Source organism: Anarhichas minor, unplaced genomic scaffold (genome assembly GCF_050575085.1).
Source record: "Anarhichas minor isolate MPS153535 unplaced genomic scaffold, ASM5057508v1 ptg000014l, whole genome shotgun sequence".
Classification (NCBI taxonomy): domain Eukaryota; kingdom Metazoa; phylum Chordata; class Actinopteri; order Perciformes; family Anarhichadidae; genus Anarhichas; species Anarhichas minor.
The window spans coordinates 6,211,543-6,283,631 of NW_027466460.1; the positions used below are offsets into that span (position 1 = coordinate 6,211,543).

Here is a 72,089-nt window from a genome sequence, read left to right on the forward strand (position 1 = left end):
GAACATGGCTGTATATATGTGTGTGTCTTTGAGAGAGAGAGCACGGGAAGGGTGTGGGGGGGGTGAGTGTGTTATCTTGCGAAGCAGACGTTTTGGAGCATAGCTGTGACTAAGGTCAGTGTGAGTCCTGTGTTTTAGCCCCAGGATGAAGAGCTAATAGCAGAATAATGACAGAGGGAAACTGCAAACAGGAGATAAGGCAGGCAGAAACAAAATGGCCATCGCTGAGAGCCAGCGAGCGAGCATAAGGGAGGAAAAGAAGCTAAACAAAGAGAGAGAGAGAGAGAGAGAGAGAGAGAGAGAGAGGAGAGAGAGAGAGAGAGAGAGAGAGAGAGAGAGGGGGGGGGGGGGATGATGCAGGATGAGCGATATGTGGATGGATGGATTTTCTGACCCCTGGACTCCAGTAAGTTGCATTTGAATTATTCCCTGTACATTTTGAGAAGGTGACCCTGTCTTTTCTGTGACCCAGAAAGCACAAAAACACTTCCAATTATAATAGAAAAGAGAGAAAATATACAGCTGCCTTTCCGAACTGGTATGTGATACCTATACGACTCTGCTTTTGTGCTTTCTAAATGCATCTAGCTGTACTTTTCCATTTCAGTGTACATTCACATATTACGCCATCTGTTTTTCCACAATCAGAAATCTTTCTCCAGTCCCAAGTTTCAAGTCAGGGGACCTAACAGGATGCCTTTGATTCGTATAGCTTGGAGAGCCAGAGTCACATGAAACATGTCAGCGCATATACAAAGACTCTTTGTATTCATGTTCAGGGAATAAACATGCATACAATTAAGAAATGACTAGGAAGAGTGCCGAAGAGAATCTCATCATGTCACTGAATATTATGAATCAACTGATGGCAACATACTGCAGATTGTTCTGGTGTTTGCGCTCCCCCCTGTGGGGATTATAGCACATTACACCAAAACACAAAAGCATTGCGACTATGAAGCACACTTCCACTATGTTTTCTGTTGTTGCAATTACCAAGACACAGTGTATGTGTCGCACAATTACTGAAACAATTACAATCAAATGAAACAATTACTGTCATGACCAGGTATGATGAACCATAAGCACACTGTCTGCACACTTGTGGCAAATAACTACACATGGTGATCTACATGAGACATCCAATACGACAAGCCTGTGTGTGTTGTTTGCTAACCGCTGACAGTGAAATAGTACTCTCAATTATCAATCACCTGCAGCTAGATGCTCCTCTGAACACACCTGTAACCAATTAGATCACCCAGAAATCAGAGCTTGAACACTCGAAAAAGGATTCAGGTTTGCTCTTTAGTGTGCTCAACAATAGAGACCAGATGGAGAAAGAGTTAGAAGACTATAACTGCAATATGCTGTATTTAGTTTACGGTGCGATACAATTACTCTATCGTGCCTGATCAGTATTATTATATACTTTTATGAATATATGAATATTGAGATTGCATTTGTGTTCAGTTTATATTTACAGCATGCTATGAATGACTAAGTGTTTTATATTCACACATCAGTTTGCAGTGGGGAAGAGCTATTTATTTGGTGTTTGTTAAGTTGTGATGCAAAAATCAAATTTTGTTTTAGAAGTTTATATAGTTTTGATTGAAGCGTTTGCTTTTGCAAGAGGTGTAACATATTTTGTATCTCTAGTTGGTGTTGAGTAGATGTTTTTGTTTTTTAGTCGCAATTTTTGAGTCGCAATTGCAAACAAATGTATTCAACTGAAAGAGTTGTGAAATCTCAATGTAAACTGGGGCTCCAAATCAAATGAATATATACCAAATAAAAAAAACTAGATTTTAATTTCAATGTATCCCTCTTGCTTCCCCTCTCCAGGCAGGTCAGAATGAAGGGTAAGCTGCAATGCAGTTTCTGCAGAAGAGCAGTCTCTCCGGCCACAATTCTTTTTACTCTTAAATGAATGTCGTTAATGTTCACAAACTTGTAGAAAAATATGATTTGCGCTGTAATCTAATGCAACAGCCCTGTAATGAATTAATTATGAGGTTTATAATCTTCAGTTTTTGTTCACACTGTCAAAATGTTGGTGATTTTTTTTCAGAAGTTAGTAAACTGCATTATGTCGAGAGGTGTTTCAAAAGTTTTTTCACACATGATAACGCCACTAATTACAGCCTCAAACTCTGCAAAACTGACCATTTAATTGACAACGGCTGGATTTATCACATGGCTGTTGCAATGGATTGCATTACAGCTGCACCTAATTAACTGCTAACTCAGTGTACACTGATTGCTTCTGGATGGCTCTTACAACACTGACAGTGTTTAACACACAGCAGACATTCCAGACTCGTCCCATTCATTACAGTTTTTCTCATTTGCTCGAACACATGTTTGTCCATTCAAGAAGTTCCATTTCTACACACACACACACACACACACACACACACGTGCAAAGCAAATCGTTCCATTCAACAACAACTTCCGTTTCAAATTAATTATTAGTTATTTCAAACAATCTTCTGTGTATACAGGTCAAAACAGAGGACCCTAAATGCAGAACACCAGGCAGGCAGGTTGAAGGAAGAAAAGGCGATCTTTAATAACAAAAAGCTGACTCCAAAAAAAGACTAAAAAACAGGCAGAATAAAAACAAAGAACAAAACTAAAGCTAAACTGAGAATTAAGCGGTAGGGCACGAGGAACACAGGCAGAAATACTGACAAGGGACACAAGCAACCAAAGCAGAGAGCCTGACAAAGGAAAGAGGGAACACACACAGAGTTACATTAGGGACTAATTAACTAATGAAACACAGGTGAGATAGAAAACAGGAGGGGAAAAAAACAAAAGCAGGAGGTATAACGAGACATGAACCAAACCTAGGACCATGACAGCTTTTGTACTTGCATTCTTTCTTCACCAAACAACCAATAAAGAATTTCACCCAGACTCAGAAATACTCAGAACACAGAGGTGGCATCTTTCTAGATAGGGTGAGGACTGATTACTGAGGAAGGAGCTGTGCCAAGGAGTTTCACACAGGTGCATTAGATGTTTGTAATTATGCAAGTAATTGCAATCAGCTATGAATAGATGTTTCATCTTTGTTTAACACAGTGTATCGAACAGAGTTTTGTGTCTCTCTATGAGATCTGTGTTAACTGTTTTGAAAAAGGGTGTGAACAATGTGTGAAACCATAAAGAGTTAACTCATTTGCAAGACACGACTTCTGCTGCGCTAAGAAGGTGATGATGAAGATAAAGCGGAGTTAGGCATGTTTTAGCAATCTCGAAAAACCTGTCAATTCATGTAATCTCTTTGCATAATTGCAGGGAAATTGTTTCAGATAGCTTTAACACACGGCTTTCCTGCTGCCTTTGACTAAACCAGAATAGCCATTCTGGTTTCAGGCTGAATTCACCAAGTCCTCTGAGGCATGTACCCTTATCTCTACGGTATTTACTCATGGACTGAAAGGTCACTTTACTCGATTATTCTCTGTTTTACAAAGTGGGTAAGCATATTTCGCAAATGTCACAATTGTTTCAAGAACTGTTTTCTTGCAGATGTAAGGTGTTTCTCAGGGCTGCTGCATTCTTCAGACCATGCACCGTTTGCAATCTCAGATAGTGTTCAGGACATTTTAATTGGTGAATTCCATTTCAAACTTTTGTAACTTTTCAAAACTAACAATTTTACTTTTAATGTCCTCACTGGAAAATGCATTTGGGTAGCTTCATTGGCTTCTGAAAGTTATTCAGCTTGAGCAAAGCTCACACCTGAGGGGATAACTGTAGAAATGGTTTACTTGTATATGTATTTTCTCAAACTGTACAAAAAAAAATGATCAATAACTTTCTAACTATTCTATTGCACAACATGCTGTGCTATATAAGTTTCAGTCATCATTTAACAAGGAGGGGGGTTGTTTTATTTAAAGGGCTATTTAGGTAGTCAACAACAAACTAAGTACCTGACACATAAACTTGGGTAGCAATTTTAATTACAATTATGTTCTGCAGGTTCAAATTGCTGGGGTCAAAAATGACCCCAGGATAACAGGTGTTAAGAAATTTGAAGGTAACAGGAGGGTTAAATGTTGCAGAAATGAATGTTGACATGTTTTATATGTCAGGTAATGACTTGGAATAAAGTTGACTAAGGAGTTGAAACACAGAGGTGGGTGATAATTTATACTGTATGCTTTATAAACAGTCAAACCTGACGGGGTCATTTTTGACCCTAGAGGACAACAGGTGTGATTATGTGCTGCCATTAGAACAATTCAAATGATTCAAGAACAGCATCCTCACTAAACTTTGATATGTACCTCTCTGTGATAAGTCAAATAGTAAAAAATAATATAAAGTCAAAATAATTCATTGTTTCATTGTATTTTCACTCAAAAACAGGGTATACTTTTATGTAAACAAGGTCTATTGGCCCTAAATTCCAAAATGAAGGGAACGATTTGTGGTAATGGGTTGGACTGAAGTAAGACTAAAGGTGTAAAACAGAATTGGTTGACAATTTATACTATATGCTTTAAAAACAGTCAAACCAGGTGGGGTCATGTTTGACCCCAGAGGACAACAGGTGTATGGCAGTCGGGAGGACAACACAAGGGTTAAAATAATTCCCATAAAATCCTCGACATCTAGACACACGATTCTCCACTAAGATTAGCTGAAGACTTTTGATGAGAGTCTCGACAACTGGTTGTCTGACATTATCCACACTGCACTTCCAACCTGATCCTGCATGCTCACACCCTCATTACTCCTGACACATGCCATCCAGTTGCTCCATTGAGACGGCTGCACACTCAGCTTGTTAAACCTCCTCACATTCTCCCATGTCAACCTCTTTTTTTTTTCTCTCCAAAAGAACGGTCAGCTGTGCATGCTAGAGCACATGTTCAATGTTGTCTGGCCCTGCAGACCTCCAGGTTATTCTTCAGCAGCCACACATAAGCAATTATTCATATTCTGCCACTACCACATGCTTGACTGTCCTTTCCCTGTGCTGACCAGGCAATCACTTCACACAGTCGTGAGACTTCTGGTGACCCAACTGAGAAATCACCTTCCTAGTATGCGCAGAACAGCAAAATCCCAAACTCATCTTCCTTATCACAAATACGCCCTCTGACTGAATGTTACTCTCGCTACAGCTCTCTGTAAAATATCCTCTATCAAATTCCCTTATGTATTTCGTTTCAAGGCGCTCAGTCCGTACACACACACACTGTAGAGTCAGTAGCCACTTTATACACCCAGCTAAAACTAATACAGTCTAATATCATGTCCAACCCATTCAAATCAACGAGGGTAGAGTGAAAGATGGAAACACATCGCAGTATAATGCAACACAATTCAACCTGCACCACAATCTGCAGAGTCCAAAATGATGATAGAGTTCAATCAACATGCTCTCTAAAACAATCCAATCAACAACATTATGACCTTACGACGGTAGGTTTGATTGCAGAGCTGTTTTGGTTGCATCTAAACTGGCAACTGAGTATCTATAAGCCAGGGTCATGCAGAAGACATTTTGCACCCTTTACTTATATTTGTATTTTATAGTATAATATGTGATGAAGGAAAAGTAAAATGACTATTGTGAATTAAATGAATGACGTGATCTTTTTTTTTTGTGTGTATTTCATCTATTTATGTGTTTTAATGTATCCATTCTACTTTCTTGTTTGTGTCCAGCCCCTGTGGCCCCTGGCTGAACTCTACAGAGGACACCTTGGCCCTGTCAGCCATCAGGGCAAAACATATGGTGCCCTGATACAGAACTTTGCTCCGTTCACCTTTTATTGAATCATATGCTTCAGTAAATGGTGATCAGAAATAAGGTATTCACATAATGTACAATATGTCTGGTATACCTTTTCATTAAACCAGTGTTATTGTGGTTAACTCAAGGGTGGCACAAAGAGATCTACAGTATGTTTGTTGTGTGTGAAGTCACTTGGCTGCATGAACCCAAATGCCCCAAAAAAAATCCAATAATTTAAATTCAAATGTTCTGTATTGTATCATGTCTACTCTGGATGTGAGTGCAGTCTGACAGCTTCACTTGTCACTCTGCTGATAACACACTGTTTGGCTGCCCTGCAGGGTTCTGATCAGCATTATCACGATTATGATCAAGTTCATTTCAGTTCAAACTCTTCTCATTTAACATAGGCAACCACTGCAGATCATCTGATATACAGATTGTGTTTGAGCGCTGAATGATGGGACGTTACCATCAGATACAGAAACATGTACTTACCGTCTCATACTCTCACACAGGGGTATTACTTTAATCGTCAGCACTCTAGGTCTGTTCTTGGAAGAGAAGGGATTTCTTTCTTTTTTTTCTTATAAAACTGTTCTTTAAGGGAGTTTTTCTCATCAGATAGTCTGAGGATAGATAGCAACGTCGTATGCTATACATATTATAAAGTCCTTAGAGGAATATTTGTGATTTTAGGTTTGCAATTATGGGCTGTAGGGCTTTTTTTTAATCTACTTGACTACTATATATCCACAACATCAGAATTCTTTATCTTTCCTATATAACTGCTGCTGGAGCTTGAGATTTACCTCAAGGACACACACCCTCTGTCCTTGGACCCTCTTTCAGAAGAAATCTCCTCCTAATATGCTGATCACCCTTCACACATTAGCACTGCTGCAGAGAAGAGGGGAGTGAAGGATTCATTTTGTGTAAATGTTGCCATGCCTCACAGGGATTACAATAATTGTTTGTGAACTGTGATTTAGGTCATCGCCTCCAAAAAAATCCAACAAAACAATCTAAGTTAATGTTACAGTAAGAGCTCTTGTTTTCATATTTTGCATATCTAAATTATGTCATACTATTGCAATGTGTTTTACTGTTACACATCAAATTCCTTGTGTAGCAAAACTGTTTATAAGCAATAAAGAGCTTCTTATTCTGATTTGCTTACTAATCTTGTAATACTATTGTTTGTCCACTAGGGAGCAGAACAGAACGCTTATAGAAGCAGAGTCCTCCCAAACTGAGTTCTCAAAATGTAAAAAAAAAAAAGATTCAAAGTTAGTGAGCCCCTCTATTCTCCAAGTATTGCTCATTTATTTTATCAGTGTTGCTCCCAATGCGTAATATTCCCAGTTTAATTCAGTTTTATTCCTTATAGACAAACAGAACATATTTATTTATTCATTCATCAATTCAGCAGGTTTATGATGAATTAGCAGTTCCCCCCCCCAAATTAAGACATCAGAACATTTGCTTTGTGTGTTTTATTGCCTAGCCCTGCACAATCCAAAGTCCCTGTGCTTTCTCATCTTTGCCCATTTTTTTCCCATCTGTCTCTTTGTTTGCAGTCCCCTGGCCCATTCTCCCTCCCAGCTCTCTCAGCAGCATTTGACTTCTCCCAAAATATGCAATTCTCAGCACCCCCACTCTCCTGTCTCTGTTGTTATGTCACAAACACACACACACACACACACACACACACACACACACACACACACACACACACACACACACACACACACACACACACACACACACACACACACACACGGGTACCACGGGAACCACGGGAGAGTACTGTCATGCTCTGTAGATTGGGTGTCCCAGGGTGATTAACTATTGATAGCAGAGGTCAGGTAACACACCTGATATCTGGGGACAGGGAGAAAGGAAGGGAGGGGTCAGAGAAAAAGAGAATATAGGAAGAAGGGGGGGGGGGACATTGAGAAATAGTGTAATTGGGCAAAGTGAGAAAGAAACACTTGGTGAGAGAGAGTAAAGGCCCGTGCCAGTTAACAGACAAATGGCAAGTGAGTCAAATCTACAGGCCCTTTTTGGATTGGAGGGCTGGGCGGATGCTCAGGCCCTGTAGCCAATAGCAGAGTGGCATATTGTGATGAGTCAGGGCATAGCTGAGGAAATAAGATGCCTAGAGCCACGAATGTATCGAAAGAGATGAACAGTGTGTATGGGTGTTTGTGTGTGTGTGTGTGTGTGTGTGTGTGGATGACTGAGTGTGAGTTTGTGTGTGTAAACAAATGAATCACTGTTAGACTACAAACATCCACTTGTGTTAAACAACACACTTCATCGTTCTTCTCTCCAACCCCCATCGCCAAAGTTATCCAAATGTGCATTCCGTTTCGAAGATTTGTTTGCACATGCGTGTGTTTACCATGTAAACAGACCTACCTTTGTGTGCCAGTTCAGTCCCTTTGTCAGCACAAATACAATGAATTCACCACCTGAATCAGTCTCCGCCTCTTTCTGCCTGATAAGCATCTGTCCTCTCTTGACTGTTTGCCGGTATGGAGTTAACCCTGAGCCCCTTTTACCAACCCTCACCTTCACCTGAGCTAATAGCACACCAGCTTTTCTCTCCTGTACTTCATACCTACGGGACATAGTGTGTGTGTGTGTGTGTGTGTGTGTGTGTGTGTGTGTGTGTGTATTGTGCTATAGCAAATGAAAATAAATGAGTTGGTGGATGAATCAAGACTAAGCTATCTATAACACAATCGTCAGCTGGTATTGTTTGAACAGTTAATGGCAGTTTTGTCGGGCTACAAAATACAACACACACACACGCACACCCTCTTGTACAAACAGGGGACTAGTGCAGATGGTGTAATAATGTGGCTCAGCACAACAGTTTGCTGTGGATAGCTAATTATCTTGCTGATTATAAAGATATATTGCAAAGGATTTTCGCCAATATGGTTTTAGTAGAACAGAGTGCTGAAGTCCAGCACCATCAGGAACTTTATCTTCCAGCCCTCTGTCATCAATCTTTTAGAAGCACACACACACGCACGCGCACACACACAGTAACACACACACAGACAGATAGTTAGATAGATAGTGTATGCTAGTAAAAACATAATATTTGACATGCCTTAAGGACATGGAACTATCTCTGCATAATATCACGTCGATCAGTTTCTTCCAATCTCTCACTGCATCAACCTTATACTTCACATGGAAACAATTACTTATTTCTCACAGTTTCTATTGAATGCATATCTACTCCTCTGGGGAGAGGGTATATATAATAGGCGTCTGACTTTTCAATAAGGCACCATTTATAAAGAGATTATTATGTGTAAATAGAGGCTTTGTTTGGTTGATAAATAATTTACTTGTGCTTTATTCAAAAGAATAACTTACAGGTTGCCAGGTTGTGTAACATGTGTTGTGGAATATTTCTTATGACTAGTCGGGAGAAGAAAGTGAAGGTTTTCTATCAATATAAAGAAAACAGAGTTTTGATGAACGATCAAAGTTTGTAAAGTCAATTTATTTGCTTGCAAGCAAAGAGAACAGTCTCACAGACACATTGCAGTGATCTGGAAGAGTGCTCTACCCAACAGTCACAATGCATGGACATTTATGCTCAGACAGCTTCCTGTTATCTGCTTAGCTAACAAGAATACACAAAGAACACAATAAAAGGCAGGTCATCCTTCGAGCCTTAGTATACTTCATTTAAGACAGTCAGGAAGATGCTTTATCTCCTGTTTGCAAATCCCTTTGTTCAGTTTGCCTTACAATAAACAGTTTAAACTCACAACAGATGCTTCCTTTGAAGCCACTGTGACACTGTTAAAATGACCAATGCAGAGACAGGATAGACATTCTTTACCCTCACACATCATATCTGCATGCAAAGGTTTACACCTTTACAACTTCAGATAACGCGTCATAAAGGAAGTCAAAAGTATTTCAAACAGAGGATCTCTGTTAGTCAAGGCCTCTCTGTGTCTCTGTCTTACGAAGAAAAAAGAAACAGTGCACAATGATAACAGATAACAAGACACCTGGATACTAAACTAATTAAAGTCATCTACTGAAACTACAGTTTGGTGTCTGCACTTTTAGGACTTACATTCTTTAAACCTTCACATGAGACTATGACATATTTTCCCATTACACATGTCTTTGAGTGGTTGGAACATTTGACCACTTACTTGCAGAATATATTCATCAACACAATGTACAACTGCAGACTTGATGGATTAAAAGCCCTATATTAATTACTTTTTAATAACATTTAAAGCAACATACTAAATGGTTTATTACAATGTGAACTCAATGGATAACCCACATCATTTAATTTTACACAGATTTATAATTTCTAAACAAATTGATTATTAAAGGATTATTTACAACCTGACAACCCCACCAAAAAGTTCCTTCTTATTAGCTTATAACTGAGCTATAAAGCATTAGTATATGAGTTATTAACATACAACGTATTAGAAGTCAAACAATCAATTGAAGCAATCCATTAGTGATTAACAGAGTTTGTATTTAAATTGATAAATCGTTTAGGTTATCAATCAAACACAAATGGAAGGTATTCTCTATAGTTCTTGCCTCTCAAATGTGGAGGTTTGCTGCTTTTCTCTGTTTTGCATATTAATCTGAATATCTTAGAGTTTTGTTGCTCCAAACCAAAGAAGCAATTTAAAGATGTAACCATGGGCAATTATAACAGGCATTGTGGAGAGAAAAAATAAAATTGACAGGTTAACCAATAATGAAAAATATTCTTTGCAGCTGTATAATTAACAAACCATTTAGAAAAGGTGTCTTATTAGAAGGCAGTAGAATATCAATATATAGCCCATTGCAACAACAATACAACTCAGTAATAATTCAAATTGCCTCGGAGGCAATATCTTGATCAATCAACAATTGAATACACCCTGTGTTCAATCCAACAAACATGATGTCAGCCAGATACTGGTGGCCAGATGTTGGCCTCCTTTATCAATCTAATCTAACCTGTGGCCTAAAGTTTACATCATCCCAACTGTTGACAGTATCAACACAGATTCAGTCACCTGCACCAGAGGTCGATTCTCCCCACTCCACCCTTCTTGTGCTTTACTCAAACAACCACAGCCCCCCTCCCTTCGTCTCCATCTCGCTGCACCTCTAGTCCCGCCTTTCACCGCCCCTACGAGAGGCACTGGGAGTTTAATGTTGTTCCCTCTGCCCCGTCTTCGATACCCGGGTATCCATTTTACTTTACTGCCACTTTTCCCCTTGCCACTTATTTGTGTTTTACCTCCCCGACACTTTTGAGTTCGAGAAACTTAGAACAACTGCAGGTTCACCCCCCACCCCCCCTCACACCTCCATCTCTCCCGAGCCACGTCCAAGTCACAAGGTAAGGCCAGCACCGGCGAGCTAGATAGAAACAGGTGTAGCGTTATCCGCAGCCTGGTTAACTCGACATTACGCAACTCTTTTTTTATTCCTCCATTCTTCTCTTCCACGCTTAAAGTTGCGAAGATGATATTTCATACTTGTGGAAGTTGACAGCTGTGAACTTTGCGGTGTTGTTTTGCTGTTTTTACTGAAAGCTCAGGTGCGACGCCACGGTCGAAACCTCGTGAGATGTAGGTGAGGCCAGGTCTGTGCTTTCTAGTCCTCCGCGAATTATCCCTAACGAACGGAAATGTCACCGTGGGCGAGTAACGCTACTGAATTGTCATGATGTATTTGTGAATTCACTAGTGGACTGGTATTATTTAGTGGCATCGCAATGGTAATCTTACTCTTAGTTTTACTTTAATATTTTGCCATATCATAATCAGAAATAAAAATAAAACTTTAAAATGCTGATTTCGCTCTCTGGATACATCAGGTTTATATATTTCTGTGTTAAACCCTGGTGAGATGTTTCCGTTGCTTATTAAACTCCAGAAAAGCAAACACTGTCAAGGAAACAGGCACCCTCTCAGGTATGACATTGTGCGAGTTATTATAAGAGTTTTATTTGTGATGTAATATTTTGCATATTTCAGTTCCAGCTGTTGGGAGGGTACAGCTCAATGTTAAATCCCTAATGTGCGGCAGGCTATCCTATATGACCTGAAAACTATACAGAAGCTTATCATCTTATATTTTGCACCACCAGGGTACCTGATCACGATCACCTGATGTGTAAACAGACAAAAAGACACTGCCAACACCAGCATGTTTATTAACTGATTAATATGCATCCTCCATTCTTAGTGGTGTTGCTTGAACACTCAAACTGTGTGTGTGTGTGTGTCATGAGGTGTGCCTTTAAGAAGAGAAGAAGAAAGAAACAAGAAAGAAACACTTATTTAGCCAACGACAAACAGATAAACTCATCTGAGACAGGCTGCAACACATAAAGGTTGTCAATCCTAATTTGTGTAAGGATATTTCGCAGCCAGTCATCAGTGTTTTTTATTTTATTTGCAGTACATTATGTTAATGATGTGCTGTTGATGGTGACAGAAAACCTCGCTGCTTTGCCTCAGCCCCCTGCTTTATGTCTATTAGCTTTAATAAATGTTCATTCTTGGTAAGACAGAGCCCGTCAGACCTGTTCTTTTGTGATGGTGGTTGTTGTTTGTCGGATGTAATGTGAGAGGAATGAGTGCAGGGAGTCAGCAACAGTGGCATGAAAGAAAGAGGAAGGAAATAGGTGAGGGAATGGGGTTAAATAGGACTGACTAAATTAATGTGGATGATTGGTTTCCTAATGCTGAGAGCTCAGTAGGCCATTTTGCCATATTTCCATAATCTAAAAATAAAGATATAAGGGCATGCAGAGAGACCATGTTGCCAAGTGTTTTTCTTCCCATTTTAACTCTGTTGTCACCATAATGCAAGATGTAAAGGCTTTTGACCTTAGCTCAACTTATCGACAGAGTGCTCGTGGCTTCGCCTTTCATGTTAGACATACAAGGACAGAGTTGTTCTTTTACAGATATCACAATATTCTCCTTAACCTTCCGTAGACTTTAAGCTCATGTGCCTTTTCACACATGCGTGCACTGGGGTATGTTTGTTGCAGACGTTGAAATGAATCTGACTTGTGGTCTCATCAATATTGCATACTACATTCAATGATTTCATTACACTTAACAGCTTTCGGTAGGTTACAAATCTGTCTCAAATCTGACCTGCTAAAGTGAACCGCATGTCTAAACCCATTTGGTCAGTGTGTTTTTCTTTCTTTTTCTTTTTTTTAAATAATCAGAGCCTTACTGAGCTAGTCCTGCTAAACTTGGCCTTCAAGGGACCCCACTCGGATTCTTTTGGAAGATCAGTTAATCACGCTGCATTTGAAATATATAATGCAAAAATAAACCGCTTGGACTGACTTGTGTTTGACTTAATATCAGTTCTTAGAAGACACATCTCCCCTCTCAACAGGGTGCTTTCAGCTAATTAACCCCCACTGTGGAAGCAGCAAGGCAGCTCTTCCCGCTGTGCTAAATCAAGATAACGTTGGTCCAGATGATGGTATTAGAGAGATAATCACCGTATAATTACCTTCTTGTTTTCCCTCTTAATAGAGGAAATTAGCTTCCGGTTCAAGCTGTAATTGGTGTGGTTTTTAATTATACACAACTAAAAACTGCAATATAAGGCAATCCATTTGAGATGTTAGCAGAGATATGTCAGAGTTTCATTGTGTTTTATTGAGGCCTGAGTAGTCATTTGTTCTGCATAGTAAACTCTGCGAGGTAGTTTGAACTGTCGTAAGTATCGTAAAAAAAACCACTGACCTATGTCACAATATGGCACATGTTTGGATAATCATATCAAATAATCAAATTGATGTTCAATGCAATCACTTGTGTACCATGGTTATACATTACATTGGAAATAATTATTCATATGTGTAGAATTTTTCTCTTCAGGAACAATTAAATAAGAGCTAAAATCTCTTATTGTTGATACAGAAGGGAAAACAACTGTGAAAATATAGTCGAGGCAGTGTATTGGGTTTAAAGGAAAAGTATGAATATATTTTGCAGGTGACTTTTGCTTGTGCACAATATTTATGAATTAACTGGTAAATTCCTTACAAACTTTAAAATATGTTTATCTCCTGTTTTAACTTGTGTGCCTTATTCATCTCCACTTTGTCTTCACCTGATGATTTCGTGTCCTTTTAATTCTCTTAATTCCGATAATCTCCTCTCCCCTCGCTGTGTGCAGGGTAACCAGACTCCATTGTTAATTGTAATTCAAGTAATGACGCATCACAGTCCAAGGTAGACAGCGGCTGGTTTCTATAGTTACCGTCAACAGTCTGGGCCGAGAAGTGTTTGTAACAATATCCTCAGGACAATGCTAAAGAGAAGCGTGGCCACCTTGAGTCCTCTTCCTACCCCAGCTGTCTGTGGAGAGGAACTTCACGTTGTGGACAAACAGGTGGCCGATGCAACCCTGTTAAGACGGACTGGACGGGTTGCCAGTCTGACACATACAGATGTAGAGTCACATCCATACCTACAGGCAGTTTAAAATGTCCTATTCCCCTAATCGTCTGTCTTTAGACTGTGGAAAGAAATCCATGCAAACGCAACAATCTACAAACTCCACACAGGGAACACCCAATTTGGATTTAAACCAAGGACCTCTCCCATTATAATAAACTTCTTATCAAGGTGTAGCGCATTTTAAGTCTGATTGCATTCAATGCTAACACAATTGTGCCCTCGTACATCCACTTCTTTCGGCCTCGTCTGAAGTCATGAATTGATAATCTAGAACAGCGTTTTTTAAATGAATGCGCTAAAAGGAAAGCTTGGAAAGGAGACAGCTGACTATTATGTAAACGGTACAAAATGATTCATCTGCAGCTACATTGTGTTATGTCTGTAGTTAATCATTTAGACTGCTTTTTTTACTACACAAACCCGGTCCAAAGAGTTTCATTTATAGATGCCCCACCCCCATGGTCGACACATGTCTTCAGGTGTAACACCCAGCGGAAAGGGCGCATGGCTTAGTCATTGTAGTTTGAGAAATCGTGGATAATTGATGACTCTCCGTAAAGCGGTTCTCCAGTGTAGATGATTAATCCAAGTGAGAGGGAGAGTGTAGGCATATATATCGGGCACAGGCTATGACATGGTGGCATGATAATGGATCTTTGTGTTTGTGTTTGTGAAGAGAGTGGCCGGAGGTTTAGAATGGCGTTGGTGCTGCCCACACTGTGCACAGTGAGTGAGCGGGGACGAAGGGGTGGAATGGAAATACAGAGAGAGAGACAGGCAAAGGTGGATTAGGAAAGGTAAACAAATCAGGATACAACACATCTACCCACACAGATACTGAGAAGGTGTATTCTCTCAATACTACTGAACTGAACTGAAACCCAGTCGAGGAAGAGGAAAATATTGCGTTCATATCCAGGAATGAAGTTTGATGCACACAGATTCTCCCCTATGTTGGTGACTGAGAAATGTTGGGCCAGAATAAGGTTTAAGATGATGTTCTTTTTTACCTTCTGTCAGTCCTATCGAGGCACCTTTCTGACCTGGGCCCAATAATTCTCAGTATTGAATGAATAGAATGTTTGATTACATTTCTAACAATAATCTTTTTCTACCTGATGACCAGCATTGATTCATATCTGCAGTATGACGCTTCTTTGTTTTTCTTTATAATTACAGCCATGCTGCTACCCTCGTCACTACTACTCCTCCTTGGCCTCCTCACATGGGGTCCCGGTGCATCGTGGGCCGCTAAAGTGATCGTGGTCCCGCCCATCATGTTTGAATCACACCTCTACATCTTCAAGACGCTGGCCACGGCTCTGCAGCAGGAGGGCCACGAGACCCATTTTCTGATCTCAGAGGGTCGCGGGGTGCCCCCCTCCCCTAACTACCACCTGCAGCGCTACCCGGGGATCTTTAACAGCACCACGGCCGACAACTTCCTCCAGTCCAAAGTCAGCAACATCTTCTCAGGCCGCCTGACGTTTCTGGAACTGTTTGACATTCTCGACCACTACTCCCAGAACTGTGACGCTGTTGTTGGCAGTGTTGAGGTGATGACCCGCCTCAAGGAGGCCAAGTTTGACCTGCTGCTGGTGGACCCTAATGAGATGTGTGGTTTTGTGATCGCTCATATCTTGGGTGTGAAATATGCCGTGTTCAGCACCGGCCTGTGGTACCCTGCAGAGGCGGGCGCCCCAGCCCCACTTTCATACGTACCCGAATTCAACTCATTGCTCACAGACCACATGTCTCTGGTCCAGAGGATCGCCAACACAGCTGTTTACCTGGTGCAGCGCTTTGGAGTCCGTTATATTGCGCTACCCAAGTATGACCGGATTATGAAGAAACATGGAGTGAAGCCTCAAGTGGCCATGGCGGACTTGGTGCAGGGCAGCCAGATGTGGATGCTGTGCACTGACATGGCTCTGGAGTTCCCCAGGCCCACCCTGCCACATGTGGTGTACATAGGAGGCATCCTTACCAAGCCCCCCAACCCACTGCCACAGGTCAGTACTGTGATACACACAGGCAGCTGACAAGCACATGGTGAGATTAGCAAAGACAGACACAGTGGTTTTGTGTGGTCTCATGAACATGAGGTCTTATGCATTGTTTCACTTTTATATCACATTATCTATGGAAAAAAAGAAACTTTTGAAGGATAAAATAACTTGACAGCAATGTCTGTTTTTGGCTAATGTGGTCATAAATCAGTCTTTTCCACAATGGCCTAATATACCCAGATACATGGTGACGGGATGGTTATCCCAGCATCAACCATATTATGGAATATACAGTATATATACAAATTCTGTGACAAATTAATATAATCTCACATTATTTAGCAAACTGTATATTGTCATATGGCCTAGCACTACTATGGAGTCAGTGTCTGTAGTGCTTATGCATCACTATGGATGCTGGAACATGAAAATAGGGTTCTGTGACATTAGTAATAAAAGTACTGCAATACAATGGCTAACTAATGGCAAAAGAGTTTGACTATTACAATATGCTAAATAATGTTTTTATAGGCAAGATGGGGAGCCATATTGTTATGCTTTAGCATTTACACATTTGTCTTTTTATCAGCAGGAGTCCACTTACACACTTGTTTTTCTTATTACGCATAAATCTGTCAATCTTTTAATCGGCAGTTGTTATTGATTAATGTCAATTAATTATTTTTTTAAAAATTGGGGGAGAATCTTTTACATCCAATTGAGTTCATGGGTGGAATTACGTCCCTATACTTTTGTCACTCATGAAGTCTGAAGCTCATTGTCAGTTCACATACACTCTTGGTATTATCTCCATTCTTATCAGTCTTATCAGTCTGACTGAGATTCAGTATTTTTTTGTATCTGTCCTTGCTTGTCCCCATCGTCTCCGCTATCATTGGTAACGTCTATTATCAATCCCGCTACAAAGCCATCCTTTATAGACGATGCTGGGGTGAGATTGGGTTTGGGTTGAATGGAAGCGGTGGATTTTGAGCAGAGAGGGAGGGGAGTCACGGAGAGCAGAGGCGGGCGGTGACGGGGGGTTAGTCTAGCGTTCGGTGGCCCGAGGGCGCGGGCCATTGGCATCCACTGCAGGGGGTTTTGGAATGCCACTCCGGCCAATAGGGAAATAGGAAGCATTGTGCTGTGTTGTGTGGAGGGAGTAAGAATGGAAGCAGAGGGAGAACGAGGCCATTGTTCTGGGCAGAGCTCTGGGGACACTGAGACTCTTTTATGGGGTCACTGAGGCTGCGTTGTAGGGACACAGAGCCCAGTGTGTCCCTGATGTTGCCCCGTGCCAGGGCCAGCCTTAGCTCCCGCAGCTGGACCGTTAGCCTCCCTCCCTCTACTCCAACATGGCTGCTCCCTCATCACTTCACTCACCAGAAGCTGGTTTACTAAGTCATGTGGATAGGTGGAACAGGGCCCAATGAGGAGGAGGAGGATGTCATTTCTTCTGCAGAAAAATAGTTGAAAAATAAAAAATAGTTCTCAGTGAGGTTTGTGGATGATTCTAGAGAGGCACGCTGCTGTGTTTTCTTTGAGCATCGATGAAGAAATTCCTTTCAACATTATATTAAGTTGGCATCAGAAACTCAGATATCTCTAAACTTTACAGATGAGAAATGAAACTGTCTGGTGGAGATAGCTCCAGAGGGACAGGAGGAAAGTCTTTGTTGTGATTTAGTGTCCTCAAAGGATGCCAAAGGACTTTATTGTTAATATGGAGGATGTTTAAAATGTATCTGATGAAACGTTTCTCATTTGACTTTTGTATATTTTGATGGTGTTTTGTAAATTACTTTTAATCAGTAGTGCTGCGAGTTCAAGACAAGTTTCCCCACAGACACAATCAAATATATTGTATTGCCGTCCCCATAATAGACTTGCATTTCTATGGCTTTATATGAATTGATTTATAAACGTAATGCACACGCAGTTTTCATTTTGTACAAATGAGAGCCTGGAGAAAAATGGTGATATTTTGCGATAATATGCTACTAATATATTTTTTTTAAAGTTTTATTGAAGTTATTATCATATAACGAGGAATATACTTTGAACAGAAATACCATAGATTTGACTGTGGTGCTCTCAGTATTCTAGTCTATTGTGGACAACTTATTTTTCATGTGTCAAAAACAGGAAACGTTGGTGCCTTGCAGACGCTGTGTGATGAAATAAGGCCATGTCAATTTATTAGGAAAATGATACAGGACCATTAATATTAGTTACTTTATGGACTATCGACGTTGTTCGTTAATGTTGTAATATGAAATGATGATGTGATGCAACACCGGGCACCAAATTGCAGAAAGCAAGGTCGGCACATCCTTACTTGCAGTTCTGAGGCATTGACCTAAATATATTAAACAGCCTCATGAATTAGACATTCTCTGTCTTGCTTGATTAACTTCTACTGTGGACATTTGTTCTGTGAAAAATGTCTTTAATTTGAAATGAAGTAGTCTACATGGGTATAATTTCACCCGCTGCAATATGGTATGAACAGGAAGGAAGTACCTGGCATAGTAGTGTTTGCATTGTATTAATATGAATCTTTTTCATGGGCAAAGAACCTCTATGAAAATGTATTCTTTTAGCTCTCATTGTCTTTCTATTATACCCCCGCAGGATTTCGAGGCGTGGGTGAATGACACAGCGGAGCATGGCTTTGTAGTGGTCTCGTTTGGAGCCGGGGTCAAGTACCTTTCCCATGACATCGCTGACAAACTGGCAGGAGCCCTCGCCAGGCTGCCCCAGCGTGTCGTCTGGAGGTGAAGTATCTATTTGTGTCTCTCATAACTGGACACAGCTGTCACTGTGACAACATGTCAACACAGATTTTTGAGCTTCAAGTTACGGATTTTCCTCCGCTCAGCACTCAGGGGGAAATTGAATTTCTTGTTTTTATATGGACCTCCACAATCATTGTTGTAAAAATCAGGTCTATATTCCCACCTCACATTTGCTTCACGGGATGATCTTCCCGTAGAAGAAACAGCATTGAGTTGTAGAACCTGAACTCTTAGAGACTTTGTGCTCCTCTAAGGAAAACTGAGGACAGAATCTAACGATGATGGCTTCACATTTTAATGATGGCAAGACCGTCGTATTTGATTCAATTCAGCAAAGTCACAAACAGTTAAACACACTGTTCAGTGTCTCACAATCATGCAGACAAAATATGTCCTTGATGGGGAAACTAAAACTAATGTGTTGAGGATGAATTAACAACAAGAGGTCCTTCACAGAATTGTCTAAAACGGCAATGCTTGCCCAGTGAGAGAGATAGGTGTGATTCAAATCTCATCTTTTGTAATCATTTACACAGAATGATCCACTGACTGTGACCTGAGCAGGAAAACACAAAACATAACAGGGAGGAGTGAATAAGAGGAGCGCAATTGGTTTAAAATTCCATCCTTGAATCTGTTAACCCTTAACTCTTATCTTGGTGGATTTAGGAGTTTGTGATTCATTGACCACATTCACATTGTTTCTGTGTACTTTTTATCCCATAGATGACTGGAGAATAGTTAATTAGACATCCAAACTGACCTGAGCTTGCACAATCCTTATGAGAACATAACATTTGTTTATATAGGTCAATCTATTCTACAATGTCCCAATATTGACTGCAGGAGCAACGCCTTGATCCCTGTAAGTGCACGCAGCTCCTAAACCTGACTTCCCTTTCAGTATATGTTGTAGCTGGGTTAATGTTTGACCTGTGTGCAGATGTTGGTGAAGGTCTTCACTTGTACGAACACACTCCACAAGTAGTATGTCTGGTCCAGATAATTAATACTGTTTTAAAATGTTAGTTTTATTCGGTTTATAGATTTTGATTCCAGTTTTGCTGTAGTTATCTTTTTTATGTTTGTTTCAATTTTAACTCTAGTCATCAGCATCATGCTGAGTAATGCTGCTATAAGTTTAAAGTGTAGGATTTGAATCCTACGCTCAGTGCAGATGGAGTGCTGATATTTGAATGTTGTTGACAATGGGTCTTTATTTCTTTTCAGTTAATAGATCGTAAGTTAACCAATAACTATTTTTAAAGATAATATCACATTACATCACATTTCCTTCTGGCAATGTGTCTAAGTCACACATTTGCATTTCACAGAGTGTAACATGCAAATGTGTGCAAATGAGTGCAGTAGTTTACTTAAGTTATATTTCTAGAACCCACACATGACAAGTAACCAACTGCAAAAAGTTAGATTCATGTTCAAAGTAAACCATTAATTGACACCTCAAAGAGAGGTCAGAGGAGTGATCATGTCATAAAAGTTAGATTTATGTTCAAAGTAGAGTGATCATGTCATAAAAGTTAGATTCATGTTCAAAGTAAACCATTAATTGACACCTCAAAGAGAGGTCAGAGGAGTGATCATGTCAGTTGGACAAGTGTGAGAGAATGCTAAGAAATATTAAGTCTGTAAGATCTTAGGATAACTTTCGATAGCCACTTTTCCTTTGAGCAGCATGTAAGAAATATCACCCGAGTTTGTTCTCATCAACCAAGAATCATAATAAATAAAACACAGGCCTCTGAGATCAGCTGATAAAAACCTTTTAGCTGTTCCACCAACCAGACTGCAAACCAAAGGTGACCGAGCATTTTTGGTTACGCCCCCTCGGCTTTGGAACAGCCTTCCCCTCAGTGTGACAGCGGCTGACTCCACTGCACTCCTTACAAAGATGGCCTAACACTTAACAATTTGACATGAGCTTATTTCTCTTATACACCTTTTACACAATTATATATGAACTTATTTCTTTCATTCTGCACTTGCTGTTCATGAATGGTTTTCAGTGCTGCATTAGAAGGAAGGAGTGACAAAAATAAGAAATGAGTAGAGGACTAAATGAAATTGAAGATGAGGAAATGAAGTATGTATTGTAAAGGTTACAGAGATGACACAGATTCACTTTAAAATAGGTCGTGAGTCTGTTGACGTACAGTAACTAGAATATCATCAATCTCTGGAGAGCTAAGAGAGAGAAAAGTCAAGCTCAGGTTGAGTGTGACCCTTTTTACATAAACAAAGCTAATAGACACCCGCTTAAACTGTTTTTACGTGTATTTAGTAAAGCCTCATACCGACATTTTGGCCCCCTATGCCTTCCTTAACACACAAGTACTTTAATTATGTGACTGCTTATCTTCCTTGGTTGTCTGCACCTGGGGGAAAAAAAAAGCAGTCTACTGTGTTGCATTCTAAGAGCAGGGTTCAACAACAGACATTCACTATATGATAGAATGTGTGGGGGTGGAAACACATCGAGTAGCTGGAGCTGGGCAGAGTCCCTGGTTTGATCGAAGAGGATCAAATTGTGGTTAGAGTGTCTGGAATAGCGCGGTTGTCAAAAAGCCTGCCAGGGATGTGGGCAAAAGCTACTGTGTGTTGTAATGAGGAGTGCTGGAGTAATAATGTGTGACAATTTGTCATCTTAGGATATAAAATGACACATTTTTAAAAAGGAGAAAATAATGTCCCAAGCACTGACAATGATGCTCCACATGTCGGTATCCGTTGAATTGTAATCTGGCTTTTCAGTGGCCCTTCCAAATGGAAAAAAAAGGAAGAGGGCTGATGAGAGGGACAGGGACCCGGCCAAATGAATCGTGTCATTGATAATTGGCTGCATGAATGTAGGCTTTGATTGACAGTGAATTGGGGCTTTGTTGAAGAGAGAAAGAGAGATGAAAGACTCTGGGTTAGGGAGAGAAGGAGACAGAGATGGACGGATGGGGGGGGGTCATAATGTAGCATGCATATGTATTGTGTGCTGCATTTGTTGGAAAATGCTTCCGCACACACACATCCACAGACACCAACAGACATACACACAATGCTGTACACATTCACCACCACCCGTAGAAGACAAAAGGTCCAGATCTAAATGTCTGGGTGAACAAGCGATGCCCTTCTGCTTTTTGGCTTTTTGTTGAGCAAAACAGAGATCAACATTGAATTCCCCTTTGTTCCCTTCCTGCATAATGCAAATGTCAGACTCAAATAATTAATTTACCCTTCTGTATATACATACATGCATCTCTTGTACTCACCGTACATCCTCTGCCGTCACTATGCATGTCCCTCATGCCAAGAAGAAGTATCGCCAATGAAAGATCAACCTTAGAAATACAAATACAGTCCACAAAATAAACGTGAGGGGTAAAATACATAAGTTAGCTGAACAGTATTGAGAGTTTTGTGGTGAGGTTGGCAGGCAACCAGCGGTGACCCCTGAAAGGTAATTAGCTGGGACAGGGAATAGTCTGGCACATTCCCCCCCGTAAAACAGTTACATGCCATTTTTACACTTCTGTTTATGTGCTGAATAAACAAATGAGGTATGGCGTGTTGATTAGTGAGTTTTACAGGTGCTGGTGGGTAGTGTTGTTACCTTTGGACAGATCCAGACTAGCTGTTTCCCACTGCTTCCAGTCTGTGTGCTAGGTTAGCAAATAAGTGTATTATCCAGAAAGTCAAAGTGTCAGACAATTCTTTGAATAAAAGAGTGCTTACATATAATCCTCCAACAAAGGCATTTAGGGAGTAGATATAACATGTGCACTGATGTGACAAATAAGAAATACTGTGTGAATAGTGACTCAGGGCTTTCCTCTCTGTTCATACACTATGATGACAACATCATTTACTAAAAGGTGAGCTAAACTATCTCACTCGTCATTATTTCCTTTTTCCTTCCTTAGATTCTCTGGAGTTCCACCCAGTAACCTTGGCAACAACACCAAGCTTGTTGATTGGATGCCTCAGAATGACTTACTGGGTGAGTACATTTGGAGGACGCCGCATACTGCCATGTGTACTTCACCTTCTAGTTCTCAACTGTCAAATTGGCTTATTGAAATGAGCCATATAAATGTAAATCTATTTGTCACAGCTTATGCTTGGCATTTTCACACAAGGTGGTCCAACGTAGGGTCTGGCGGACTTTGCTTTGTGTGAGGGGGTTCCTCCCATACCTACTTATTAACCACAGCAGTGGGTAGAATCTGAGCGTGTAAGCCACGCATATGTCAGGAATTAGCAATGCAACAACATTCAGATGTTCAGCTAGCACAGTATTCTGCAGTGGTGTAATAGCACCGTGGTTAGTCAACCCTGCAAATACAGACTGTCTGGCTTTCTGGTCGCTCAGTAACAGAGATTTTAGAGCAACAGTTCACCATAAAACCATAAAACATATATTTCCTATTACTCTGTTGCACCAAAGTGCATTTATGTTGATGGCCAAATGGCCAATTCAATGTTTATTTCATTGAATAAATACAGCAGCTGCATCTCCTTCCAAATATAATAACGTTTGTGGGCTAGTTTTAACTGGAGCATGTCCTCCAACTCGCTTCATCTATTGAGAGGAAAGCAACGGATTATAATTGAAGTGTGATTCCCTTTGCATATGAACTTTGCTGTTGTTGCTGTATTTAGTGCCAAAAACCAAACTTTCAAACTTCAGGTAATCATACTGAAACTATGCAGGTGGATAGATAGGGCACTGATTAAGAGGGGGATTCAATTTGGCCATGTTTTCGGTAGATTACACCATTAAATTGTTGAAATAGGTATAGAGAAAGTAAAGCATTTACATTGAAATTTGTATTTTGTTAATTATACTGATGAACTGACACACACACACACAGACTGTCTATTTTCCTCTAACTGCAAAAGTATCACATTCCCAAAGTGGGGAGCAACAGTGAAATACTGCTGTGTGAAGCATTTTATAAGATGTACAGTATAAACTGTAATATAATATAGCAAAATAAGCACCCTGTCAAAAAATGACGAATGAACATACCACCTAACATGCAAAATACCATCCCCCGTCCCTCCTGTCATGTAGGCCACGCCAACACAAGGGCCTTCCTGAGCCATGGTGGCCTGAACAGCATCTACGAGGCCATGTATCACGGGGTGCCGGTGGTAGGTGTGCCCCTATTTGGAGACCACTATGACACCATGACTCGTGTGGCAGCCAAAGGTATGGGAATCATGCTACACTGGAAGTACATGACCGAGGAAGACCTCTACACAGCCCTGACCAGTGTCATCAAAGATACCAGGTTAGATTCCTAAATCACACATGAACGCTTTGTACACTAGTGCAATTGTTCATCAGTGCCATCTGGTGACCATATATGGAATCATCTCTCTGTGACTTCATGGCACACACGAAATGTTCACCATCTTTATCTCCCTTTTATGTGGTTGTGCTCTCATGAGATTGCCCATAAAGACTTGTGTCCTTGTGTCCTTGTCCCTTTTTATATCCTTGTTTTTACATCCTCGTTCCCAACCTCTGTCTCTCCCCACCAAGGTACCGCCAGCGAGCACTCACTCTCTCCAACATTCACAAAGACCAGCCCGGCCACCCTGTGACCAGGGCCGTCTACTGGATCAGCTACGTTCTACGTCACAACGGTGCCAGCCACCTGCGCTCTGCTGTATATGAGGTGTCTCCCTACCAGTACTTCCTGCTGGATGTGATTTTTACTGTAGGGGCTGCCTTGGCTCTGACCGTCTTTGCCCTGCGGCGGTTGGTACGATTGCTGAGGGGGAAGGATGGCGATCAGAGCAGAGGAGGCGACGTCGCCAGGGATGATGGTAACATGGCCAACGGACATTGCCACAGCGAGAGCATGGCCAATGGGAAACACAAACGCAACGGCTCTTTGAAAAACGAGAAGAAGATCAATTAATGTTTTGAATGGCCAAGAGGGACGAGGAAGAAGTTGCCCCAAGGATTTAGCTCTAGGTTTATTTTAGTGGTTCCATAAAAGCTTTGAGAGGAAAGCTGTTCTTAGGGCTGTGTCGAGAGGCAACTGCTACTCTGAGCAAGCAAGAGGCTGTAGGAGGATACACCATGCATCGTGTGGGGACAGAGCAAGGCATCGGGTGCTCAAAATCTGTGTGTGTGTGTGTTTGTTGGTGTATGTGTGCACTGAGGCGAATTTAATGAAAACTCTAACAAAAGCAGCTACTGCAATACAACACCAAATTGAAAAGTAATTGAGGATGAAACACAGGGAAGACACATTGGGAGGACATAGTTTCTTCACGTGCGTCATCTCTCCTGCATGTTTTCTGCTGTCTTCCTGCTCTCCTTACCAGTCGAAGGATGCTAAAGAGGAGAAATCCTGAGCGCCAACCCCTCATCCTCAGAACAAATGACTGATAAATAGTTAGGATTTAATGTTTTTAACTGCAAATTCTGCCTCAACAAATGTCTGGTAAACTGTAAATAGAGGACCAATCTATTTATTACTGTACACATTTTAACGATGAACCTTTTTAACCTATCTATTTTTAATTTATTTGATGTATCAATGGTGTGATACCATTATGGTAGATAAACACTCTTCTAATCTAACATTTGCAAAGGATTGTGTGCTTCATTTTGGTGAAACAAACAAAGCAAAAGACTGACAGCTGCAGTCATTACAATTTTTGCACAGCAGCTGGATTATCCACAGTGGGCTTGTTTTTCAAAATAATCCGTGATGAAAATATTTTAGATTTTCCCTCTTCACATGGTAGTGTCATCCTGTGACAGCATTTGGCTGTGCAGCAGTCCCATTGTCTCTGGACTGACAGTTTGTTGGGGTAGAGAGTAACTTAACTGAACTCTGTTTGGCTTATCAGTGTGAAAAGTTATCGTCAAAAAATATATAAATGACTTCTGAGAATACTGTGGATCAGCAGAGCCAGATCAGAAATGTGCTCTGGCTCATCCAGGTGATCAGGGATGAGTCAGAGCATTATTGATGTACGATTACTTGCTCTGTCAGTCCCATTTCCATCTTCTATTTATTAATCAGTAAGGATTCATCACTTGATTGCCATTTTTAGCACGACACATGACTTTGTACATTTCTCTATGATTCATTCGGTGGATCATTTCTAACATACTGTATGTCGCAAATGCTAGTTTTGAATTACACAGTTCGGGGAAGAAATCCATTTAGCGCCTCTCTTTTGCAAGTTTGTTAAGCCCGTTCGATTTTGTTATTGCGCTTCACGGACCAACTAGGTCAACCGTATGTAATTATTTTAACTTTTAGTGTGAATGATTGATCTGTATGTGGCCTTTTGTTATGCAAATATTTGTTTATGCAGTATGCTTGAATACATGTGTAGATGGGCTTGTTGTTGTTTGCTTGTGTGTTTTAGATAACTGTACAGCTTTAGACTGAGTGTACGGATGAAACAATGTAAATGAGGTTTGTTTCTCGACCCCTGCGTCTGTTAATTCTCAATGCAGATGGAGAAAAGGGTGAAAGGAGGGTGAAAGAGTGAATTAGTTCCAACAACAAAGGTGAACCTCACTACTTCTACAATGAGTGACACCGATCCCCGCAGCGCAATTCTCTTTCCTTGAACCCCCGTCGAGGAGATCAAAGTACAGGGCGAGCTGGAAGAGTATCTTTGGAGTTTGTGGGGATTCGGTATCTTGCTAATGGACATTTCAGAAGGGCCGGGGCTCATGGACACGGGACAGAAAAATCTCATGAACATGAGACTTCCAGTTGGACAGTTCATCAAACCACAAGGCCACACTTACTGTATTTTCCTCCCATTGTTCCAGCAGCACCGTCCATCTACTTTTTAAAGTTTCAAATTGCAACCACAATTGGCACTCTAGCAAACAAATTGTTTACCAAATTACGAAAGCCTCACAAGTGGACAATGTAGCAATGTATTTGAAAGTAACAGAGTGAATGCTCCCACTTAACCTGTCAGACGTTGTTGAGGACCTAACAACCAACCCCGTCGTGTATGATAGTTGAGAAAACCTTCATGATGTTCCTTTCTCTGTGAGCTACAATTACACTTGCACAGCCCAACCCAGCCCTGCTGAGAACAGACTTTTATACTTGAAACATCATCATTGTCATCATCATCTATAACAAGTTCAGCTGTTGGGTATGGTAGGTGGGCCTGTAGGTGCTACACAAGCTATGAACAGGGTCTGGAAAAGGAAAAAGAAATTGTGAAGATACATGTTTTTCCCTTATTATTTTCAGTATTAATGTATAGCCCACATAGTTTAAATGTCCACCAACGCCCATCCTTAACTCCTCTCTTGTGTCTCCACTGATTCTGCACTCTGACGTGTCTCTGTTCTTGAGGCGTTTGCATTTCATCAGCTTGAAGTTTTTCTTTGTTCTGTCTTCAATAGTGCACTTGCTTGTTCCATTTGTCCACCTCTTTGTCTTACTCTTGACTTCCTGGTGTATTTAGCTGTCATTGTATTCATTGTAGTCTTTTTCCTCCTCCTCCTTAAATAATAGATGTCTCCACTCACTCACTTTCCTTTTAATCCTTCATTTTACTTTGATTTTTAAAATTACATATAGTCCTCAAATTTCCTGTCATGTGTGTCCATGTTGTAAATAGAACAATGTAAACAAAAAACTAATGCTGAATAAAAATGACATATTTTGTTTGCAGAGATGATTGAATCTTTTCTTCTCAGAAAGTTGCCATTGGATTGTCTTCATTTTTGAGATATAACTTTAAAGAAGTTGGATGAAACAGTGAATGAAAAGTTAAGAAAAAGGTGTATTGTAAAGTACTGTACTAAATTATCTCTAATTATATTGTCCTTAGTAGATAATTGGATGTTGAATGTTATCAGTGCCACTGACCAGCAATATTGAACAAACAAGTGCATACAGTCCATGTTTTTGAGACCTGTCAAGGCGGATGTTGATTACAGCAGGTGATGCTGTCAGTCTCAGTTTGATAGGGGATGTTTGATAGGGGATGTATAGGCTTTCTCTCGGGAATTGTTACCAGGCAGCAAAGAGGTTTTGTAGGTATCGAATGGTAGAATCATCTAAAGTTGCCAACTGCACAGACGCATGCACACAAGCCGGGTGGATAGATAGGGTTATCTAATGATGTATGCTCGTGCTGAGTGAGGCCGCGGTAACAAAACACGCAGTCTGGTACCCTACCTCGCTCACTGGCCCTGTTAATTATTCACAGCGGCTGCAGGGGCCCGCCGACCTAACACACACACACACACACACACACACACACACACACACACACACACACACACACACACACACACACACACACAAAAGCATCTGCAGGTATGTTTAATTTACGTTCTTGAAGTTGTTTTCTTTTGTTGTCGCTGGTGGCCAAATCAGGCACTGTTCCGTTAACTGAGACAGGAAGGGGGGGGGAAGAAATAGAGGGCGGCCCTCTGCTGATGAGGAATCCGATATCTCAGAAAGCACAGTGGGCATCGTTCATGACATCCTCCATTCATCCTCAGCCAACCCCTCCCTCCTCAGACCTTGTAAGTGCCTATTATCTACCTTTCCTCTCCACCTCAACGGACAATCATCAGGAGCAATTAACCCCTTTGTGAGGGACTAAGTGGGCTTACTCTATGGAGCAAGAGTCATCCCTCTTTGGACAAGAAATGATGGATTTGCTAATAGTTTGACAACAGGGTGTGCTCCAATTTGCACACAGACATCCACAGTCTTTATGTGAGAGTAGGGCTGAAAGGATATAGTGGGGATTGCACGTTTGCATCACGGATGTTGGACCGAGTTTCTGCATGGTTGTGTGCAGGGGCGTTTCTAGGATACAAAGAGAGGAGGGGCTTAGCCCCAAGGGGAGTGGCATGTTTGCGCGCAAAGTGCGCGGCAATTTTTTTTGGGGCCCATTTGGGGCCGCGGATATCCATTGTTTCAGACAGTTCATAGATCAATCCTAGTGCCCGGGGTTTATATCGTTAAGTATGATGATAGGCTGTTGCAGTGGTATTCAACTAAAATTCCAAAAGGTCCAGATTGAGAAAATGTCCTCGGGCATCGTTAGGCCTATCGTTAGGCCTATCGTTAGGCCTAACGACGCCCCTGGTTGTGTGTGTTAGCGTGACACCTAAGGGTGTGTGCCAGTTTTGAGATTGTTGATTTAGCTTGGATTAGTTTAAATGAGCCATGGCCTTCCCTCAGTGTTTATTCATCTCTGTCACAGCACATATATACCAAGAGCTCTACCTATAATATTCCCAGAAGTGTATTCTATTTCTTTGCAACTTGTTTGAAAGGACTGAAAGACTTTCCCTCAACTACATCAACCCAGAGCTGAACTGACCTCAACCGTATATGTAATGGAAAAAGAGAAAAAGATCAGTTTAATGGAACTTCAGTTAAGCTGGTGAGATCATTGCACAGTGGAAGATAATCTTATTTTCCTCTCAAGTGAGATTGACCTGATGCATCTTTTGAATGTGCTCACACTTGAATTGTGTTACTGTGAAACCAAGTGAGAAACAGCCTTGTTCTCTTGAACAAAAATAACCCAAATACTAACATGTATTTAGGGATTTGGCTGGTCTTATTACAGCAGAGCGAGGCGCTGCAGTTTGTACTTTGCTCTTAAAGCTAAAAATATTTGCTTTTCTTCCGAAAGCACTGAGCTGCATGTAGCCTTGTCACCCTCAAGATAAGGACCACAGGAACAAGTATACAGTCTTTGTGCACGTAATGAGATGACTCATCGTCATCAGCCTGTGAAAGACTCTGCAAAAGGCTTTAAACTCTTTATCTTTCATTGACTTTCTTTGCTCTTTTCGAAGTCCAGTGAAAGGTTTCCTGTTCTAAAGGGTAGGGGATCAATACAACTGAGGGCAGCTCCTGCTTGGTGGTCAGTGTAACTAGTACCATGAGATGGGTGTATGTGAGTAAGTAAAAGAAACAAAATAAAGTGAGGAAGAAAGTATTCTGCATGTAACCTATATGTCCAGTAGAGGGTAGTGGTATTCCATAATCTCTGGTCACTTCATGCTTATCTCCTTTTCTTTCCGTCTTTCTAGCCTTTTTTTTTCTCTACCCCGATGCCTCAACCAACAACTGATGGAATTGCTGACTGAAGTTTCAACTTTAAAAAGCTCTGAGTTGTGTTTCAAAGATCTTTCTATATCTAGTGTGTGTGTGTGTGTGTGTGTGTGTGTGTATATACCTTCCTGACGTTTCTTATGTGGAGGCGGGCTGCCATCGTCATTCTGGCCCAGTATATATCCAGCTGTAACTCTGATTAAATCCCCCTTAAAATCTCTTGTCCCAGCATGACAGATGTGCCCTGGTGGAAGCCTTGGTAGAATTCAACATGCTGTGTGTGCGTGTGTGAGTGAGTCAAATGAAGGTTAAATGATCCGTGTGGAAACAGGGTCCCTTCGGCAGCCTCAAATTTAGACAAAGCCAAAAAGAAAGAGACAATTGGAGGTAATTATTAATTGCAATAAGCAAATATGATTGGCCTGTGCTATATACGTGCGTGTGCATGCAATTACATGTGTATGTTTGCAAGCATTTGTACTATATGTGTGCGTGAGTGTGTAGGTATGTGTGTGCGTGTGTGTGTGTGTGTGTCAGGGTGTTTGGGATAGATGGAAGCCTGTCACTGTGTCACCATGGAGATAAGAGAAGCCCGACAGCAAGGGAGAGAGAATGACAGCCTTTATATCAATCATACTGACTTATAACTGTGTGTGTGTAAGTTAAGGAGTTAGGAAGGGGTATTAAGCTAGAATCAGAAAATAAATCAATGTCATACGGTTTGTATGTCAACAGCTGTTGTCAGTTTGGCCTCACTTCTCAAGGTAATCTCTAAACTCCAGTGACCACACACACACACACACACACACACACACACACACACACACACACACACACACACACACACACACACACACACACACACACACACACACACACACACACACACACACACGATGCACTGACACACAAAGAGACAGATGCCAGTGTGTGTCACCCATCTCTAAGTGCCTGGAAAACAGCCAGAAAGAGCGAGTTGGCCAAATGTTGTCCTGGCACACAAATCTACATCTTTCAGCTTCTCTCTGATCCAATTCTCTCCATCTAATTTACTTTCTGCTCCTCCTTGAATTCCTATCCCTCCTCTCAAATCCCCCCCCACTCCCGCAATTCCTTCCGACTTCCTTTTCCATCCTCTCCTCTCTCTCCCAATATGCACTTTCATTCCCTGCTTCCAAAAATCGTCCAAGCCAGGGCCTCAGTGAATCTGTAAGCTGATGCAGCGTATCTGTGAGGAATTGGGAATTCAATTGGAGAAAATCAGGCTTTTGAGTTTTCAGCCAGATATTTAATTATGGGAGTGAATTATAGCTGTGTCGCTGCAGGGACACAGCAGAGAGGTAATGTGACTAAGTAAACAATAAATAAGCACTAAATAAACATAAAGTCAATGCCATGCTTCATTAGAAACACAACACCCACTGGTGCCCTTGCTAAACCTCCAATGCCTACTTACTTTAGCCAACAAAATCCAAATAGTTTCCTCTCTATGTATGTGTGTGTGTGTGTTAATACCTATGAACATATCACTGATATTATCTGAGCCCTTTACCCCGCAGCAGATCTCAGACAGTAGCCGAGAGAGAGAGGCCTGTAGTGAGATGGAAAGATAGAGGAGGGGGTTTGGAAGATAGTATGATAGACATCTAACCTCCACTGTGGTTAGGTACTGACCTCATAGGCCTGCTGTCTGCGCTGATAAAGAAACAGTAAGAGACACACACACACACACATACACACCCTCTACCCTATCCCTTATTTTGAACTCAGTAAATGATTTGATCCTTATCAGATGATCATTCACTGCATTCCTCTCTTGACTCCTTTGCTCTGGGTTTTCTCTCCTTTCATATTTCTGTCTGTTCTCCCAAAAGCTAAGTAAAGAGTCTATCTTGTCATGATCTGTTCTCAGAATCTATTGTTCACACAGTCTTCTTTCATTTTTCTTCACTCCACAGAAAAAGTTAAAAGTTCAAACAAGGTAAACTGGACATATCTGGAGTTTTCCCACAGACATTTTGCCTGGTTTCAAAAACAAATCAAAACAAAAAAGCTTGCTAATATCATTTTGCTGATTCACCCATTGAGAAATAGTTCGAAGAAAGCCCAAACAATGACGTGTGGCATCCTAAGAACACGGTGTATCTGAAGACAACAATGGACACCTATCTGCATTAAGGGATGGCTGATATCTTCCAGTCAGTGATAAGACAGTGATACTGACACTACATTTCATGAGCCATGCTCTTTGCTGCTTCCGTGTTCCTGATGTCAAGTAACTGTGTTACCGGACTTGTCAGATATCAGATATCCCTACCCTCAAACATAACTCATTTTAAAGCCTGGGGTTTAAGCAGGGGATAACATGGTTATCTCGTCTCATATACTGTATATCTGTTGCACCTACGTATTCACGAATGCACGAGCATGTGCAGACAGACACTCACACACACCACCACTGAGTCAGTCAGCGAGCTCTCCATCATTGCCATCGGTGGCCCAGTGCTCTTTGGTTGGTTGCAGGTTGATGGATGAGTCTCCCTTGAGCAGCTCTGTTAAAGCGCCTCTCTATCAGGCTGCAGCCGCATGGGCCCTCACATTTGATTAGATCCCAATGGAAGCCAGTTGCTCCCTGTCATCACTCATACTGGCAGAGGCCTGAGATGCAACGGAGACAGCCAATGGAGCACAGAGCTTGACACGCTGAGGAAGCCATTTCGGTGCAAAGAGAGGATATTATGTGACTCATGTACAACTCTGTCTCACATGGGTGGCGCTGCACTTGGCTGGAGAGGAGAGATAGTGCGAGGGAGAGGGATGCTCATAAAGAGCAGAGTGTTATTTCCATTCTTCACGTGTTATATTCAGAACCGAAAGCCTCATCCAAGATTCTATCAATCAAATTGCCCACCTATTCATTTAAATTACACCTGAATGAGAATGAGGACCATTACAGCACTTCAAAACTCAACAGCCTTCTTTCGCTTTATCCCTCTCTCTGCTTCTCTCCTCTCTCTCTCTCTCCGTCGGCTCTCATCTCCCTCCGTTGGTATTTACATGTCAATGACTTATGTGTCAGTGCCTTTCTCTTTTTTTTTTTCTTGTCTCCTATTTACATGTCAGTGGCTTTCGCTGCTTGATGGTGCTGCATTAAAATGAAAGTAATTTGCTCTGTGACAGTCAGACCATTTTACCAGCTATTACTCTCATCCATTCTGGTCAGTGAATACTGATGACAATGAAACCAGGGAGCTGTGAAGAAATTTTGCAAGCTCTCATATTAGTGACGCTGCTATGGCTTACATGTGTTGTCAGCACTGCCCCATTCACCTCTAAAAGAGTTATTTTAAATCAAATGCAGCATCTCCGTCCTTTTTTTGTTGTTCGTTGTTAAACCATGCAGTCATTTGAAATCTTTATGCCACCTAATTGGCTTAGTTTAAAGCAGGGGTGTCCAAACTTTTTTCAAAGAGGGCCAGATTTGATAATGTGAAAATGCCCAAGGGCCAACAGTCCCTGCTGACATTATTTTAAACAATACAAGTAGCCTTGTAGATAAAACGGGGATGAATTTATATCATTGTATAAAACGAGTGACATGAGAAGATCAATCTCATGTCTGTAAGTTAAATCAGCTATAATCACTATTTTAAAGTGATTAGTGACTCGTCTAAAACATTTAAAAAAGGAATAACTTCAATAGAATCATTCTGATACAATGTAGCTTCTTTACATTCTATTAGAATGTAAAGAACTTACATTCGGATACAATGTAGCTTCTTTACATTCTATTAGAATGTAAAGAAGTTACATTGTTGCCTTTTCTTTTCTTTTCTTCCCACAAGAACGTAATTTTGTCAGGTTGATAAAAAAATGTCACTTTACTTCCTGACATTGTTATTTTACCACAGGGGTGTCCAAACTTCTTTCAAAGAGGGCCAGATTAGATAATGTGAAAATGCCCAAGGGCCAACAGTCCCTGCTGACATTATTTTAAACAATACAAGTAGCCTATACATACATTGTTATTTAATCATTTTATTTTCAATGACAGCAAATAGCAATGTAACCAAATGTAAGCATTCATGTATGAACACATCTCAACAACTATTCTGCCTTTCTTTCACATCTTGAAAGTCAGATAACACAAAGAACAAGCCATCTAAAAGCTAATTACATAGAAACCGATCAATATTCTCACCTCAAGACAATCTTAAATATGACTTAGTGAGGGTAATGAAAACTTGTCTCACATTTAAGTTCAACACACATGAAACAGGCTAACGAAACAAATCAAGTTGTCTTAGTATCTGATGATAGCTCTTCAGTGTTACGAGCCAGGCAAACGTTAGCAAACTCGGTCTTCTTCTCGGGGCAATTATGTTTTCTGCTATTTTCATAACACAGTCTTTGATAAACTCACCTTCCGTAAAAGGTTTGTCATGTTTAGCAATTACCATGGCCACTTGGTAGCTTACTTTGATGATGTTTTCATGTGAAAAGGACCGCTGCTGTGTGGCCAAGTTATCTTGGAGTTGCTTCACTTTTCTAGCTCGGTCACTCTCTGATAGCTTGTTGTAGCATTAGCATGTTTGGTCTCGTAGTGTCTCTTTACATTATATTCCTTAAACAAGGCAACAGTCTCATGACTAATTAGGCAGACACAGTTGTTTCGGTTTTCGGTGAAAAAAATATTGCGATCTCCACCTCTCCTGGAAGCGGCGGCCCTTATTATCGACTTTCCTTTTTTTTTACTTGCCGTAACATGACAGTTCAAGGATCAGAGCCAATTTCAAACAGCCAGACAGTTACAGAGTGGTGCTGCCACCATGAGGTAAAAAGAGGAATTGCATGTTGAATTTGTATGATTTATTCATTCCGTTTTGACTGTGCTGGCGGGCCATAAATAATGCATTTTAAGACAGAAGGTGCGGGCCATATCAAATCTGACCTCGGGCCGTGATTGGCCCGCGGGCCGGACTTTGGACATGCATGGTTTAAAGCGTCTGCTGACATACAAGGAGAACAATTCTCTGACTTCTCATCTTGGTGCAGTTAGAATAGTGGTGTTGTTTATTGCTCCGAAGCTCCCTGGTCACTGCAGCCTTAAGTCAAGCCTGACATTCTTTATGAACTACACAACAATGTGAAAGCCATTACACTTCCAGTAAATTGCTTTGAAAACTTGATAGCTGCACAAAAAAAGCAATTTCGGCATGAAATCATGGTACTTCCCAGCGAGCCCTAAAGATAAGTCTGAACTGATGATACGGTTTAAAAATAAAGACTAATTTCCTTTTAATCAGCAGCATTGACTGCGCCGCCCAGAGTGTTAAATCACTGTTGCAGAAGTGATTTGAGGATGGGGCCTGATATATAGTGATGAGAGGGTGCTGACATGCTCAGGGTCAGCGGCTCACATGTGTGGACGGACAGACACACGCGCACACACACACACACACACACACGCACACCAATTCTCTGCTGTGTTGTTTTTAAGAGTTCCGTTGGCCATTAAAGATTTAGTCTTACAGGCAGGACAGAAATACGACTGCTTATGACTGAAATATTGATGGAGTTGTATGAATTATTAATAGGGCTGATTTCTGGAATAAAGATGCAGTTGACCTAGTGTAGTCAGAGGTGAGGTTCAGTGGTCCCACTGTTTTGTTCTATGGATGATGCTGGCGTCCTTGGTGTCACAGGGACGCATTTTTTTTGTGTGTGTGTGTGTGTCGGACTTATTTTGTGTGCAGGAAGGAGTGTGTGTTGCTGGGAGCAGCGTTGTTTCTCAACCAGTGGCTTTGTGAGTGTGGGACAAATATTCATCTGTTCCTTGAGATATGCATGTATGAATGAGAGCGAGATGTACTGAGGCCACCCCACCCGTGATGTGTTTATTCTTTAAACAACTACATTGCACACAGATTGTTAAATAGTCAGCTGACAAAATAGCAGCCTGGCTACTAAGCACAACGCTCTTTTGCCAAAACAACCTGCACAATTTGAAATCTCTTTGTGTTTGTGCTGCCTCCGATGAATTTAATTTGGCACTGAAGAGCGGTTAGTTAGGACAAATCTTAGTATGTTTTTGGATCTGTCAAACAGACCTTTGGAATGGACACATGGCACGTAAACAGTCAAAACACTGCTTGTTTTGATGGATGTAAAGGATTGATTTATTTTTGTTTACATTGGGTATAATTATCTGTTCTCTCCATATGTTCAGATACATCTCTCTTCTAATCTCCTTGTCTCCTTCCCTTGTGCCCTTAAAGATTCATAAGCTCTCATGTTGTCTTTCATCAGCTGGAATAATCACAGTCTCCTCTCGTCTCCTCGTTTTGTGGCAGTTCGTAAACCATCACATTGGGTTTCACTGCTAGCTGAGTTCTCAGGCTCGCGAGTGTCCTCTCTCAACTCCATCACTCGTCCTCATTCCGCTCTCGCAAATTAGTGCGGCATTGGATTGATTTTTCACCCTTTCGTTTTATCTTAACATGAGCCTCTGCTGAGCGTTTGACAATGTAGGTTTTTTTTTCTGGAGCTGTGATAGATAGATATGAAGTTCCGGAGATGAGTTTGACTTGACGCTAGAGGCAAAGGAGACAGTAATACATGCTAATGACTCGCAAAAATGAGGCCCTAGAGGTGCACAAAGAGTTTGGGTGACAGGAAAAATTGTCCAGTGCAGGTATGTTTCAAGGAAGGACAAAGAACAAAAGGAGAATATTCTTAAGCGTTTAGACCTTAGCTAAATTTGCTGGCTTGGGCTGCTTTGTCCTTCACGGGGGTCAAGAGGACAGGGGTGCAGGGGGGGGGGGGGAGGGGTGAACAGATAGTATCTCTCTCCTCAAGGGATGGAGGTAGGCTGAGGGGATAGAGAGGTAAGCGCGGTGAGGAAATAGAAAAGATGGAGATAGGACTGAGTGGTGGAGAGAGACTACAGAGTGGGGGATGGAGGAGGAGAGAATAGGGGAGAGATGTTTCGTCCTCTGATAGGTTAGGGGGAAATATTTAGGATAAGACAGTGAAGAAGACTTCTTTTTTTCCCCCCAGTAGCTCTGATTAGCTTTGTTTACTTCAAATTTCCCCCCAAATAGATGAAGCATATCATTCAAAAGGTGGATAAATATCCCTCCGATCACAACACCCTCTTGCAAAGCTCAGTGTTTCAGTTGCATTGTGGGCCACAGGGTGAACACCTGGGTTTAGATGCCAGGTATAGATGAAACAGATTTAAGGCTGTAAAGAGATTATCCGTAATCTATCACTGAAAGTAGAGGACTTTGAGAAACATCATGCACAAGCACAATGGAAGTCTGTAGAATTTGGATGGAGCATGGCTGGAAAGTGTGTCTTTAAATGATGAAGTTGAGTCCCCAAGGCACCAGCTAATGGTTTCCATAGATTTATTGGCAGCACCGGGGGTACTTTGTTTTATACTCACCAGACAAATCGCAATATGTCACCTACTCAACCAGCCTACAGACATCAGGCACCAGATCGGTCTGAATGGCTGTCAGGGTGAACGGTGTGTTCAGTAGAGGAATGAAAATGAGAATGAGAGGGCAGTAGAAAACCAAGAAGTGTTAGCTAATATGAGTAGCAGAAAGGCACTACTGGTTCAGTGAAACAACAACTGGTGTTTTGTGGTCGATTCCACCCATGGATATTGGATATGCCTTGCTATGACCACCTGTGAAATCACAGCACAGAGCATTTGAAGCCTTTAGGCAAAGTACTTGTCTCTCCAACAATAGTGTTTTCATAACCAGCCAACTGGGAGGAGATCTAAAGAGAGAGGCAGGAGCACTAATCAATAGGAGAGGGCGGACCGGTGTCAAACGGCAAATAAACAAACAAGCCATTATCCTGACACACACACACACACACACACACACACACCAGGATATAAATGCAAAGACAGAGACGCACAAAGGCTCACTCTTGGTAAATGCATAACAAAAACTGCGTGTTAATATGCATGTTATCACTCGTATGCAACTAGAACGGAAACCGACTAATTCCTATTCACACTGACCGTCTCCGCTGTTTCTCTGTCTGTGTGTGTGAACCATTCACATGCAAAAAGGCTAACTACGTGTGTATGAGGGCTTTGCACATTTATGATAAATGTGGGTGTACGATTTTTTTTTTCTTGGGCAGGAATGAGAAGGTGAAAATAAAATAAAAGTGGGAGCAGAGGAGAGACTGTGGCTGGTGTAAACACTGATATTACTGTATTGATCAAACCCTCATATCTGGTGGCAGTTAAAGGGCCCACGAGCATGACTCCGTGTGTGAGCATGTTAAAGTGTTGTGTGCATCATCTGCTGTGTATGCATTTGTCTATGTGTGTGCGTGCTTTATCTGTCAACAATGTGTGTGTATGTGTGTGTTGAAGTTTGTTCTGGGTAGCGCTGGTGACAGAGCAAGGGAGAAGGAGAAGTGCTATTGATTTTTAGCCCAGCCATGCTGGAGAAAGATCTGTTTGGGTGGAACTGTGATTACCTCCCTTTCTCACCTCTCTCTCTCTCTCTCCCCCCTTACCCTTTCACTTAGCATACATGCAGTATCTATCTATCCGTCCAACATCTCCCCGTCTCAATCGTTAGGCCTAAACAAAGCGTGTGATGTGCTCTCGCTGTCGCCTGTTTCTGGATACCAGCACGCCTGGGAGAGAATATGTTTGAAATTGTTTGCAGCTTAGAAATGGTGTGTTTATATTCTAAGTATACCACACTTGCCACATTGGGATTTCGTCGGCATCCAAGTGTGTGTTTGTGTCTCTGTGTGTACACTTTCTAAAACAATGGCAACAGTATCTGAGGTTTTAAAAGATTTAGGAGTGAAGCAGTTGCCTGGTTACAGGACTCTGTTTGTTTGGTTGCTCGTTGCATGCATACTTGCAGACACACATATAACCACACCGATATACATGTATGTATACACTGAACATGCACATGGCAAACATTTTCAGAAGACATGAACATAAAACGTGCCCCATATACTTTGCCAAACTTAATCCTGACTGCTAAGTACGAATGGACTGACTGGCGCTTTCTGACCCCAGATCAGTGTGCATCTGTCTGTCTGCACATCTGTCTGTCTCTCTGCTCACCAGCTTGTCAGTCCTCCTCTCAGCCTGTTAGGATGGAACAGACTGCAGAACAAAGGCAATCTGTGTTTCTCAGTGTGCGTAGTGAGATAAACAGATAAATGATTAGTTGCAATAGAGTAGAGGGAGTCTTAGTTTCATCATTATGAGGGAGAGGGGGATCAGGATTAAAAGAGCCGCATTGTGTCTCACAGATTATTCGGTCTCTGTGTGTGTGTGTGTGTGTGTGCGTGTGTGCCTGCATGTGTGGTTGGCTGGTTTTCTCATTACAGGATTAAAGAGCATCTGGTTCAATGTTCCTACTCAACCCTGCCATTCAAAGTCATGGGGGAAATAATACACTGTTGTCTCATGCAACTGAACTGCTTGTGTTCCTCAATTTGTGTCCGTGTGTGTGTGTGCGCACATGCCACATACATGATTGTGCATGCATGTCAACTGGGAAAACAGATATGGATTGAATGAAACTGGACACAGGCAGAAATGAAATTGCTGTCTAGAGCCTGTGTCACAGAGAGTGGAAAAGCTTGTATTGTGGGCTCTCTGTGTGGAAAAACTCTTGACTCAAATCTATTTCTGGTTATATAATGAAAGGTGGACTGCGGAGGGCTTAGCTGGATCTGTTGGTGAGTACAATGCCAAGAAAGTGATGGGAGACAGAGAGAACAGGATAGATAGATAGACAAATATGGATAGACGGATTTATAGATAGATAAATAGATGAATAGATGGATGGATGTAGTCACCTTTGTCTCTCATTTCACACTTCCTGCTCTTTGTTTTTCCCGCCTGTGTGATTGTCTGCCCCGCCCTGATTGTCGTCACCTGTCCCTCATTAGCCCCGCTGTCACCTGTCCCTCGTTATCGCTCTCCTTTCATTGCGTATTCAGTTTGAGTGCTTTGCAACCTTGCTAAATACTTATTCATTTTACCTGCCATTTTCTGTTTTTACCTGTTTATTATATAGATAGATAGACAGATATATAGATAGACTAAAGCTTCACCAGTAAGGAAAATGAAAGCACCGATGCTGCTATAGAATTTTTGTCTAATTAGTCCATTGTGGGATGTGGCTACACAGTGCATTATATTAAGTGTCCAAGTGTTTGACAGTGTGAGCTCATTTATCTGACGGACTGAGGATATGACCTTAAACAATATGTATTTTCCTTTTGCTATTGCTACAGTCTGCCTATGACACAGATATCTGACATTTGCTTACACCAAAAGCTTCATTAAGGGTGTTTGGTTTCCAAAGATGCACTCCCATCTCAAAAGAAATGTTCTGTTGACTGAATGCAGTGAATTGCAATTTCTTTGTCAACACCTGGAAGCTGCTAGACACCCTGGATCCATTTCATACATGTTTACATTCTATGTTTAATGTTTGGTATTTGGATTGTCAATCCAATATCTTTACACATCTATCAGGCTATTCTCATAAAGTGTTTGTAGCTATACCTGCACATTTGTAGACAGCCCACGAAATCAATTTGTATGTAAACCAAGTAATCACGACCCAATAAGTATAAAGATCACAAAACCCCACATGGGGCAGGTGGGAGTGATGTTGAGGTGGATGGATAATAAAAGAAGAAAAACATTTTTTTGAGCCCCATGTGAGACAAGAAGTCAATGTTGATTTAGTTGTTACGTAACTTTCGTTGTTAAGTAACGTCACCTCCATAGTTATCTTAACCCAAACTACTCAGTTGCTCTTTTCTTACACGAAACGAGGGTCTAAGGAAGGAGGGAGTAGTGTTCTGCAGAGGTTGTAAAATAAAATTGACTGCTGATTGAGTTGGTAGAGGCAATTCTGCAAGAAACATAGCAATGCAACCAAGGCAAGGCAGAAGACCACAATAAAGTAAACATGCAACCAATTTGGGGATATTAAATTAAGATTCAAAAAAATATGGTTTGTAAACATTGTATGAAGTAAATGACTCAGCATATTTGTTACACACTTTTGTTTGTTACACAATTCTTTTTGTTGTTTGTTTACAAGAAAAGTCTATATGGCACCTTCATTGAATGTACATGCATAACAAGTTATGTATAGTGAATAATTGATAACATAATATAACATAGCTGTAATTATATCTACAATTTGTTATCAGATACGGATGTTTCATGAAAGGAGTTATGATTGTTGACACATACATTAGAAAACACTTAAAACGTATGTAACAAATAAAATAATTAATGATTATATACATTTTATTTAGTGAAACAGAATGACGTTATTAAAGAAATGAATGAATGAACATCTGGGATGCCAGTGTTTTTACAATTTATTGACTTTGCTTTTAACTCAACCAAAGCATTAAACAGGCAAAAAATAGAATAAGTGCATACCTTAAATGTATAGATTGTGTTTTCATTTATGATGACACAATAATAATACATCATTGTGATTGTGTTGTTGATAGTGTTGCTGGGCTAATAAGAGTTTGTCAGTATTTATGTGTGGTTGTGTATGTGTGTGTTTATTGCCTGTGCCGCTATTAATCAGAACCTATCACTTGTGCCTAATGGAGATAGATTATCAAGCTGAGAGACGTGACTGTCCCTTGAGAATGCCTTGTTTCTGTGTGTGTGCATTTGTGTGTGTCTGTTATAGTAAATACCACAACAACTGCATGATTATCTGCTTGACTACTAGAGCCACTATCGTTCGTGTCACCTGCCCCCAATAAGGAGGGTGAGGGTGTGTTTCTGGATACACAGAGGTTAAGCACACTCATTTATTACACTCTCTCTCTCTGTCTGTGTGTGCAAGTGTGTACGTTGTTTCAGTATAATTAGCTAAGACTATGCTTGCTGGCGTACTTATTTTCCAAACAAACAAGACTTTAACAGCACCTGTACAGGCTTCTTCTACACAGCCGGAGGTAGAAAAGAGTTTGCTACCAGCTGCAGCAGAAGGCTTTAATCCCTCAGAGATACCTATATTATCCTCGCCGCTCAAGGTAAAATATCAGCTACTAATATTTCTCCCTTGCTTCCTTGAAAGATGTCCTTGCATGGCTCCCCGGGATACCTCCTGGTCTCTTTGTATCTTGGAAACGTTTCAGGTGTTTTCAGCCGAGCGAAATTACCACATCAAAGGTTACAAACTGCACATCACATTAATTCGGAAGGAACAATATTAGTGAATGGTTAAGTGACAATAATAGGCTGACACAGACTCCAAGTGATCCTTGCAACGCATAATCCCATACTGACACGCTCTCACAAGGAAACCCACACTTGTGTAAACCCATTTTACTTTCCTAAAGCATCACTCAAAATGGATGAGAGCTCTCATTTCATGGAGTATTGGCACGGACTTGATACTGTATGAATGTCTCTCTAACATGGAGACACATACACATGCATCAACCCTCATATAAATATTCCTCGGTCTGTCAGAGATTATTGGGGCTACAGAGTGATTTGAAACACTTCTATTTCATGCTTTTCAGAGGTCAGAACAGCTGCATGAATTATGATAAAATATTACAGACAAAAGAAAGAGAGAAATCACGTCAAATGCAATTCATGAAGTATAAATAATGTTAAACCCAGAGTAAAAAATTAGCATTTTTGTAATTATTGTTTCTATAATAATGATAATACTAAACTTTGTTTGTTTAGCACTTTCAAAAAAAAAAGTTTCTGAAGTGCTTAACAAACAGAATCAGAATAAGACAATGATTAAAATCATTAAGTATAAATAAATGGATGAAAGTATAGACCCAAAAAACAGTTTAATTCAACATTCTATATAAAAAGAAATCAGTTTTTAAAAGAGGTCACTGAGGAAGTTTGGTTGATTCCCATTGAAAGGTTATTACGTCCCTGTGGAGTATGAGCAGGGGTGTAAGGAGTGAGACGGTCGACAATGGTCCGTGCATGAAGTATCATTTATTTGCCATTGTTCACGTTGTATATAATAAACAAATTGATATGTCAGATTAGTGGTATTGCTTAATTTCATTGGTCTAATCGCTCATGCAAATGTGTCGGATATGTGTGAGTTTGTTCTTCGATAACCAATGCTGCTTAAACATGGTTAACGCTTGTCCTGTGTTATTATCGCATTGAATGAACACCAGCGATGCAATTCCACGCAACCAAAACATCAGTTTAGTACATTATCCAACTTTTATAATGAAAATTGAGTCAAGGAAGTCGAGAGACGGAAACAGACACAGCTCGCCTTCAAAGTTGCACATTTTTTCAAACTTGCTCCAGCGATCAATTTAAATTAAAGCTAAATTAAATATATAAACAAATAGCCTAGATAAACATAATATATAACTGTTATCAAGTCATATTTCTGCCACTTTCCCACAATTGATCCTGAATAAATTCGCCAATTTACGCTGAATTATCTGTATGTAATGATTTATAAAATTGTCAATTTATTTATCTAATACATTTAAACTATTTGGGTGAATGTTACAGGCTATAGTGTTGAGACGTGTGATGAGTCTTATACTTCTTAACATTCACCCAAATAGTTTACGAAGCCTTTATTAAATAAATAAATATATAAATAATTGAATGAGTCATTACAAACAGATAATTCCAATACCCTTAATCTGACATTGTTCATCTTCTGTATATATTGTGCATTTCCATACGTAATATTTTACATGTTATTTTACTCTGTAAATTGCTGCTGCTACAAACTAATTTCCCACTGGGGATGAATACAGTTTATATCTATCTATCTATCTATCTATCTATCTATCTATCTATCTATCTATCTATCATACAACCTGATGAATGACAAACCAATGATACTTCATGCAGGGAGTGATCATGTTAAAAGGGGCAATGGCGCTCAGTGATTTAAAAAGGAAATATCATTTTTAAATCAATTTTGAACACTTTGGTTATCAGTGCAATGAGCAGTATACCTGCAGTATTTTGTTAGAGGCGGTTGATAAATATCTGGGGCAGTCAGGCAGACAATGAGTTACAGTCATTTAGATGGCTTAAACTCTTTTAAAAGCTCTTTTATGGCGTTGAAATTGCACCTTAATTTGGAAGCTTCCAATTTCCATTCAGTACATTTACACGCCCTTCTAATACTCCGGACACAGGTCATTAGCCCACAGCAGTTCATACAAAGCAGAAAAGGCTTTACCCCAAATCTAGTGGATCAAACTGCTGAGAGGCCTGAGGGTCTTTACAGAAATTGTCAATGGTCTGTGAAGTGATGGGTTGAAAGTGTTGAGGGCCTCTCAGGTTAGAGACCGTAGGCACTAGAGGAACATTGAAAAGGACATCAGTATTGTCAGAAACCTGCATGTTGAGAGTCTGGAGATTTACCGGATTAAAGCCGTAAGTAATAATTAGATTGAGGGTATGGCCATGTTGATGGGTAGGGCCAGAAACATGTTGTGTTTTGGTCAAAAGTAGTCGAGGAACACAGGGAGTGGGGACGTGCCTCAATGAGACTCAGTCTCTAAGGTGATCAGGTCAGATAGAACCTCCTGTGCCTACAAATCGTAGAGCAGTCCGTTCTTTGGAAAGCCTTGCTGTATAGTGTGCCAGAATAATTTACATCTGTGAAGAGAAATCAGTAACCCAATCTTCATTCTGAAGATTGCTAAGTGCAAATTTCACAAGTAAATGAATGGCATAAGGGGAAATAGAAGAGGAATCTATACTAGCGGGTCCGTGGCTGTTATATTCAGTAATTAAATTAGTCGAGCTGATCTGGCAGGGGATTTGACCCGTAGGACAACAAACACTACAGGATGTGTCACCTGAAGAGAGCTAAGGGCTTGACCAGAACTGGTTCGGGAGTGGTGGAGCATACGAGTTCTGTAAACAGTAAGATACATTTTCTATTAGCATAAAAGATGTCTACAGTCCCAAAACAAGTAACTATTGGTAATGAAAGCCACATTCTAATCGCTGCAAGCCGATGATAGGTGTAGTAGATGGCGTGGGAGGCGCGGCAGGAGTGCGATGCAGCGCAGAATGCAGAGGAGTAACCAACACCCAAGGGTTCCTTCTCCGGAGCTGGAGAGACTGCGGTGTCCATAGATAAGGGAGATCGGAGGCCTCCGGAGGAAAGTCCTGTTCGTCCGGAACTTTGCCATGCTGGATGTCCTGGGATGACAATATGGAACAGGGACTCTTCTTGGTTTGCTCTTACAAACGGTGGTCCAGCGCTCCATTTGCTGCGGTGTAGAGCAAACTTGAGCCTTTGGTCCAACTTTGCTCCAAGTTATCTCCAGCCAGGGAAGGAGCTGGTTCTGTAGAGTAGAGTCGAGTTCCCCTCCAGCCACCATAGCATTAGCAGGGCCAATCCTAACAAGGGATTTAGCTTAAATAATCCAATAAAGGATGGATATTGTTTGTTCCAGTTCAGAGATTTTTTTCTGGCTAAGACAGAGACAGCTCGGCCACCCAGGCTGAGCGTTTTGTTATGGCGTAATATTTTGTTTTTCAGTGAAAATGGTGGTGAGGCATGTGGCCTGTATTTTCAGTCTAACGCTTTGATTGCTGCACGGAGAAGAGAAAAATGTAATGAAATTTTCTCCAATGTTATTTGGACCGCACTTGCCATTTGAAGGTCAGGTGGAACAACAACCAAGTTTTTCGTCTCTAAGGTAACAAAATACTTGAAGCACCCAAATAACAGCCTCCGTGCTTATTGTTCCATCTTTTTCTTTCTTCTATTGATTGTCAGCTGTCTTCTGGGTAGTCAGACTTGCTGATGACCTTTAAATTCTGTGTGTGTGTGCGTGTGTGTGTCAGCCTCTGTCCAGCCACAGCATGCGCTCTCTTTGTGTTCTGTCATGTTATCATATTTTCTCCTGTTCTTCTCATTGATTACCTGTCATCAGGCTGAAAAGTGGACTTTTGTTTCACCAAGTTAGCAAATAGTGTGTGCTCTCCCCTCTTATTTTCTGTCTCTATTTTACTTGTCTCTTCTATTTCTAAAATACAATACCTGCTTATCTGTCTCGACTTCAACACTTTATTTGTGTAAATATTACGTGGCTGGGGTTTGTCTATACCTCACTGTGAGGTTGTTAGACGAGATTGCGTAACTTATTAAATATATCTGTTTCTTTTTCAGTGTCATATCGTGCCTCATGTCCTGGAAAGTGCAATCAAAACAGACCTGTCGTAACACATCTGTTATGCATGGCTTTCTTTGTTTGTGTCTTTGCATGTCTGTTTGTGCATGCAGGTGTGTACATATGTGTGCACCTTATGTGTGTGTTTGTAATGTGGCTGGTACGCATGGCAGAGTGCGGGCCGGTTCTCTTGCTGGGATGCTAAACAGCAGAGGAAGAGAAGGTTAAGTAGGAAGGTCAACGGAGTAGAGAGGGGAAGATATCCATCACAGAAACCAATACATTTCCGTGGACACCGTGGCTATTTATTTTTCTTTCTATGGAAAAGAAGACACTTTCTGCAGGTAAGCTGGCAGCCTGCCTGGGGCCAACTTGACACATCCTCTGCAGACATTTGGAGGAAAACAGAGAGCTCTGGAGTAAACAAACTGACTGGGCAAATCAGCTTGAAAAGTTGCTTGCTTGGTTCTAGAGGCACGTTTATTTATTCCTTCAAACAAGAGGTCATTCTATCAGAGCTATATATAGGTAAACAAATTTACTTTGTTTCAATAAAACCATTGGAATGACATTTTCTTACAATAATACATAATGGTATCAGTGGGTTTTGGTCTGTTTGGATTTTTCTCCCACTGTTGAAACCAGTTATCCAATGAGACGAGGAGTATCGCAGTCGCTGGACAACAACCAACAAGTGTGACCTATTCAGAACTACATTGGCGCCATGTGCATCAAAGAGAAATTGTAGCCGATTAACTATCGATTAATCGACTAATAGATTTCCCAAGTGTCCAATGTTCTACTTTTCAAATCCTCTTTCCTCAACATGCTACCTTTTCTCAATCCAGGCAAAAAACACATTATTCTCTCTCTTACAGTCAAGCAACTTTTCTGGACTTCATCTCTCTTCACCTCCCTCCCTCATGCTCTGTCACTACCCTTCTTCTGTTTTTTTTTATACCTTTCTCTCTGCTTCTGCTCTCCTCTTCCCTTCCTCCCGTCTCCTCCGTCTCTAACACCTCTTGTCATTATGGCTAACTCCTGCTATGACAAGCCACGGCTTGATCTATTTCTATCTCCTCTCTGACAAGTGTTACATATACACCAACTGTTCATGAGTGTGTGTGTGTGTGTGTGTGCTTTTGGGGGGGGGGGGGGGGGCAATGGTGAGGTAGCAACTGGCTGACAAATGCATATTAAATAGCTATGGAGACAACTGACATCACAAGTACCTTATTTGAAATAAAACTGTACTTATTACTGTAACCAACTTATTTACTTTGGTCAAGTTGTTGAGGTCATGTTGAGCCATGACTGTGGCTGACTGTAGCTCAGTTGTAGAGCAGGGTTGTCCTTCAATCAGAGGATCGGGGGTTCGATCCCCGGCTCCGCTAGTCCATGTCCTTGTGTCCTTGGGCAAGACACTTAACCCCAAATTGCTCTCGTAGCTGTGCCTAGGGTGTGTGAATGGGTATGAATCTTAGATAGTTCATCAGTGTATGAATAGTTCTGAATGAACATGTAGTGTTAAAGCTCTTTGACAGGAAGACTAGAAAAGCGCTTTAACACTACATGTGTTCTGACTAGTTCCCTGAAGTGGCACATGACAACGTAATCTTTTTCAGGGAAAACTCTGCACTTTATGTGGAGGTCCTAGCTTTTACAAGTAGCCATCTGAGCTGTTTGAAGCATTTGTTGCCTACATGCATTATTTAGCCCAAATCCAACAAAAGCCTTGATGAGTTTGCCTTGAGAAACCTGCAACTTTTGTTTGAACAATGCAGCTGTTGTCCATCTAGATAACAATTTGTGTTAAAATGTGTTATAGCAAAAACAAGCAGAGCAATCATCTTGATCCTAAAGTCAAAGATACAATATCCTAAACTGTTCTTATGTTCAGTAGATCTACTTATTTAAAGCTGCTGTAATCAATATTTTTAAATTAACAATATATCAAGTATGTAGAGTATAATGTGGAAGGTGAAGCCTGTAGTAGAGTTGGTGGAGACCGAAACAGAGATAAAGGGAGACTTAGAAGGTAGCCAGAAAAGAGACAATTGAAGAGAATAGAAGGGGTTCATATATTTGTTTACAATGTGTTCCAAACACTGCAGGTTTATTTGAGTTTAGTTCAATAGTTAATGTGTTAACCGGGTTCTGACTGTTTATGAATTTACAATATTTGATGTGTTTGAATATACCATTATCACCCAACTGAGGACTTCATCTTTGATCTTTTTTCCTCACTCTAGCTTTTCCTTTTTGTGTTCTATCCATTTTGAAAATAGTTTATCATTTTAAACACCTCAGTCACAAAAATAATCCCTTGTCTGTTTTCTTTTCTTTTAAAAGATGTTTTGTACAATGTTTACAACCTACTGTGGTTTAAACCATTTTGATGCTGCAGATTATTACAATACACAAAAAGTAAAAATCTGGAAAGTATAAAAATAAAAAGCAAACCTTATACACTGGAATAAAGCATATCCACCATACCCATCTTCAGTGCCACAACACAGTGCTGATTGATCCCCATAAATCCTGGATGGCTGTTTTTTTCAGGCAGCTTGTTGAGGTCAACAACTTTCTTTATGTGTTTGCTTTTCTCTCTATGGAGTCATCAAACACTTCACTGTATACCCTGGAGACCTTGATGTATTTAGTGTGTGTGTGTGTGTGTATGTGTGTGGTAGTTAATGAAGGACCCCTGTTTGCGCTAGCCAAAAGATAGCGTGGTTTTCCTTTTGACCTCCCTTGTACCCTTCCCTCAGGGGCAAACGATCCAATCAGAGGATAAGCCTATTTCCAGACCCTCCCCCTGGGAGTGAGAAAGATCCAATCGGATAAAGGTTCATCTCAGATCAGAATCAACAGGGGAGGTGGATAAGGAACCACACGGACACACAACCAGCAAAAGAATGACAGAAAAGAAATTTACAAACACACAAACACAAAAATGTCTACAGAAAAAGATAAACAATTATCCTACACAGATGTTGCTTTTCATATAATGAGTGGATAAACCGCTATGTACTCAAACACACTCAACATGTGGGAATTTCCCTTGTGTGTGATCAGATAAGGACAGCGTGGGTTCCTGTTTTTCTGCTCCTGACTGCGGCAGAAACCCGTTGTGATAATTTTCTGAAAGTGCTTGAGCAATTGGGATAGCAAGTGCACTGAAATGACAAAAAATATGAAAAGCTTGCCCTGATTAAAACAAACAAACAAACAAACAAAAATGAATTGCAGCGGTCTTGGGTGGAACATGCAAACAGGGAGAGGATGGTAAATATTATGTCATCTCATGCTGTGTGTGCCCTTGGAAAAATATGTATCTGCCTTTTCTTTCATATTCTTTTCAACTTTTTGGTTAACATTTATCCTTCCCTGTAAACATCCCTCATTACGTTCCTCTAGCATGCCGCAGGTTGCCCATACAGAATTCATGTAGCCTGTGGGCTTGTGCGTTTGTGTGCCATGTGGCGCAATCGTCACCCATGTCCCTTTCATCTGGGCGTGCTATACTCTTCACTCTATCTAATGCTTTGAAGAAACAAAGAGACTTTAATTCCCTCTTTTGCTCACACTGACACCAAAATATGTACAAAAACACAAGTACACCCAAACATTCCGGATTGACACTGACAGGAACAATTGTGATCTCTGAAGCATTTCCTTCTGTATAATTGTTTGGTTGCCCAGAGGATGTAATGATTATGCAGGCTACAACATGCCTAAGTGATTGTCTTTGTGCATGTCAATATTTGTGTGGGTGAAAATGTGTGTACACAATGGGCTTTGTTGTGAGAGAGAGAGAGAGAGAGAGAGAGAGAGAGAGACTGGTGTGGTCCACAAATTCTGAGAAAATGTTGCTGTTGGGGTCTTTTACTTTGCTGTCCATATTGCAGCTGCTTCCTGTCAAAGAATAGAACATCCACTAGAATTATTTCATTATGATGTGGGCGAAGTAGAGAATGATCTTTTCTTATTATACAGATGTTTTTGAATGTATACCGTCATTTTATAAAAATCTGGCTGCCATACATTGATTTAGTGTGTTTTTCCGTGCCTGTTTGTTTTTCTGCATCGCTAAGGGCAACGAATGTCCTTTATCACTGTCAAAATGCCAAATATGTTATCAACACCTCCCCGCCTGCTGCTGTGACATCTATGCCCACACACACACACACACACACACACAAGTCAGCAGGCAGACAGTATTACTCAGACACAGAAAACCAACAGAAGTAACAGTGTGTACATTTTTATTAAGGGGAAAGTGAGGAATTTGGCATTTGAAGGAAATACATTATTTGTTGTAAAGTATGTTTTGGTGTGTGCGTTCGTACACTTGCTTCTCCGTTTATGTCTGACTGTATACATTAATTAATGCTTTTGGCACTTCTTCACTGTCAGTTAAAAACTGTTCTCTGGTATAAATGTAGATTTCCACCTCTGTGACACACAAACGCTCACTCGGCTGTATTGACTGGTGTCTTACTTAGAAAGCCTGAGGCAGTTGAGTGGGTTGGACCTCAAAACATTCTCCCTGGCAATTTATAATGTCTACTTTGGAGAGTGATATAATGAATTAATTAGCAGTGCAAAATGAAAGGGAATTGCACTGAGATTTTTTGAACAGTGTTCATAAAGACATGGAAAATCAATCACAGGCATACAAAATGACATGAATACAGGAATACAGGATGATTACAGTTGTGTTTTGTTCGGACATCTCGGTATGTTTTCAATACAGAACAGGAGAAGAACAAAAACCTTCCATTGCAGTGCGATGCACCGCTTCAATAAACCTACAAATATTTTTTTAAATCAATTGTTTCAGTCAATTTCAGTCAGGGTGACTATTCAAGCAACAGACATCACAGATATGTTTAGGTTGAGTTGGGTAAGAGTAAGAATATCAGGATAAGCCAATCCCAGTCAGAGTAGGGCGGGTCATACCTTCATCATAGCAGGATTCATAATATCTCAACCTGGACGCTACAGAGTGGTGCAGTCCTAAAATCCACAAATGAGTTAGCATTTTCGCACTTCCAGTTCATCTCAAAGCCAATGATTTTTTGTATGGGTTTTTGGTTAGATGCCTGATATAAGGTGTGTTATGACTAACACACGCTTAAGAGATTTTAAAGTTTTGTTCTACAATATAATATTTGTCAATAAATATCCCTGTAAATTTTGAAGCTTTTACATGTATTAAAATAGGCAGTTGCAACATGTGGCTAAATTCAATTCAATTCAATTCAATTTATTTTTGTATAGCCCAAAATCACAAATTACAAATTAGCCTCAGAGGGCTTTACAATATGTACACATTTGACATCCTCTTGTCCCAGGACCCTCACATCGGAACAGGAAAAACTCCCCCAAAAAAAACCTTTAACGGGGAGAAAAGAGGAAGAAACCTTAGGGAGAGCAACAGAGGATGGACAGAAGTGCAATATATGTCATGTGTAGAACAGGATAGTGAATTACAACACATTCAATGTAATTACAGCACATTCAATGTATGACAGAACCACGGCAGGAGGCAAGACCTGGTCCAGGTATAACCCGGATACACAGGAACCTGTGAGGCGAGAAAGCACAGAGACGCTGGTGAAGAAGCAGATCAATAATCTGCATTAATGGTATCGGTAATATGAAATAGTAATGCGAGTAATAATAAAAGTGATATTAGCAGTTGGAGTCAGCAGGGTCATGGTAGGAGGAAGGACCAGGGTCCAGATGAAACCATGCTCCATGGAAACCTGTGAGGAGAGAAAGCACAAGGACTCCGGGGAAGAGACAAAATCAGTACTGTGCATTAATGGTATCGGTAATAGGGTTAATAATGAAGATCGTAGTAGGTGTCAGCAGGGCCATGGATGGTTGAAGGACCAGTGTCCAGATAAAACTGCGGTCATGGGAACCTGTGAGGCGAGAAAGCACAAATACTCCGGGGAAGAAGTAAAGTTAGTAATGAGCATTAATGGGACATCAATGCATACAGACAGAGGTGAAGAAGAGGAGGAGAGAGGTGCTCAGTGTATCCTAAGGAAGTCCCCCTGTAGTTTTAGCCTATACCAGTTTGTCTAAGGGCTGGTCCAAGGCAAGCCAGAGCCAGCCCTAACTATAAGCACTATCAAAGAGGAAAGTCTTAAGCCTACTCTTAAATGTGGTGAGTGTGTCTGCCCCCGGACTGAAACGGGAAGCTGGTTCCACAAAAGATAACTGAAGGCTCTGGCTCCCATCCTACTTTTTAAGACTCTAGGAATGAGACTACTAAACGTCATCACACCGCTTGTCCGCCTCTAGCTTAGTGGTGGTGACGTGAAGCCATGCGACCGTGGTCTAGTTCATATAACATTGTTTACTTCTGTTGATTGCATTCATGCTGCAATAGACATACAATTGGTGCTCGTCTGTGAATATTATATTTCTAAACAAAAGTATCATAAATGTTTGTCTGCCAAAGAGCTTATTTTCTGCAATAATAATAATTGGCCTACAAAAATAAGTCATCCCTGCCCAACTCTATTACTCTGCTGAGTGCATTATGTTTCAAACAATTCAAACAATGTCTGCTGAAAGATGCTTTTCAGTCATAGATTCCAATCATCCCAGTATAAATATTCTAATAAGCAAAGTGATACTGTGCTATTATGGCTTGATGTATACTGACAAGTAAATACCAGACAAGGCTAAAGTGAAGTGTGCTGCCATACAAAGCAGAGTCACACCCCCCATGAATCCATCAATCATTCAAAGAGAGAAGGTGTTTTTATTTTTTATTTTTGTTAGTTTAACTCATGTTTGGATCAGTAAGAGCAATCACGAGTGTGTTAATATTTTAGCTGGCTGACCTTAACTTTACATTAACTATCGTCCATTTTCCATAACCGCAACATTTCCCCAACTTTAACCATACCGTAGTTACCGTCCACTGAAGTTGTAAGGGAAAAAAATAAAAATGGGATAAATGTTATAAAACAATGTCCTTTAACGTAATCCAGGGTTTTGCATAATACTTTTTAATGGTGATAGGGTGGTAGGTGTGTACTTTGTCAGTTTCTTCAACAGAAAACCGCCACAGTGTAATTAATCTCTTATCCCTTTGACTCAGGAAACCTCTGTGTGAGCCATTCGTACGAGAGTCTCCAACTGCACCCTCAATCTCCATGCTGCTTACGTACATAATTACATGTAATTACACAGAATTGCTAAACATCTTTATCTTATTTTCTCTTCCAATACTTGTGATATTCTCTCTCTCTTCTTCGCTATTTTATTAGACCGTCAGATATGAAAACGTCAAGAAAAAGAAAACCCTATCCCTGAAAGTCATGCAGCATTTGACGCGCGTTCATCCGCAGTCAGGATGAGGTACTTGGAGCCTGGCTGGACTACATGCGTTGACCCTGTCAGATCAAGTGCAAATGCAGCTTTAGCCCCTGTCACTCTGCTGTCTGAAACAGATGTAAAGATCTACTTTCCACATAAGGAAGTTTCTGCTGCACAGCTCGCAGAGTCACATACTTTCAACACTGACGCCTGAACATCTACATTGCGCCCCACTGAGGATGAGATTACATTCAAATATCCACACGGTAGATCTTATGTTACAGACGTGCTATGCACATTGTGGAAAGGTTGAAATCGAGCTATTTTAGTTTTAGCTCATTAATTCTTGCCACATGAAACCGCCTACCTCCATCTATGATGTTCTTGAAAATCATATAGGCTGAATATTCCTCCGCTGGCACATTAAATGATTTTTTCGAAGAGCCCAAAATGAACTTTGCATGGTTATCGATTAATAAATTACTGTAAGTTCTTTAAAAATTTTGTAGAAAACCCTTCCAGCTTTGAGAATGATTGCTTCATTACACCATTGTATTATTGAAAGCTTTCCGTCAAGTTTTTAATATCTTTTTTAATCATGAATGTATGTGCTTGATGTGAGTCTTAATGAATTGGAAGTACTTCGTTATTCCAGTGATGCAAAACCAATGTACTAGTCTGAATATTGCAAGTGAGCTGTGAAGATTTAGAAATTCCACACTCAAACACACATCTGATCTTCCTTTCGCCCTCTCCCTGCACTCTCAAACACACACACACACACACACACACACACACACACACACACACACACACACACACAGAGGGTCTGTCTTCCATACAGTATAATTATCAAGCACTTTCTCTGTGATCATTGTAATTTATACTCCTCATTGCTGTGTGTGTGTTTATTGTGCATATATTTGTCTAAATTCGGTCTCACTTAGTTAAAACAAATGGAAACAACACATTAGTAGCCTACCAACAGCAAATGAGGCAGATTCATGATAATGGCCAATAGCAGAAGTACATAATTTAAATATGTAGGTCAGATCGGGGCTCATTAGTGGTTCATACCAAGTGCCTTTACTCCGTGGGGAATAGTAATAATAAAGTACATGTTTATAAATGAGATTCACTGCATGTATGTTCCTGGTAGCTGCAGCGTGGTATGGGCTGGTGTCCAACTGTTCACGCAAATGTGACATTGGTAAATTAATGACGAAGTGATAAAGCTGGGGTGGTGGTAAATAAATTAGGCCTTACCAGCAAGCTTCCTCAGAGCTGTCAGACTTCAGAAGGAAGGGAAGAAGAAAGGGACAGAGGCAGGGAGGAGCGAAAGCAATTGAGGAGATAGATGAGCAGAAACAATTTTTTAGATGTTCTCTGCTTTCTTCCTCTCTCTCTCTCTCCTCTTTTTTCTCCTTTTCATCTCGGTTTCTTCTTGTTTTTCCTCACTCTTTGTCTTTCCTTCTCTCTGTCACCCCCCTTCTAACTAAATGCTTTTCTGTCTGTGCAGCAAGTCTCCAAGTCTGTCGGTTCTCCTTTGAGAAACCAGGAGGTGAAAGGGGGGGGGGGGGGGGGGAGGGAGACAGATGGAAAGATAAAACAAGAGAGGGAAATGGAAGATGATGGCTCTCAAAGATATTTCAATATTAATATGGGATACAATTTCAATAATAGAATTCGACCTCAGATCTTTTCCTCTTTGCCTCTCTCTCAGGGAGCCTCGCTGTCAGGTTGTTTTTTTCACTTGGTTGGGTTAAACAGGGGGCTAATCCATCTTGCTCCGCTGAGGACACACAAACAACATAATCTGACATTATGTAGCCTCTTGAACGCTTGAAAATTCAGATAAAGATGCCTACAGCTTCGAAAGTCGAGGCTCTCTCCTGCGAGAGCCGGTCCTGACAGTCTTCCAAAGTAATGAAAATCACGGTTGAGTTGCACACACAGTCAAGGTGACTTGACACTTTCTGAAACACCTTGATGCACAACATACTCAACCTACATTTTCTCTTCTGAGTAGTCCCAAGATGGTCAGTGAATTTAAAAGTGGCGGGACTAATGTGGTGAGACTGCTTTTCATTTACACTTCCTGCTCTCCATATCTCTGCGTGACAGAATTCCTCTCTCCTTTTGACTGATGGTTTCCCCCCCAGTCTCTCCTCTGTCTAATTCATAGGTCTAGTTTTTCGGCAGCTGTGCTACAAACCTCATCTGCAGGTGCAAGCTGGCGCTAAGAGCTGGGGTTGGTATAACATAATAAGTTGTGTTGGAACCATCATGACGCTAACCTGTGCCCTATAATAATTTGTTGCACACTGGCCAAACAAACACACTCTAGTTTATTCAGGTCTATTATTTATTTCATCCTGCCAGCACAATGAACGTGTATAGTTCTAGTTGTGTAGTTAAGCTAAGTTGCCATTGCCCCTTTCTTCCATTGCACTGTGTCGCCAGGAATGTTAGCAAAAGTAAAAAAAGAGCACATGTGGACTTTGCATGCTAGCTACTTAATAATGCATACTGACATCATTCACATGTGATACTGAAATAACCACATGTGTTTGTCACACAATTCACATAATAATACATTCAGTTTAAATTAATGTATTAGTTATATTCTACTTCCATTTCCCAAATGTTTGCCGCATGATCTCCAGTCATTATTACCTGCAGGTTTAGGTCCAGACTGCTGAACAGTCAGGTGGAAAGCTTCTAATTTCATGACATTTTATTCTGGCTAAACTTAAAAGGATTTTAGATGAGTTTAGTTTCAGTTCAGCCTTCAGGCAAAAAAGAAAACAACATTGACCTTGGAAAGTGATTCAGAGGAACAGAGTGTATTATATCATTTCGAAACGTAAAAACAAGGTACTGTACCCACACCGTTTATGTTGCCTTATTTACAGTTGCTAATTTCTTATTTAACCAATTTAATTTCCTCTTACATTAAAAAATTAAAAATAATGAGTAAGCCTAAAATGCATTACTGATTATATGTCTGTGTTATAGGCAGCAGAAGATGGGTGCTGATATTGAGTAGGACTTCACTGAAAATGCCATGTCACCCACCACCCATCAGGCTTCTAGACAAAGTTATATTATTTTAGTAGCATTATCCATCCAGGATGTAAAGACATTATAGGACAAAATGAAGAGGCACTTGAGAAATACTGATAGTCTGTTTGTTTTGGGATGGACATTATGCTGGTAGAAAATACCATTAACAAGTACAAAAAAATATTTTTTGAAGCTCAATATTTATTTACCAGTAGTTAATTTCTTGAAGTCTTATATTGTATGTTTGTATTTATGGTGTAGCCTCTCAACAGTGGGTTTATGGCATTTCTCTCATTTCTTGTATGATATTAAAGGATCTGTTTTAATTGTCCTCATCCATCTTGATTTTCCCAGCTCAGTTTTGTACAGAAGTTTCTTAAGTAAATGCTATCTATTTGTCATTTGGCTGTCACGGGTGGTGATGCATAGCCAGAATTCAACACTGTCAGTGCAATTTTCATGACACACCCACATTATGAATCAAGCAATACGCCATGCTGCAAGAACAAAAACAACAGGGCATTATCAGACAATGGCACCAGTTTACCGTCATTATACCATAGTGCATGTTGTCTCTTTCAGTCCTTTCATCCCACTTGTCCATTTACTCCTAAAGCAGGGGCCGAGAATTTCCCTGAAACTGGAGCAGAACATTTCGACTGTCTGCCTTAAAGCCCTTATCCCCCCCGACTTCGCACTCTCAAACCTGCACACACTCTTCTCTTGCCCTTGCCCTTTAAGCTGAAAATACTGTGCGCAACATGAGTGTGATACAGTTTGTGTGTGTATGGCTATGTGTGTGTGTGTGTGTGTGTAAGATAGAGGGAGGGAAATGAGGACATATGGCTGTGAATTCCCTGAGATCCCACCTAAAACACTGCAGTATTCAACGCATAAATCATCCAGACTGCTGAAACACACACGAAAACTCTGCGCTTATGTTTATGCATCCATGTGTGTGCACGCATATGCACCTGCATGCACACACACACACACACACACACACACACACACACACACACACACACACACACACACACGTGCACCAGCCTGAGAGTATTTCCCCACAAGCACACTTTGGTCATTGTAATGATCACACACATTCATTTGCATTTACGTGCCTGCACCCTTGTAGGGACATTATGTGGCGTATGTGAGTGTTCATGTTTGTACGTGTGCATGATTTGCACACCAGTGCACCATATTGGGGCTGCTCTACAAATCCTGGCCTCTAGCTCTGGTCCACCCTACACCCTCTCTCTCCCTCTGTCTCTTTTTCAGGTTCAGCGCAGGTTCTCTAATGCTATCACTCTAACCATATGGTGGGAGCATCAGCTAAATTGCTGCTGTTTCAGCGCTGCCTGGCCTGCGTACGGATCACACACGCACACACACAAACACACACACACACGCGCATACTTTGGCTGGCATGTGTACAGATCCAAACAAAGCCATATGGCCCTTCTCTTTCTTCATTTAGCTCATTTACTGTATGTAACCTGTATGCAGCTGAAGGACAAGAGGAACCAGATGACACCTGTCTTTGAACACAGGAAGAGGGGTGAAGTAAAGTGGTGCACACGGGACCTTCCGTTTGGTCCGATGTACGCCTAGGTCCCTGCCCTCCTGCTGTCCAAAGCCACTTAAGCTCCACCACCAGCTATACAGGAAGACTGTATGAGATTAAATTATGAGACAGAATTAAATTCTCCATTTTATCAGCACTGCAGTGGGCTGTAGATGCACGTTTTAGAAGTATAGACCTATCCTTTTTGCATCGCTTTGACTCGTGTAAGAAAGGTCAGAGTTCTGCCGTCAGAGGCCAGAGTTTATCCAAGGGAGGACAGAACAACAGCATGTCTAACTGCCTTATCTAATATCTGTGTATGTGTGTGCTTGCCCGTATGCGTGCATGCATGTGTGTCTGTTTTGTGGGAACATGACTGTGGATGTTTCCTCTCCTCCTAGCCATTAGAAGGGGCTCATATAACCAGCCTCTGGGCCTCAGAGAGACACACACTCTATAAATACACACCACTTAAGGGCCTGTGGGGGACTTGGTACACACATATACACATCACACAAGTACTAGTTCCACGGCTCCCTATTAAGCCTTCAAATGGATGTTTATGCTTTTGCTTAATAGGAACAGGCCTCAAAACTATACGCTTTAAAATTCAGCAAGGTAAAAAAAAAAAATAAAAACTCCCTCCTCCCTACTGCCCCTGTTATTGCTTACCTTACCTATTTCATACTGTTTTCATGTGTGGCTTTGATTAACTGAATTAATACAACTTGTCATTCATAGTGGGCCTAGGGAAGTGTAGCTTTAAAAAAAAAACGAGGTTAGTTGTTTCTCTCTTCATACATCACTGTGCGCCTTTGGAACATTCTGCTAGTAAGGAGATAAAACTGTGGAACAGATGTCCCTGTTGTCCTTCTACCCTGTGTGTGTGTTTGTGTGTTTGTGTGTGTGTGAGTGTGTATGTGTGTGTGTGTGCATGTGTGTGACTGTACAAATCCTTTGCCATTACTATTTTTTGACTTTTAGCACCTTGTTTTGGCAGCATGTTCACTACTTTTATCTGGTATCTCGATAATGGCCCGAGCAGTATCAGGCACGCACATACACACACGTACAGACTACACTAATGCAAACCACTACTACACACATTAACACGTGTGCACCCACACAGACACACACACACACACACACTGGTGTATGAGCCAAGACACACACATCTGCATATTGAGTCCTTCCTCATGTCGATGGTCTTCAGAGATACGACGTCCTCTCTTCACCTGGCCCCAGGCACCACAGCCCCATTTCTACATCAGAAAGTCAAGCCTGTTCATTTTTCAGCTTGCCCATTTAGTGCGTCCCAGCAGAGTTTCTGTCTGTCAGCTTGTCTGTTTGTCCATCTCATCAAAGCTCGCTTTTCCTAATAGAAGCACCATCTGTCTGTCTGTCTGTCTGTTCAAACTGTCTGTCCATCTGTTTGTCCACGCATATGCATGCCAGTCTCTCTTTGCCCTCGCTTACTCAGTCTTTCTCTCCTGTTATCAATCTTGTTGTTAATTCATCAGATAGTCCATCCGTCATCAATCTGTCCATCTGTTTGTCTGTCTCTGTGTGAGAGGTACCAAAATGCATTTCTTGCATATAAATATTATACATTTTGTATAATAAAATATTATACAAAATGTAATTTATTTTGAAATTAGATGAAGCTATACGATCGACATGGAGATGTTAGGTTACTGACGCCGTTGACAAAATGATCTACCGAATAATATGGAATATTTGTAATAAAATAATATATTGATTATACCAACAACTGAATCAACATTAACACAACTGGAGATGATAGAAATGTGAGGTCTGCATGTCAGTGTCATTTTAATAGATGTTCTAAGTAGATGAATTAATCACCAGCTATTAACATTGTCAGATATAAGCCAATATGTGTAGATATGAAAGATATGAAAAGGCTGATTATTGATATATAAATTGTGTAAAAATATGTTTTGATCATTGTCCATAAATCAAAACTAAATACCAACAAAATAAATTTGTAATGTGAATATTTATTGAAAAACATCCCTAGTGTAGCCTCACTGGTTGGATACACTGAGTGACCAGAGCAAGTAAACCAGGCTGTTTTCACATACTGGTGTGGATACTGTGCTGTCAGTTATACCTGTTTCAGTCTGGCTGCTGTGCGGTCGAGTGTTCTTGGCTGATCCTCCCTCCCTCTCAGTGAATGCAGCCGTCACCCCAGAGACACAGCCACAGCGAGCATATTCTCTATCACTTGGCTTGTTTGCAAAATAAAGTTGCTAAAGTCACAAAATCCCGCACCACAGTTGCAAAGTTGGCAACACTATATTCAAGGATGCCCAGCCTTGAGACAGTTTCTCATTGTGTGTCAGTTACCCTTTGTGTTGGGTCACGTAACAATTAAAATAAAAAACCAAACAAATGGGAAACACAACTTTACAACATGCACAATAGCAAAGATGCTCCATCTCCAAACACTATATTTGACACATTTTCATTCTGTTCATCTCTGGCAACTGACAACTTTTTAATCCAGATGAGTCACGATAGAGGAAACTTTATGTATTTGTACTTTAAAAAAAAATAAGTATTGATTTAAAATGGGTCTATTAACTTAGAATATAATATCTGTAAATTTGACTTGAATACAATTTAAAGACTTTTCAAGGATTAGCAGACATCCTACTCTCTGTTCAGTACTGTGTAACATTGCATAAGGAGAAAAGATGGCTTACTATTTACTGAATTATGGTTATCACAAAAGGATCTTTCTATCCGCAAAGAAATACCAAAGCAGTTAAATGAATGTCAAACAATTAAAAAAAATAAAACTTTATTAAGAACTTAAGGCAAAACATTCAAACATTAAAAGACAATCTCGCAGTATTCAAGTTACATGTGCTCAGATCTACGCACCTTCTAAAACAGACAGAGGAAAGAAGCCTTAACACAGTGCATGGTGCTATTATCAGATACCATTATCAGATGGAAGAAGCAGAAACTCAGAGATGTACAAGCATATATCCCCATAAGCATTTGCTTTTGTTTATATAGTTGTAGTTTGTTGTGTTTTGCCTGTGTGCATAAATGCAGTTCAGAAATATTCGAGCACAGCAACAGCACAGAGCCAACAGAAACAGTAATAGCCCAGAGCAGTTTATTGAGACTGTGCAGTGCAACCAGGCAGCATTAATTCATTTTCCATATCTGCTTACTCATTTTCAGGGTCACGGGGGTGCTTGAGCCGATCTTAGGGAACGCAGAAAAACACCTTGGACTGTTTGCTTGTGCACCGCAGGCTAATGCATAAACAGACAAACACATTGAAACCTAAAGGGAAATTCAGAATCTTCAATATGCCTGACTTGGATATGGTGGTGTGGAAACCAATACAAACACAGGAAGAAACATGCGAACTTCACAAAAAAAGAAACCAGGGATGAGATTTAAAGCTTGCTTTGAGCTGGCATCATTGACCACTGAGCTGCAGACTCAGGTCACACATTAACCCAACCTTTAAGACAACGTAGACGAGGTCTGCTGTGGCAGGAGTCATTGTACACGGGGATAGAAGTCTGCTCTGTCAGGTACACCTTGAGGTGCACCTAAGGGGTATGACACAGAGGTTTAAGGTGCCTTGAGGCTCTATCAGTTCAGAGTTTAGAGATGTTGGCAGGATGAGTTCCTCTAGATAGATCGACAGTGTAAGAGCCAAATTCAATGTGACATCCACAGTAACTCTTCCTGGCTGACAAAATCGAAAATGTAACATTACTTTGTGTGTGTGTTTGGACTTGCCCGAGTGTGTAACTCTGCACGTATATGTGTTAGTGTGTTTAATCCGTTTGGCTTATCCGTCCAATTCAACAGATGTTAGAGTTTGAAATCCAGCCTGGGACCGTTAGCAGTAAATGACCTTATATGTAACACTGACGCATATAGGTTACACTTTACAATACGGTACGCAAAGGGCCATAGTTACAAGGAAAGAGTACGGAAACTTGATGATTGTTAATAAGTGGTTTAAATATTCAGACTCAGAATCGGGGACTATATAATGAGGAGGTCCTATAGAACAGACTGGGAGACACAATATTGATGAATATCAATATTGTGGTAATGATTAGTTCATAAATATTTGTGAATTGACATGCTGATCACTATCTCCACCTTTGTGCCCCCTAAAGTGAAGTTTACTCATTACTTCAGTGATTTTCTGACCATGACTTACCGGTTCTTTACACACTCATTCCTCAGTAACTACTATACGACACACATTTCCATCGGTGGATGGAGACCTAATGGGTGAGTTTTCACAATTGTCCTCTCTCTACCATTGTCTCTTGTGTTTGAAAGTATGTCTGAGTGTAAACATGTGAGTGCATTTTTTTTCTACAAGTGGTGATCTATTACTCTGTCAGCTCTTTCCCATGTTAACAGCAACAGGAACATTGTGTCTGGAGAGAATGACTTCATCCTCTAGAAGACAATACTACCCCATTCCTTTATTTCCCCCAGACTGCCTCTCTCTTATTTGTTCCATCATTCTGTCTCTTACAGTCTACTGTATACTAGTGTCTGTATCAGTGTCGCCTCTCTACCTTTTTTGGATCACTTCTGCTCTTGCTATTTCCTGTCTATTACTCCCTTTTCTCTCTTGCTGTTTCTCTCTTTTCCATTCTGGTGCTCACTCTGTCTGCTTTAAAGATACTCAGTGTCTTTTTTGTCTCAGATGCTGTGGAAATACATCTCTTGAGTGAGGGATGATTGAGCTAGCAGCTTCTACATAATTGTAATGTGACACACACACACACACACTCACTGTGTTCTCTGTGTTTTTCCTCTTTCTGAGTCTCATTTTTCCTTCTTTCTCCCTTTCTCTCTCACACATGGAGAAGAACATTTATTTTGGTATGTTAGAGTGATTAGCATCAACCCTCTCACTCTACTATCCCCAAGCTAACTGACCTTGGATGCCCATTTTCATGGGCAGTGTCCAGGTTTAAAGTACCATTCTTACATTTCCCAGTATACAAGCCAGTATGTTTGATCAATACATTCTTTTTTAAGCTAAGTGTTTAAATGTATATCTTACAAATACACCCTAAATACTAAAATATCCATGGACGTTATTTCATCATGCAATTGCAATAACCAGAGCAATCAGTGTTGAAACAAAAGGGGTTGTTAAAGTGGAATACAATTAGGAGGGTGTGGTGATCAATGAAAAACATTTGAGTCAATCATATTACTTACTCTCATGTTGAACAGCTATGCAAAACACAACAGAGCATGTTGAGAATTGCTCACACAGAAAGTCTGCACCTCGATAAATTGACTGTGCTGCACAGGAGACTGTGGCCAAAACATCCTCTCCCTGCTGGACAGTTTCCCATCCTTAATCTATCCTTTAAGGATGGGAAACTATCTATCCTTTTTTAATGGAACAATCCATTATTAATGAAATTGTTAATAGTGAGCTTTTGAAAATCATGGCGGGATTTCTTAAGTGTTAAACGTTTCACACAAATTTCTAAATACTAAATACATTGATAAGAATTTGTACAAACAGTATAAATATTCTCAGACTTATGAGCTTGTTTTAAAAAGTTACAATATGCCATCCAATAAAGATGAACGTATAAGTGATCCTCTGACATAGTCTTTTTTTTATCGAAATGTCTTTTTAAAGAATATACAATTGGAGTTTTCCGGTCTGCACATAAAAGAGACACTTTTAAGTTTTTTGGTTTTGTTGTTAGTCACAGACAGAAAGAGTTCCAGTGATCTACTCTTAAAGAATACGTACAGCAATCCTTTTTAAATGTTTGTTTTCTGATTAATAAAACGTACATTTAGTCGAATACAGGGGATAAGGGGTGTCCCTTGAGAGGACATAGTGACAAATGCTGTAAAATCGGGACTGTCCCTTGTTAATGGGACATCTAATCACCCTGGCGTCCTAAATCTGGGTGATCCCATGGGAAACTGGATGTATGATCTACATTCATTAGTCTGCCTTTTGAATGAGCTGTATGACAGGCAGCTTTACAACTGCTTCAAGGAAAGAAGGAATTATTGTGTAAGCATGCATTACTTTATCCAAATCTAACAAGGCTGAGAAAGAATGTCTCTTTGAGTTCTCAGTTGATTAAAAAAATGTATCAATCCTTAGTACTCAACCTTTAAAAATAATAGGTCAAAAATAGTATCATTCAATATGTTCAGACGTTCACACCATTTCTTTGTATAATTGGCTATCATCTGCCAAAGAATGATAAGAGAAACCATCACTATGAGTGGTTTTCTTAAGAGAAAGACGAGTCAGATGGAAAATGCTACCCCTGTCCCACTGTTATCAGGGTGTGTACACATGTTGTTTTAATGTCTTATTGTTCAAGAAGCATTTTGGGAAGTCATCCGTGTTAAATTAGTTTTAAAAGGGTTTTTGATTGCACTCTCTGTCTCAATGGTTCAGGTTGTCATCTGCTTGAATAGTGAGCTAGAGGGGAGAGACATGTATTTACCAAATGTCCTGCAAACATTATCTGCTGAAACAGAGGAGTTATTTCTTTATTCTTTAGTCACATCACTGTCATAATTCTTCTATGTTCATTTCATTTGGCTCTATTATGAAGGGTTGATTGGTTATCGGTGAATCCTGTTTTAGCATACTAGGGGGAGCACGAATAAGCTCTCGATGCCCTGAGGATAGATGTGGTCTTTGGGGGCTCTTGTTGCCATGACTTAATTCATGCACAAATATCAACATCTTGCTTTGTAATACCTCATTTATATGCAACTCATTGTATTTGCTGCCTTCCCTCTCAACAGTTGAATAGGACAGTGCATATGAAGTTCCAACATGTCACAGAAATGATGGACTGAAGTCCAAGAGTTTCTGCTACCTGTTGAAGGTTCAAGTGAATGATAAAATAATGGATTGTGACGTGTAATTACTGTGCTTACATTGGCTGAAATTAGTATGAATTAAATGGACTTTTATTAATGGATTATAGCTTTCACATATCAAATATATCTCTGGAGAAGCTAATTATAATTTTTCATTACAACAGATACAGTTTTTTCTCGTATATCAACTTTAAGAGTCATTACAATCCAACTGAAGCCTCATTTGTTTTTGTATTATTTCTTTACCACAAAATCTGTTTTATCTTTTGCTGGCTGAAACAGACAAACAGTCTGCAATGATTTGCAGCGAATGAGCCGTATTAACATATGTTCATGGTTCATATGAACCTTTTGAAGTGATACATTTTGATCCTGCTCCAAGAACATGGGGGTTTGCCAAGTTTGCGGTTGTCTGTGTGTGTTTGTGTATGTGTGCACACACACACATGTGCAACAGTGTCGTCTCTCTACAGTATTTTCCACACAATGACATCCCATTCAAATCCAATTAAAGCAACACAGAGGGCTTCATGGCATCATTTATTCATCCGTCACTCATTCTCTCTCCCTGTCTCTCTCTCTCTCTCACACACACACTCTCTCTCTCTCTTTCTCTGCTGCCTGTGGATGACTGGGTGCTAACTGGGTGGGAGCACTCTAACTATCACTTCCTCGTTCTCTCTCTGTCTTCTCCTTTATACTTCCTGTTGTGAGCTGACACCTCGGGGTACATATTTTTGTCTTGGCATGAAGTCAAGATGTTTATTTCAGTGGAAAACGATGTATGTGCTTCTATGTTTGCGGATGTGTTTGGATTTATGCTCATCCTGTACTGTCATGTTGTTTTTGTAGTTTGGGTAGTACTTCATTTTGAGCTCCCTAGCATTAGTGAGCACTATATCAACAATTAATAAATGATTTGTTACACACTACAACACACTATAATGTAGTTCTTCTTAGATTAATTATTTTTAACTTGCATATAACTTGTTTATTCATGCTTGACACACAACATTGAAATCATAATGTCTTTAGATAGATAGATACTTTATTCGTCCCGCAAGGGGAAATTTGTTCGCTACAGTAGCATAGCAAAAAATATTCATAGGCAATCAAAGTAACAGAGTAAAAACAAAATATATTAAGTATAAACATGCACAATATATACAACAAAAATAACTGAGTAAAAAATATTAAATGTAAAAAATGCACAGTATATACAATGAAATAGTATAGTATTTAATGAACTAACTAAACAGTAGTGCAAAGTTAAATTAACTTGTCAAGTTCAGCTTCCATATCTCTCACTCACCTAATCAGCTCATTCAGTGCACCTGTTAGTCACACCCAACACCCATCAGCTCAATCACTCTCACCTGCTCACTCTGCGGCACCTACTGTTTAGACCCCAGTCTCACACACATTCACAGCCAGATCGTGGCTGTCGATCCGAGACTGTTTGCCTGTTGTGTCTTCTGCCTGGAATAAAATATGTAACACCTGTTACATAACTAAATAAACAGCAGTGCAACGTTTAAATGAACTAACTAAACAGTAGTGCAAAGATTACTAACAGCAAACAAGTGTTATTGCAAGTCTTATTATTATTGCGGTGGGCAGGAATGTTCTCCAGTATCTATGCTTGTGACAGCGGAGCTGGATGAGTCTGTTGGAGAAAGTGCTCTGCTGTCCCTGCAGTAGGTGATGGAGAGGGTGGGCCGGGTTATCCAATATGGATAATAGTTTCTTCAGTGTCCTCTCCACCACCTTTTACAGACTGTCCAGTTTGCAGCCAATGATGGAGCCGGCCTTCTTAACAGTTTGTTATGTCTGTTGGTGTCTCCGGCTCCAATGCTGCTCCCCTAACAGATTGCAGCGAAGTACAGTGCACTGGCCACAACAGACTGGTAGAACATCTCCAACATCCTGCTGCACACATTGAAAGATCGAAGTTTCCTCAAGAAAAAGAGTCGACTCATCCCCTTGTACACAGCGTTGATGTTGGTCTTCCAGTTCAGTCTGCTGTCGATGGAGACACCCAGGAACTTGTACTCCTCCACCATGTCCACATCCTCTCCCAGAACTCTCAGCGGTTGTGGAGCCGTCGTCTTCCTCTTGAAGTCGACCACCATCTCTTTGGTCTTGGCCACGTTCAGAAGCAGGTGATTTCTACCGGCCCACTCCACAAAGTCATCCACTACTGCCCTGTACTCCTCCTCCCGTCCGTTCCTAATACACCCGACCACTGCAGAGTCATCAGAGAACTTCTGCAGATGGCATGACCCTGAGTTGTACTGGAAGTCAGTGGTGTACAAGGTGAACAGGAAGGGAGACTGAACAGTGCCCTGTGGAGCTCCAGTACCACTGACCACCGTATCAGACAGCACACACTTTACTAGTTTACTAGTCAAACACCTTTGAACTGACCTGTGATTTGTACATGTGTTTAAACAGTTAATACATTCTTTGTATAAAAGTAGTTGAAGTTATAACACACTGTAGAATCCCCACAAGCAAATCAATATACACATATATTATTATAATTGGTTATTCATAAATCATTAGTCAATTGGAAGCAGTTGACAGCATGTTTGATGGTGTATCATCCATGTTGCTATTTTTGTTATAGCGAAGACCCAGCTTCACATCCAGGACTTACCGCTCTCAAAACAACAATGGTAATGCGGCACTGACAGGGTGTCTCTTTTGGCAGACAGACTATGAACCGCTCCTTTCAAGGACTGCTACACTATCGCCTCAAAACAGAAGAGCGTCCTGCTGCCAAATGTCACCTCCCAGCCCACATGTCTTGGAATTACAAACCTTTTTAAGGGCCACGATCACACCATCCATTAGGGTTAGGTACGTTGCGCCACCAGGATGAACATTGACATATGGAGAAATGAATCACGCAGCAACAGCAATGATGAAGCAAATATGTCGTCAAAAAAAAGCCCCAATGAGGCCAAGCTGGAGACAAATCTTCTGTGAAAATCCCACTTTTCTGTTTCCAACTAAAGGCTGACAATGTTCTGATCAATTTATGCGTTGGCCTTTCCTATTTATGTGCTCTGTTTTTATTACAACTTTATATTTAATGCAGTCATGATTACTTATTTTCCATTGTTGACATGCATTTCTCTAAAATATAGAAAGGCTTTAAAGCAACGGTTACCATTTTTTCTATGACTTTACACAACACATAAACAACTATTGTACTGAAATCACACGTTTCAATTGCGTCGCTTGTGATTTGTGTATGTTCGCATCTGACTGCTTGGTAAGCATTTATTTCATGTGCATTTCGACAGCCGGGTTGATACGTGTGTGTGTGTGTGTTTGTGTGCTGGGGGGGGGGGGGGCCACTGCAGCACTGTTTCCATTAATGTCTGTACTAAGATGCAACTCAGCTTTCTGAATTATGTAAATAAGGTGCTGTAAATTCATGACAGAATCAATGGCTTTCATTTTTATCAAATCAATCAGGCCTCCATCAGTCCACAAACTCCACACTGGAGGACACACAGACACACACAAACACAGCAAGGCCTTATATTAATCTTGCCAAGACAGGCCTTAGAATAATGAGTTTTGAAATGATGTGTATACGGTCATAAATATAATTTTTACTTTTAACCATCAGCTGATTCATGATAGTGATGTGTGTGAGCGAGAGAGAGGGAGAGAGCGGTAGTAGTGCGGATTTTGTGATGAGTCAACTATTGGGAAATTACCAAATGGATCTCAGCCTGATTCACTTTAAGTCAAGAAAGATGAAGAGTTTGGACATTTTACAAAAGTACTGCATGCAAACACACACACACACGCTCACACACACAGTCGTGCTTTTATGATTTTTTAGGACATCACTTTGACTTGCCCTAACGATTACGGCGACTGGCCTAATACTAACTCTTACTCCAACCTTAACCTAACCTCACCCAAACCTTCAATCAGGTCTTCACCCTATAATGTATTGATTTACAATATGGAGTCATGCATTTTTACCCCAGAGGGAAGGCAAGTCCCAACAATATGAATGTGTAAACAGATTTATGTCCCCACAAGTCATGAAAACACACCATCCAACATGCACACACACACACACACACACACACACACACACACACACACACACACACACACACACACACACAGACAGCCCTGCCCTACATCCCCACCCTTCCATATTTTAGCTTTATTGATTTGGGGGATTGTGGGAGTGTCGGGTTTGATGATTATATAATTTAAATTTCCCTCAAAACATTGAGCCTAATGAATTAATTCCAGTTAAATTCCAACTCAATGAACAGCATTGGAACCGAAAAGTGAAAAAAGTTCTGGGGGCTGTTGTCTACTATATCAAGGATTAACCCAAAAGCCTTGTTTAAGGCAGCCCAGTCGCCAGGAATAAAAGGTTGGCATTCGTTTGTACAACGAGTGACGCGGAGAGCCATGACATTTTATATCGAGTAACTGTTTAAAGTTACAGTATAATAATGACAAGGTAAAGTTTGAGGGGTGGTAAAAGGGTCAAACAAAAAATAGGACTTTTAACCAGGAGACTGCTGTTCGTGTCCTGTGTTAAACTAAAAGTCATCGTTAACTTTATGGTTCTGACCTAATGTTTTTAAGCTTGTTACGTAAGAAAGGCAGTTAAAGGTGGTTGTTATTTATTTATGGTAGTTACTTAACGTTATTGTTTCAACATAAACCATGATTGTTTTTTCTAACCTTTAACCAAGTAGTTTTGTTGCCTATAGGGGCATCTCGAATAGTCCACTATTTCACAACACGATCTGGGGAGGCTGATTCGACTACCAATCTCACAGTAAAAGTTATTTTTTTGGTTAAACAATATCCAGATAAGACTCCCCTTGTTCAATTTATCCTCCTTCGTTGCAACAAGAAATAACTTTGTGGAGGTCAGGGGACTTATGTTTGCACACATCTTTAAACTTATCTTCAAAGCTTTTTACACATGCAAACTACAAAAATCTGCCATGTCCAATCATCGGTGTGCTTCCATAGGACAAGCATCTGCTCACATCAGTCAGCCTCTTGTGTGCCACCATGTCCTATTCTTCTCCAAAGTCACATCAATATCAGATTCCCACTTCCTTCTTAAATCAAATAAAGTCCAGTGAGGGTTTTTCAGCACAACCTTGATCTGCCATTGAAGGCTCACTTCACTTGTCTGCATTTTACTGTACCTCACTGTACCTCACCTCATAATATCAAACGTTATGTCTAACTTCACCTTCAAATCTGTATCTCTTGTTTAAGATTCTGTGACTCAGTTCTCCCTCTGTGCTACTTGTCAGTTGTAATGTTAAACATTTAACCCTCCTGTCGTGTTCGGGTCAAATCTGACCGATTTACAACTTTAATCAATCATAAATATTGTGTTTTACATCTGATTGCCTCAAGGCCTCATGATATCCTCCCCACTAGGCATTTGAACATATCAAATTACTGATCACCACTTTCATTGAATTTTTGTGGTTTAGTCAACTTTGTAACACCCATGGTGTTCCCGGTCAAAAGTGACCGCCATAGGAAATGAATGGGAAACACTAGATTATGTCCATTCATCAGATTGAAAACAGCCCCATACCCACCCACCCCTCCTCCCACACACACACACACACACTTCAAACAAAAAATCTGGTGTTTGTTATGGGAACCCATCTCTATACCGCGCTTATGTGCCCATCCCCCCACGTGAACCACACCTTCCAGACTAAACAATGTTTCATATCTTCTCACTTTCCCCCTAAATATACCTTTATTTGTGCCTTGCTCTCATTTTACTATGTGAGCACAATGAGTAGGCCACTGATGAGGTGATTTTCTGTCAGAGAGGCTCTGGACCTAAATTTTAAACCAGATGAAGAGGAGATTGAACCAGAGATAGACGAAGATGTCTCAGAAATTGAAGACAACAATGATCCTGATTTCGATCCGGACTATTATAAGACTGACCAGTCAACAAATGGCGAGGAAATGGCACCAGAGAAACAGGCACCTGAGGTGACATTCCAGTCCAAGGGTGGCAACTTGCTCTGGTATTCATCCTCCCAGAACAGAGAGTTGGAAACATAATAAGGATGACGCCAGGGCCAACACGATATGCAACATCTCGTGTGGATGACATCAAGTCCAGCTTCCAACTCTTTTTACAAGAGTCCATTGAGGGTATTATACTGCACATGACAAACCTGGAGGGGAGGTGTGTGTTTGTGGACATGTGGAGAGCATTGGACCAGGTAGACCTCCAAGCCTACATGGGTCTGTTGATTCTAACAGGAGTATATCGGTCAAAAAATGAGGCTAGAAAAAGTCTGTGGAATGCGGAGTCCGGGAGGCCTATATTCCTGTCAACAATGTCCTTACAACAGTTTAATTTAATTTGGCGATACATTTTCAGTGTCTATTCTTTGTATATTCACAGCAGTTATTCATATAAACCACTAGTCTGAGACATTGTTTACAGCTTAAAAGGATGTTAAATAAAATTTGGTGATGATTAATGGTTTTTGTGTTAATGTAAGAGCAGTTAAAACAGACCGGTCAAATTTGACCGGGAACACTAAAGTAAGGGGGGAGAAACTAACACGACAGGAGGGTTAAATGCATTTACTGTGAGTGTCACATTCGGAGCCCATCTGTCGGCGTAGTGGAAAAAAAGTTTAACCAGGTTTTGTTATGTGGTGGTGTAGTAGATGGACCCAAACGCACGCTCACACAGCAGATTAATCCATCCAAGGTCTTTATTATATATAGAAGCAGATTT

The 72,089-nt window shown here is 40.6% G+C and overlaps 1 protein-coding gene and 1 long non-coding RNA gene across 2 annotated transcripts; one reads left to right on the forward strand and one right to left on the reverse strand.

The window, feature by feature from the left end:
- The first annotated feature begins 321 nt into the window (after positions 1-321).
- ugt8 (UDP glycosyltransferase 8) lies at positions 322-25,029 on the forward strand. The gene is made up of 6 exons (XM_076091884.1): positions 322-406; positions 15,457-16,289; positions 18,921-19,063; positions 23,020-23,096; positions 24,174-24,393; positions 24,648-25,029. The coding sequence occupies exons 2-6, from the start codon at positions 15,459-15,461 to the stop codon at positions 25,027-25,029; spliced, it is 1,653 nt and encodes a 550-aa protein (XP_075947999.1). The 5' UTR covers positions 322-406; positions 15,457-15,458.
- A 26,634-nt stretch (positions 25,030-51,663) lies between these two features.
- On the reverse strand, positions 51,664-54,386 carry LOC142949983 (uncharacterized). The gene is made up of 2 exons (XR_012954121.1): positions 51,932-54,386; positions 51,664-51,808 (listed from the first exon to the last, which is right to left on the reverse strand). It is a non-coding gene; the product is annotated as an uncharacterized LOC142949983 (long non-coding RNA).
- Positions 54,387-72,089: the final 17,703 nt, after the last annotated feature.

Excerpts from the sequence above, each read along its gene's own strand:
- ugt8 (XM_076091884.1), top strand. The coding sequence starts at position 15,459 with ATGCTGCTACCCTCGTCACTACTACTCCTCCTTGGCCTCCTCACATGG. Across the intron at positions 16,290-18,920 it reads CCCCCAACCCACTGCCACAG|GATTTCGAGGCGTGGGTGAA; the intron begins GTCAGTACTGTG and ends ATACCCCCGCAG. Across the intron at positions 23,097-24,173 it reads GCCTCAGAATGACTTACTGG|GCCACGCCAACACAAGGGCC; the intron begins GTGAGTACATTT and ends CCTGTCATGTAG.